Raw genomic sequence first — 72,089 nt, forward strand, 5'->3', positions numbered from 1 at the left:
TTGTTAGTGATATTTTTACATCAAACTTTTTATGAATGAATTATGAAATGATGGTTCACTTCCCACTCGATGTGAATTTTAGGTATATCATCCTTGAAATGAAGAACTGAGCCTAAAGTTATTGGAGGAAATTGAATTTTCAATGGAAGGAAGGTAAGCATCTGATTATATCTTGCCAAGACTTTTAAAAGCTACATTTCTTTTACCTTGAATGACAATATAATTCTGTATTTCCTCATTTACCTCTCGTCTTATTTGACAGCAGGGTTTCCTAGAAACAGTGAACAAATGTGTAGGATGACAGATATAAGATGGTACTTTGAAAATTGAAGAGTAGCTGCCCAGATTAGAGTTGATCTGTAATTCCAATATCTAGACTGGGGCAATACTCCTCACTGTAAGTTCTAGCCAGCAATAAACCATCCTTCGAAAAAAATTTGACAGTTGATCGATCTCCTTCTGATCGGCCTAATGGAATCCTTACCAGATAAAAATATTTTCTTTTTCTGTCTACTATATCACTTCCTTCTTAGTCCTCTTACTGTTATCAGCCTCCAATTCCTCCAAGCCCCATATGGCAAGCACTATCGTGCAGGATGGGGCCCCACCTTGTCCGCACCACTGGCTTGGTTCCTGATGGAGAGTCCCACCATTTGGCTTACATTACTCATCCTGCCCTTTGGTCAGCATCGATTCAATCCCAAAGCTTTAGCTCTGATCTCTGTTTACCTCTTCCACTACATTCACAGGACATGTATCTATCCTCTTCGTATCCATAAAACATCTGTCCAGAGATCCAAGAGTGCGAACCGTGTCCCTGTCTTAATAGCATTGTTGGCATTCTGCTACAACCTTCTTAATGCATATCTGCAAGCAAGGTGGGTGTCACACTATGCAAATTACAGTGAACGGGGCAACTGGCTGTTTTGGGGCCGGTATTTGGTGGGGCTGAGAATTTTTTACTGGGGTATGAAGATGAATATACAGTCAGATCTGGAATTGCTAGCACTAAAAGGTCAGGATGGAGGATACAAGATACCAAAGGGAGGATGGTTTGAGAGAGTGAGTTGCCCCAACTACTTCGGAGAAATTCTTGAGTGGTTCGGTTGGACATTGATGACATGGTCTTGGGCAGGATTTTCATTTCTCTTGTACACATGTGCAAACTTGGTGCCTAGGGCATATGCAAACCATCAATGGTACTTGGAGAAGTTTGGAGAAGATTATCCCAAGTCAAGAAGGGCTGTTATACCCTTTGTGTACTGAAGAAACAAAGAAAATATCTTTTCTTGTGTTGTGTAAACCAGGGATGGATGTAGTACTGTTATTCCATGTTTAATATTTCCTGTGGCAAGTTCATGTAAGTGACATTTTGGGTAAGTTCTGATGAAATCAATCCATATAATGGCTTTGTGGTATCTAAAACAGAATGGCTTCTTAAGGTTGTATAGAACACTGCCTTAATTTATTTGATCAAAGTAATGGATCAAGTGCTCTATGTCCCAAAGACTAATTTCAAGAGAAAATTGTTCTACATGCCTATGATACTAAAATATGTAGTTGAATTCAATGTTCTTTTGCCACGTGGATGGGATACAGATGTTGTGGTTGTAGTCAATCTTAGAATCGTAACAGTTTAGAATCAGTTCTCATTTAATAGTGGAAGATTGAGGTTTGTTTGCACCAACTTATGCGCATCTTGACTATATCTATAGCGGGTTAGCTTTAAAATTATCTAAATATATTAAGGGATTTTGTCCTTAGCCCAAAGGATTTCAAACTATTGACCTCATACTATAAGGCATTGGTTATTGTCAACTACAACATTCTTTAACATTAACAATCATTTACATTAATTACACATCAATTTTGTTTGTTTTAGAATGTATAGAAGATATACTGATGCAGAAAATAGAGGATTAAAAAAGAGAGATGATATCTGTCTCTTTCTCCTAGAACAGTGTCATCACTATTCTCTCTCCCTATCCTTGCCAGAACTTGAACTCCTAAATAAGACACCAGGAGACGTTGCAAGTGCATACCTTAAAGAGAAAACTGAAATTTCATTTCATTTCATTGAGTTCGAGTGCACATTACAAGGGTATTTAAAGACCATGAGGTTAGGATCACAACATACACGTGTCTCTATGTCCCCCCTCAAACTAGACCGAGGCATAAGGCCAAGTTTGTGACACAAAATCTGAAATTCCCGCCGAGGTAACGGTTTAGTAAAAATATCAAATAACTGATGTTTAGACGAGACAAAATGAGTGATAAAATGTCAAAGTGCCACCTTCTCCCAAACAAAATGATAATTCAATTCCATATGCTTAATACAGGCATGAAAAATAGGATTTATAGTCATGTGAAGTGCGCTCATATAATCACAATAAATAACCGTTGGAGATTTTTGAGGAATACCAATATCACGAAGCAAAAAACTTAACCAAGTTAATTCAGCGGTAGTAGAAGCCATAGCCCGTTATTCGGCTTCGGTGCTAGATCGTGAAACTATGGGCTGCTTCTTTGCACTCCAAGAGATGCAATTACTCCCCAAAAAAGTACAATAACCAGTAGTGGATCTTCTAGTAGTAGGACAACCAACCCAGTCCGCATTAGAGAATCCATATCAGTGAAATGAGCTCTGTTGATGAATCTATAGCCCATAATGGAAAATGCGTTTTAGCAACATGAAATCATCCATAGTAGGATTATGCATAGCTTGACACACTGAATTAACTAAAAATGATAAATCGTATTGTAGAACACCCACCAAACTTCTAAAAAATGTAACATTTGAAAATGGGCCAGAATTAATAGGTGTTTTAGACTGAGACACCATAGGGGTAGGCATGGGCTTGACATCCTCCAATTGAGCCTGTTTGAGAAGATCTCTAGCATATTTATCTTGTGATAGAAAATGCCCAGAAGAGGTAGAAAAAACTTCTAACGTCCAGAAAGTAGTGTAATGGGCCTAGATCCTTCATTGCAAAAGGTTTACTAAGGGTTAAAATGAAACCCATTATAAACTCCATATCATTTCCAGTTAACACAATATCATCAACATAGAGAAGGAAAAGTAAAACCTTCCCTTGTGATCGATAGATGAACAATGAACTGTTCGAAGAAGAACAGATAAATCCAAACTCAAATAAAAACATGCTAAATCTGTCAAACCAAGCCCTTGGTGCCTAACAAAGCCCATATAAAGACGTATGCAATTTACATACTACCTTGGGCTGATGTGGATCAACAAACCCAGGTGGTTGAGTCATATAAACCAGTGTATTCAAAAATCCATGGAGAAAGGCATTTTTAACGTCTAATTGCCGAATCGGCCACTTTAACATGATGGCAATACTAAGTACCAACCAAATCGAGCCGGGCATGATGACAGGACTGAACGTTTCAAAAAAGTCTAACCCTTCTTGTTGAGTATAACCCCATGCGACTAAGAGTGCTTTAAGCCGCTCAAGAGACCCATCAACCTTCAATTTTGTTTTATAAATCCACTTGCAACTGACAATATTCATATCCGAGGTCCAAGGTACCAAAGACCAGGTTTGATTTTGTTCTAAAGCTATCATTTCTTCCTTCATAGCATTAAACCACCTGGAATGAAGCAAGGCCTCTTTTACAGAAGTCAGCTTAGAAGGAATAGTTACAGTGCTAAGCACATATCTCGGATTGGGCTTCACAATACCAGCTTTGGACCGTGTTACCATAGAATGTAGTGGACTCACATTTGAACTAAGTGTATCATTATTAGATGCAAGAAGATTTGGACCTATGGTAATGGGCTGAGAGACACCTAAAGCATTAGAGGGCAAAACAGAAGGCCCAACTGGTGAAGAAACAATAGATAAGCCCACCAGAGCTAGATGTAACTAATATTGTTCTGTGCAGGAGTACCACGACAAGAGACATGATGTAAAATTCCATTATCAACTAAACCTTTATGAAAATCCCTTGAAACAAATTTACCACCCCCATCTGATTGAAATACCTTGATTTGAGAATTAAATTGTCTCTCCACCATTGCCTTAAATTGAAGAAAACAAGTGAAAAACTCAGACTTACGTTGGAGAGGATATAATCAAGTGTAGCACGAAAAATCATCAACAAAAAGAGCATAATAGCCAAACTTTTGAACACTAAGTACAAGAGCTTTACCCTATAAGTCACAATGAACTCTATCAAGAGGGGCTCGAGCTCTGGTAAAGGAACTAACAAAAGGAAAAAGAGCACTTTTTCTCATTTGACAACTATACTACAAACATGTTGAGATTTACAGTTCACACGAATCAAATCATGAGTTTTCAAAAATTGAGTAATACGAGGATAGGGATGGCCCAATCTTTGGTGCCAAGTATCTTCAGATGCAACACAAAATCTGGAAGAAAAATAGGCTTGTGAACTTGCAGTAGCATCACTACCATCGATTACTCCCCGATGCCAAAGTTACTCTGGTTTGAGGATCCTTAACAAAGAAATCAGAATCAGAAAATTCAATTAAACATCCAAGATCAGTTGTTAATTTTGACACAGATAGGAGATTCTTCTTAATCTCAGGAACTATTAGCACATCTTTTAAAGGTATAGTAGAGCCACTAGTCGTAACAACTCCTGAACTACCTCTATGCATTACAGGCAATGGAGCACCATTACCCACTATAAGAGTAGAAGAAGAATGTTCAATAGGAACTAAAGTAGAAAGATTACCTAAATCAGAGGTGACATGATCAGTTGTACCTAAATCAGGAAACCATCTACTGTCTTGAGAATCATTTAAATGCATAGTAGCCAAAGCTTTCGGTATAGAACCAACCTGATAAGTATGATAGAATCGATTCCAACATTTGAGGGCATCATGCCCTAATTTTTTACATATTTGACAACACAAAATAGAGTTGGAAGAAACAGAATCTTGATTCTCTTTATCAGAAACCCCTACCTTAGTAATTTAAGAAAAACCTCGATTGTGTGAGGAGAAAGAACCAGAAAATTGTCCACCACAATCAGTGTCATCTCTCTTTAGGGTCTGAGCACAAAAAAAAATGGCCGAATTTGGTTGTGCAATGGCAACTCTCCAAGAATTCCCCTATTTCTCAGATCGTGACTCTAAAGAAGAGGAATAATTTCTGCATAGGGGGATTGGGGGCTTTAACATTGTTGTAGCGAAAGAGTCATAAGAAGGCCCTAAATTGGTAAGCAACAGAAAGACTTTCCTTTGATCAGAATAGGTTTCCCAATGGATGTATGTCCGGTGTCGCGTGAAATCGCAGGAGCGGAGCCTTGACATAAGTTCAAACTCCCTAGCTTCTGAAGCTGTGAGAGAAATTATTAGACAGAGTTTTTCCAAAGATTGAAAAAAGATGTCGCCCCTACGGCTAAACCAAGAACTCCATCACTAAGCTTTCCATGTTATCCATGCTTTGACAAGTCGGTCAATGCAAATCCATGCCTAATAAGAGGGATTAATGGACTCTTCTCTAGCAGCGTTTTGGAGCACTCGATCAGGGATAGGGATATCGTCATCAACAAAACCAAGCAGATCCTGGCTTTTGATCAAATAACGAAGTGTGTCTCCCAGAGGAGATAATTCTCAGAAGTGAGCTTCAGAGTCACAAAATTTGTGACATTCAGCGTACACGGGTAAGGAAAGAAGGAAACAAAAGCAGAAGACGCCATGGCTAGAGAGCTTCAAAGCAAGAAAAGAAAGCTGATCATGCGGTAGAGAAAGCAACTGAAACATAAAATGAAGAAAACTGAATCGTGCAGAAGAAGTCAATCACTTGAAGCAGATGATACCATAAAGAGAAAAGTAAATTTTCATTTCATTTCATTGAGTTTGAGTGTACATTACAAGGGTATTTAAAGACCATGAGGTTAGGATCACAATGTACACGTGTCTCTATATACCGGTAGCTTCTTGCAATCTTTTCGTTTAATCTTTTCAATGTTCCACAAAAATTAGGGTTTCATTTTTTGGTATCTCCATGATAAATTCATCTTCTGAGTCACACCTTCAGCAAAACGAGTAGTTCTTAATTGAACTTCCAAAGTTCTAAACAAACCTCTTTCTCTTAATCAAATTCTTTGTAATAATAATGTACGTGAAGGACTCGAAAGATCTCATTCTCTCTTAGAATGAATTTTTGGAGCAAAGAACCATGTCTAGACAAAGACAGTGGAGATAGAAACATATATGGAAGTAGAAACATGATAGAAAAAAAAATCTTTGGAGAGGGTGAGAGAGAGAATAGTGATGACTCTATTTTATTCATGAGAGAGAGAGAGAGAGAGAGAGAGATAGTGAGAGAGAAAGAGAGAGAGTTTCTAGGGATGTAGATTAGATTTAGGAAACTTTGATGTTTATTTAGGACTAAATGTACCTGGTTAGATTTTGAGTAGCTTAGTCTCACGTATTTAGGCTAGAAGTTGAGGCAAATTGAAGAATGACAAATTTTAATTCTTGTTTCTGGACACACTTAGCTAAGAAAGTACTGAAAGCAATAAATAGGAGGTCCCTAGTTTGAACTTCCTAATGAGCGTAAGCTTTATGAGCACTATACCGATAAATTGTATTAGGCAGTTGTTAATTCCTAGTAATATTTCTCTTACTATGCTAGAAGAAAATTAGGTTTTGACTGCAACAATGGCAACAATGAACAAACTGCTCAAGTCTAGTCAAAATTTTGGAACCTAGTGAAGACTCTTCTAGATTATGCTAGGAAATAATGAAAATGACGAAATTGATCATAAATTGATTTAGTCAAAATTGAGTTAATTTTGACTGTAACAAATTGCCCAACAGTCAAATTTTATGGAAACCTGATAAAAAATCAACACACAAAAGAAGGGCAGAGAAGTCATATCCAATGTCTTTACTATTTCTGTGACTTCTCTTATCCTCCTTCTTGTTTACATGTTTACCATTTGAATGGCTTAAAAATCCAGAAGAAAAGGTAAGACATTTTTATCAGAAGAAAAGCTAAATTTAGTTTTTCAGTTTGAACTTTCCTTGACTCAAATTTTTTTTTTTTTTTTTCATCTCTATAAATAGTTTTGTCAAAGAAAAGCATAGAAAGAAAGGGCAAGGGAAGCTTCAACCACTAACTTCACGTAAATTTCTCATTGAATTATTACTGTAGATCACAGTGCAACCCTATTTCTCCTTACTCTCTCCCATCGCTGCCTTTCGTTTTGGCATTCTTTCTCTTTCTTTGTTCTTCTTGTTCTTCTTCTCCATTATCGTTTCTGGTGCTTGATTGATTATCCATTTCTTTATAGCTCTTGTGCTGCATCAATGTTGAATAACTCTACCCAGATAGAGTTGGAACTGAAAGAACAAACTGAAAGTGGAAAAGCAATAGGAGAAAGAGAGATCTCTGATTTAAGAGGTAACAGATCCATCACCATGGCTGGAAACATATCAGGCAACATGAATGGATCGTTCCCGCCTTTCAACATAACAAAAGACATAATTTTGTGTTTTGCACCCGACATGCTCAAAACAAATGGTATCTGGCAAGGGGAAAATCCACTCGAGTTCTCCCTCCCTCTCTTCCTCCTGCAGCTCACCATCGCGGTCGTCACCACTCGTTTTCTTGTGTTCATTCTTAAACCTTTGCGCCAGCCTCGTGTGGTCTCTGAAATTCTTGTAAGTAATCTTTGCATGAAATTTATCTCAAGCTAGTTTTGGTTATTCATTGTGAGAGGTTATGTTGCGGAGTTAGAGTTATACCAACTTATGTTCTCATATAGACCATCAAAGTGGTTATGATTCAATGGTGTAATAGGCCTTATGAGAGAGTCCAAATAATAGTAGAACCCAGTGTTTTCTATAAATACTTGCTGGAAGCAGCAATCTAGGTATTCCAAACCAAATACTCAGGCTATAATGCTTTAAGATTGAACTCATTGATTTTGATTTGGATTTTCTGTAGGGTGGTGTCTTGTTGGGTCCATCAGTATTGGGAAGGAGCAAGCAGTTCTCAGATACAATTTTTCCATTGAGGAGTCTGATAGTATTGGAGACTATGGCTAATATAGGTCTCCTCTACTTCTTGTTCCTTGTAGGTATTGAAATGGACTTAACTGTGATTAGAAGAATTGGAAAGAAGGCACTGACAATTGCTTTATCTGGTTTGATCTTGCCATTTATCATTGGTGCTTCTTATGCTGTAATCCTATTGCGTCTAGAGGAAGCTGATGGAGAGAAGCCTCAACAGCAACAAAGTAAGGTCTTCTTCCTCTTTTCCGGTGTTGCTCTCTCTGTCACGGCATTTCCGGTGCTTGCTAGAATCCTTGCAGAGCTCAAGCTACTTAGCACAGACCTAGGGAGAGTAGCCATATCAGCAGCTCTTGTCAATGACATTTTGGCGTGGATTCTCCTTGCCTTAAGTATTGCACTTGTAGAGAACAGAAAAGTATCATTAGCTTCTGTAGCTGTCATTGTCTGCACCATTGCCTTTATTTTGTTTTGCATCTTCGTGATCAGACCAGGCATCAAATGGATTATACGAAGAACTCCAGAGGGTGAGAACTTCAATGAATTTTACATAAGCTTAATCCTCACAGGAGTCATGGTGAGTGGTTTTATCACAGACGCCATTGGAACACATTCCATCATTGGTGCCTTTGTTTTTGGCCTTATAATACCAAATGGTCCACTTGGAACTGTACTCATAGAGAAGCTTGAAGATTTTGTGTCTGGGTTGTTGCTTCCTCTCTTCTTTATTGTGAGTGGGCTTAGAACAAACATTGGAAACGTTGGAGGGCCAGAATGGGGCTATGCCTTCTTCACATTGATCTTGGCAAGTTTAGGTAAGGTTGGTGGCACACTTCTCATCTGCCTCTACTATAAGATGCAAGTAAGTGAAGGGCTCACTTTGGGACTTCTCATGAACACCAAAGGACTAATTGAGATGATCATTCTTAATGTGGGTCGCAACCAACAAGTAATAGATGAAAATGCATTTGCACTACTGGTTTTGATGACAACTGTGATGACAAGCATCATCATGCCACTTGTCAATGAGTTTTACAGGCCGGCGAGACATTTCATGCCCTATAAGCGTCGAACAGTACTGCAAACTTCCAATCCCAATTCAGAACTAAGAATTCTTGCTTGTGTTCACACTCCACGCAATGTCCCTACCATGATCAACCTATTAGAGGCTACCCACGCTACCAAGAAATCTCCCATCTCTGTCTATGCTCTTCACCTAGTAGAGCTCACCGGTCGAGCTTCTGCCATGCTCATCGTCCACAACACTCGCACATTCGGTACACCAGCCGTGAACAGAACCCAAGCCCAATCAAACCACATCATCAATGCCTTTGAGAATTATCAGCAACGTGTGAATGGTGTCTCTGTCAAACCTCTCACAGCTATCTCTCCTTATTCTACAATGCATGAGGACATCTGCAACCTTGCTGAGGACAAGCGTGTGGCCTTCATTCTCATGCCTTTTCACAAGCAACAAACAGTGGATGGCTGCATGGAGGCCATAAATCCTGCTTTGAGAACTGTGAACCAAAATGTCTTGGCTAATGCACCTTGCTCGATCGGTATTCTAGTCGATCGAGGCCTCGGTGGAATCGCACGGGCGGCGACAAGCCACACAACCCACCACATTGCAGTCTTCTTTTTTGGAGGACCAGATGATAGAGAAGCATTATCTTATGCTTGGAGGATGTCTCAACAGCCAGTTGTGGATCTCACTGTGCTTCGCTTCTTACCAGGGGAAGATGCAGTTGAACCCACAATACCATCTGACAGTAACACAGACGTGAGAATCTTAAATATTATAACTGACAGCGAAAAAGAGAAGGAACAAGACAATGCATTCTTGACTGAGTTTCGATTGAAAAGCATGAATGATAAGTCAATTTTCTATGCTGAACAAGTGGTGAATAATGGGGAGGAGACAGTGGCAGTAATACGAGAAATGGAAGACACTAACACTTATGATCTGTACATTGTTGGGAGGGGACAAGGGATGATATCTCCATTGACTGCAGGATTAACAGATTGGAGTGAATGTCCAGAACTAGGGGCGATCGGTGACTTGTTATCATCTTCAGATTTTGCAACAACAGTTTCAGTTTTGGTAGTTCAACAATTTGTTGATAATGAAATGAGATTTAGTACTGATAGCCCAGGACAAATGGTTGATGATCAATATAACGTGGATTATATGAATAAATGGACGCAGTGGGGTCAAGGACTTAACCATGGCGGAGGAGATGTTCAGCTAGGGAACATGCACCAGAGAAGCACAAGAAACGGGTGGTGAACCAAGGACAATAGGGTCTCTAGCTGTGTTGGATTAGAAGGTTTAATTAGAGAACAAGAGAGGTGATTCAATTTAGAAAGTATGGGTTGGTTAATCCTTCCTATGAGACCACATCTTGTATTGAACCACATTCACATGTAAAGTGTAATTTTATAATTCTCAAAGAATATCATGAGTTGGGATCATCCACCCACATCAAGAGAAAGCTTTCCAACCCATACATTTGGTTGCATGACAATGTGTACAATCTAAACCAGAATCCCCTAATTTTTGGGCCACAAATCCTTTCTACCCAACTGCCGGTCCTCCCGTTTCCCCCCTCCCATATGGGCCTGCCTATCTACCACAAGTAAGCTTTTGTCAAGCTCGCCTGCCTGGGTGGAGAGTATCTAGATCCCTTTTTTAAGGTAATCAATCAAGTTAGAATTTTGTTTGAGAGAGAATTCTTTCACACACAAATTAGTGAGTGAGAGATGTATATTAACAAGAACAGAATCTTCCCCCCAAACCTTCTCCCTTGAATCTCTTTTTTTGGTTATATATGTTTTAGAAACTTTTTAAACTAGTCCTTTCCCTCCACCTCCATTCCTTCCCTGTTTCTTCCACCTCTTTACTTGTCTTTTCTCCATTTCCTTCTTCAATCTCTGATGCTTACAACAATTCTTAGAAATTGGTCGTCTTTTATTGTTTACAAATTGAAAATAAAAGAAAGATTTCATTTAACACTGTCAATAAAGGAATCAACTACTAGTATGACTGATTCTGATTTCTCAAAATGGAAAAATTAATTGTTTTCTTTCATTTTTCCTTTGTTCTTTGCACAAATAAGCCCAACATCTTTGAGCTCTTTCAATTCAATGCTCCCTTCGATAGAGAGAGGGTTTGGATTTTAAGATCAACCGTATAAGGCTAAAAGAACATCTTTTTCATTTCCTTTTTAATAGTTGTTTTTCTACCAAAAAAGCAAACCAAAGAAGAAAAAAAAGGTTATGCTGGAAAATTTTCAAAGTAGTTGTAGAGATATAGAAAACATAGAAGGAATGGATGTGAAGAAGAAGAAGAAGTGTAGATGGGGAGAACTACTTGAGTCCGGATTCTCTACCCACATGGAGAGAAATTTGTCCAACCACATGGTTGGATGCTTGACACATGTCTAATCGCAAAGCAAGATCTTCTTATTTTATTTAGAATGGATTTAACTCCATTAATCATTTTAATTAATCCCCCCCCAAAAAAAAAAAAAAAAAAAAGATCTTGCTTTGGAATTGAATATATGTCAATAATAATCCAACCATGTGGATTGGAAAAATTCCTTTCCATGTCGGTAGAGGATCCAGACTTGGACAATTTTGTGGCATTTTGGTAAGTTGGGGGAAAATAAGAAATGAAAATTTTGAAAAGAAAAAAGAAACAAACTTCAAGTGGTGCTGTGATGCTGTGTGGATCGTGGGAGGTTTGGTCGTTTAGTTGAGCGAATTGGTGTTTTATTGCATGAGATGGTGAGTACGCGATACGTACATGTTGGACGTGTTGCTAATAAGGCTGCTGATTAGATGTCTAAGTTTCCACTCGATTTGGAGTGCTCTTGGATGTTCTTTCAGGATGTTCCCCATGGGTTGGAGGAGATCCTTCAAGTGGATTGTGATGCTGCTTCCTTTTAGTTTCTCTTTGAGTCCTTGACTCCGTTGTTTTATTATCGAAAAAAAATATATTTTTTCTTTTTTGGTAGGATTTATGTTTGGAATTACATCATACTACTATTATAAAAAGCATGAACACAACCATATTTCATTTTTCTCAAATACCGCTCCGTATTCAATCAATTATACATTTGAGTCACTAATAAATGATGTCTAAAATTGTAAATTTAAATTCTTGAAATAATTTTAACTCTCAATTTTTCTCCTTATTTTTAAGGGTAAATATCACTTACCTCTCCTCTTAGCTGAACAAATAGCACTTAAACCCCTTCTTAGTTGGATAATATCACTTACCTCCCCTATTACCTATCAAATATATCAAACATCTCCCCTCTATTAACTTTCTTGGTTAAATTTAATTTATTTATTTTTTTTGTACAAAATTTTAACTTTTACTGTTAAATATTTTTCTAAAACCCCAAACTACCTTTAGATGAAAACTTTTTTTTAGGTTAAACCCTAAATTAAACACATACTCCTTGTTATCAAAATGCAATTTAAATTGAGACATCTTGGCCCAAAACACCCTCAATTGATGTTATTTTTAAGTCCCAAAACACCTTTAATTAACTTCAACTCTTTAATTTAATAAAGAGAGAGAGAGAGAGAGAGAGAGAGAGAGAGAGAGAGAGAGAGAGAGAGAGGAGAGAGAGAGAGAGAGAGAGAGAGAGAGAGCATCGAGGCTTCATCTTCTCAATTTAAATTGCATTTTGATATCAAGTAGTATGCATTTTTTTTAGTTGTTTGATAGAAATAAAAAAAGGTATGTTGGGGCTTTAATAATTAAAGATAATTTGGGTTTTGACTATGATATGTTGGTTTTTAACAATTATTTTAATTGAGGGTAATTTTTTTTTTGGGTAATTAATTTAGGGTAATTTAATATTTTAACTACTAGGGTGATTACAGTAATTTAGGGTATAAACTAAAATTGTTTTCAACCAAGGGTAATTTTGGGTTTAAGAAAAATATTTAAGGGTAAAAGTTAAATTTAATCAAGAAAGTTAACAGAGGGGAGGTAAGTGACATTATCCAACTAATAAGGGGGTCTGCTATTTGTTCAGCTAAGAGGGGAGGTAAGTGATATTTACCCTAACATTAATTACTTGATATGTTAGTCGATGTCTCTTTGTATTCCCCCCCCCCCTCCCAAGAAAAAAAGGTATCTCCCTTACAATTTAGAAGCATATTTTTTGGCCGTTTGTGGTTAATCATTCATCAATTTCTAAAAGCACAAACTCTCAAGAAACAGTTAAGTTTTTAGACATTTTAGATTTTTAGAAAGGCGCAAAACTGTAACTTTGTTATAAAATGAAGAAATATATTCAAGACAAGAAAGAAAATTAGGACAAAATGAGTTTAACTCTCTTATTGAATTATTCATTACATATTTATAGTTGAACTAACATCTTCTCTGATATATATAAATATCAAAGTCTACAAAGAAATACAATATATGATTTTTGCACAAAATACAATGATCTTGATATAGAATGATGGATTGCTAAAATCTTTGGTTAATATGGGAATGCGGATCGCTAAGATTGCACGCTGAGATGGCTCAGATTTTCATTTAAAAGTTACATATTTTGGTATGATCTCTTTGGAGGATGGACATCCATAATTAATATTATTTATAACATTTTCTCTTAGATGTTCATCAATAGATAATGTATCTCATTAAAACTTTACTAAGAAAAAACCCAGTGGGAGAAAATCTTAGTGAAGAAAAAGAATATACATATCTAAATAATACGTATTGGTAGTTGTCTCATTAAAAACCTTACCAGGAAAACCCAGTGGGACAAAACCTTGGTGAAGGAAAAAAGAATGCAGCACGCATTTTCCTGCCTCTTGTGAATTCCCTCACAAACCCTAACCTGGAAATCTATGTCGTAGGTCTGAAAACCCAAAGTCAAGGAAGAAAAAGGTAGAGTACATGCTTTTTTTTTTTGTTTGCCAACCTCGGTTTATAAACCGGGTGGCAACCGTTGTGGTGGGTGACCCCCACGTCGCCGCGTGACACACCACGGCGTGGTGGGTGAGTCACCCAACGGGGATTTTTTGCATCCACAAGGATTCGATACCGGAACCTTGCTTAAGCGAACCAAGCTACTTACCACTTGGACCAACCCCCATTGGTAGAGTACATGCTTTATATATATAACCAAAAAAAAGGGGGGGAAATAATAACACAATGCTTTAGATAACCTGAGAGGTATTTTGGTTTCTCTATGTTTGAAATTTGAATATACTTAACGGCGACTAACAATGTTAGTCTAGTCAAAACTCACACAATAAATAATATATAGCACTAAGAGGACCCAACATTAGTTTGTGATCCACTAAAGGGATCTACACATAAAAAACTCTTAAATAAATGTTAAATGTCTTATTTTCAAATGCAAGTGATTAGGATCCAATTTCTCTGTGCCTCCCTCTAATCTTTTGATTACTTTATAATATACTAAATAATATAACAATAATAATAATAATAGTTGTCAATTCTTATTATTAATTGATCTCTGCTAACAACTAAAGAATAATTAGTGGTCCTTTTTTTAATACCTAGATTAAGAACAAATTTCCTTTAATCATTTAATCATATTTAATAATCTATTTCATTCTCCTTACAATTTTCTTTCACTCAATCCGTCACTTAAAATACTTACAAGCTAGGAATTGAAATGGAAGAAATAATAAGCATGCATATAGTTTGAACAACAAATACAAAATGTTTGAGCCAACATCAAGATTTGAACTAGTACCAATAAAAAGGTGAATTTGTTTTAGATTGGATACATGTCACACAATCACATATGTGGGTTGCCAAATTTATTTTCTTCTCTGACACATCTATTTCCCCAAAAACTAAGGGGGCGTTTGGTTCCGCAATTCTCTGGAATCAGATTCCAGGGAATCATGACTCCAATAAAATAAATCGTTTGGTTCACACGTTGAGTCGGAATCCAAAATCTTCAAGAATCACCAGGAATCCACAATTTACACTAAAAAACTGAATCCACTGGTTTCCAAATAGACTCACCTAATTCAACCCCAAATATAAATATGGATGATTCCCATAGAATCACCATTATGGTGCAAAATTCAGACAGATTTACTTTCCAGAATTAGGGTAACCAAATAGTTTTTTTTTACGAATATGATTATGCAGAACATAATTTCACCGACTCATGATTCCCTACAGAAGCGGATTCCAAGGAATTGTGGAACCAAACGCCCCCTAAATTACTTAAATTAAACATCAGTCACCAAAGAGCATATCAGAATTACTTCAAACTTCCCTTGAATACTCAAACCTAACAACCTCTCAAGTGCCAGATCTGTGCAAAAAATTGGGCACATGACTGATAGATTTTACTTTTTATATTCTCAGTCACAATTTGCACCTATTTGAGTTTAGTGATTTCAAGATCATGGCTAGTTTAGCAACTAGATGCCAAGAGTGCTTCTTAAATGACACAATTACAAAAAACATATGCATGGAGCAACATCAAAGATTTACAGGCCCTTATTACCGAACCATGTTTGCCATCTAAAAAAAGCTATTTATGGCCTGAAACAACCGGTACGAGCCTGTTCTAATAGATCAAGAACTATTCACTTGATGATGGATTCAAGGTCAGTTTTGCAGACTTTTCCATGTCTACACGTCAAAATTTGGATAGCATGATTGAATTACTCTTCTATGTTGATTACATAATCTTTTTTTTTTTTTTTGTTGATACAAAGAAAACAAAGATTACAATGCAGTAAGGTTATTCATAGGTCTTTCAATCCAGATCCTATCACTTTGTCTATCTATGGCTTCATGGGCAAGTTCTTGTGCCATCTCCAGCAAATAGATTGGCTTTATTTTGATGATCGATATCCCTTTTAGGGATGATCCTAGTATCAATAGATCTTGAACTAACTCCAGTGGCCATGGCTTTTGAGGACGTGGTATGAAGTCATTGATTTGGTCCCAATTAGTCCAAATAGATTCAACTTGTATGTTGTATTGTCTTGCTTTCTCCATTCCTTCTCTCAGCCCCTTAACAATAGCCAAATTGAAATTGTCCCCATCAAAAACACCACTCCAGCAATGTACAACTTGGTTGTTGACAGTGATTCCCCAATAGCATCCTGTTTTTTTTGTCCTGTGGTTTACATCACCTGCACAAAAAAGCATAGTAAGAGTAGGGAGAGGAACTGTTGTAAAGTCCGGTGTATGATCAATTTGATCATAAACTGGTGTATTGTCGGGATTTAACCTATCAAGTGGTCCCGGTGGTGCTAGATGGAGGTCACAACACCAGTTACTAATAAATTTTAACACTTTCATGGGCTGTGGTAGTTCATTCCTGAATTTCATTTCATTTCGAACATGCCATATACTGAAACAAGTGATAGCTATGATAGCAAACATCCATCTTAGCACAGGTTTTTCAATGTGTGAATTATAAAATAAATCCAAACAGAAGTCAGTAATATTAGTGAAGGGTAGCCTTTCTGTTCTCAAGCCTAACGGTCCTGCTGCCCAAACCCGCCTTGTCCATTCACAATTGAAGAAGAGGTGCCAACTCGATTCACTACTTGTACCACAAAGCCCACAATTATCCAAATTTGTGCTCCATTTGGCAAGAATCTCATTGACTAGAATTCCTGCATTTAGAAGGCGCCAAAAAAAGAGTTTAAATTTAGGATGGATATTTAATTTCCACAGAAATAACCACCAACATTTATCAGGGAATAATGATCCTCTATTGGCAACTGTAAGCTGCTGATTAGCCAACTTAGTTGTCAGTTTTGGAGCATCAGAGAAATTCAATTTTCAAGTATCCATATCCAATGAAAGATGTAAATTATGAATAGCTGTAGAAATTCTAGGACAAAAAGTTAGAGAAATTTCAGAAGCCAATTGCCTTCTAGTTCTAATAATCTCAGCAACAGTTACCCCTCTCGGAGCAAAATGTATATTGAACTCCCCAACCGAATTCTCATGTGGTTCCTTGATCCATGGGTCAAACCAGAAGGAAGTCTCATTCCCACTTCCCACCTCCCTAAAGACCAATTTCTTTAGAAAAGGTAAAACAGATCTCGAAGCTATTCCGGGTAGTGGAACCGGCTTTTTGCTTGTACCTTGGGATCAAAAAGGGTGGTATTGTTGAAGTACTTGGCTTTGAAACATTTGACCCATATCGAATTTGTTTCAGTAAGGAGCCTCCAACATTGTTTAAGCAAAAGGGCTTTATTCATAGTCTCCATATTTTTCAGCCCTGTTCCTCCCATATATTTAGGTGTACAACATCTATCCCAAGAAATGAGAGTGAGAGACTTACCTTGGCCTGATTTTCCTAGCCAGAACTTCTGACATGTCGAATCCAAAGTTTTACAGATTTGTTTGGGAAACAAAACATATTGCATGTGATAAATAGGCACAGCTTGTAACACAGATTGAATCAATATAGTTCTCCCTGCAAATGAAAGAGAGTGGGCTTTCCAACGAGCTAGCTTGGCCTTGACTTTGTTTAGTATGGGTGAGAGACAAAGAGATTTAGCTTTTCCAGGAAACAGGTGGCTACCCAGATAAGTAGAAGAACTACTCATCTCCTTAATGCCTAATATGTTCAAGATTTGTTGCTTTGTTGAAGGGTTGGTGTTTCGGCTAAAGAAGGCTTCACTCTTATCAAAATTAATCTCCTGTCCAGTGATTTCGCCAAATATATCCAACACAGACTTGATAACACACACATCATTCAAAGTAGCACGACAGAAAAGAAAAGTATCATCAGCAAAGAACAGGTGTGTAATCTCAGGGGCAGATCTAGCAATTTTGATTCCTTGAAAGGCTTGTTCAGACTTAAAAACTCCAAGAAGTCTAGACAAAATTTCCATGATGAGAAGAAAAAGATAAGGACTCAATGGACATCCTTGTCTTAATCCTCTAGAGGCAAAGAACCAAGAGTAGGGAGAACCATTAAGCTTAATAGAGAAAGAGGCAGATGAAATAAGGCATTCAATCATATGCCTCTTTCTCTATTAAGATTACATAATCTTGCATGCACTAATTCAACTCAAATTCATGGAATGATCAAACTTCAAACAACATAATATGGAGTTTGCAATGACAAACATAGGCACTCTCCATTGTTTCCTAGGCATTGAAGTGACCACGAATTTAAATGGGATGTTACTCGGGGATGTTACTTGCTTAGAATACATATGCACTACATCTCCTTCATAATTGATCTTTTATTTATTTATTTTTATTATAAATAAGTGTGCTTCTTTGGCCATGGTTGCTTTGATATGTCCCTGATCCGTCTTGAGCCCAAACAAGGCCTAAGCTCAAAATTTTGGCCTTAAGGTACATCTAGTTGAGATATTATTATATCATATTTAACATATGGACAACAATCATAACTTGGAATTCTATTTTATCTTTGATTTTTAATTTTGTATCAACTTTTGATTTTTTTCTCAGAGTGCAATTTTAAAAATAATTTAGATTTTGAAAGTTTCATTCTCTAATTGTCTACCTTATTTTCAATTTAGCTAAGATATATTTATATTGAAAGACTATTTATCTCTCCCCTATACTTATTTATTGTCATTCGTTCCTCAAAAGTTTTACCCCTAATTCCCCCTAAAAAATGAACTTTTAACTTCTCCATCTCCTATAATATTTTAAATGACCTACCGTTTATTTTTATATCTACAATCGATTAAAGCAATTTTTTATCAAAATTTTCTTCATTTTGTCCTTTTTGTTATAAGATTCCATTCTATGTGAGTACATTTGTTTTTATTTTCATATTTTTTCTTCCCCCCCCCCTTCTTTTATAGAATTTTTTTTTCGTTTGATGGATTTTGATAAAAGTTAAAAAAAAAAATACATCTAATAATGTTTAATAGATTATGATAAAAGATGAATGGAGAAAAATAATAAATATATCTAATCATATTTATATTTAACGAATTCATGTATTAAAAAAAAAAGAGAGAAAGAAAAATTAAAAGATAAAAGATTTCTATTAAAAAAAAAAGCAAGAGTATAAAAAAATACAAAAATAAAAAAATGCGTCCAAATATGTCAACTTAGGGTGGAGAAAAAGAAGAAAGAAAAAAATAATGAAAAACAACATAAAAGGTCAATGTAATTGATTAAATAAATAAAAACAAAGATTAATATTATCAAAGGGTTGGTAATGACTGGCACCCCCATAGTGAAGAAGTTATGAGTTTGACACTTTCTATGATAGACATAATAGTCCCCATTCCCTAGTATAAGCTTTTGCTTTTTAGAAGAAAATAAAAGGATAATATGACCATTTTGAACACTAGGGGAGAAAGAGAGGTAAAAACTCAGTTTTGGACGATAAAAAATGAAACTTTTGAGAAAAGAGTATAGAGTCAATCAAGGACAAGGACAAAAACGGAGGTATAGATAAGAATAGGGCCAACCAGTTGGATTTTTATTTGCTGCTGCAGCTAGAGCTTGCAATCAATAGTCAAGATTTCACCACGCATATGAAAAAGAGTTCAACAGTTGGAAAAACAAAGACGGGGTATGAATTTAAGTGCCATGCTTCAGTGCTGCACATTAAATGCGCCAGTGAAGCACGTCGAGATCGAAATCTCGGTCGAGATCGAAATCTCGGTCGAGATCGAAATCTCGGTCGAGATTTCAATCTCGACCGTGCGCTGCACATGTTGCGCATTAAATGCGCAGCATGCGGGTCACACTATGAATTTAAATACAATTTTTTTTTTTAACATTCAAAGGTTTAGTAATTTAGAAATTTACAAACTGAACCCCCAATACCTTAATATTACCTTCATATTTATAGACTTATAGTTTCCGGTCATTGCTCAACTGTTTTTAGCGGGGATCAGATCACGTACGAAATCTTAAAAGTTTATCATTTTTCTCTATAAACAAAAAAAAAAAAACAAATATTTCAGGATTCAAATTTAAAGCCTTTTCTCTCTTCTTTGTTTTTTTTTATTGGAACTTTTAGAATAGACAAATCTAATGAAACTAGAAACTTGGAATTAAAGTTTTTCAAAAGCCACTTTTATACTTCCAAAGCTTCAGTTGTTCACCCTAAGTGTCTACCCTTTCTTCTTTGTTATGATTTTAGCAGCTTCAGGGTGAGAACTCTGGATTTGTGTTTTATTCTCCTTCCATTTTTCTGTACAGTTCCTAAATTTCAGTTTGATCAGAGTAGAATGTGGGTTTTGTTTCTTAGAAGTTGCTACAGTTCTTCATTTCTATTTTCTTTGACTAAATCATGAATCTTGGAGTCGTGATTTATCAGCTTGCTTGACATTGCTTAGAGTGTTCGCTTGTTCTAAGGTTTAGTCTTCGACGGAGAGAAATGAATCAAGGGTTTCATTTTGTAAATTTTTAAAATACCAAATCTTTGAATGTTAAAAATAAAAATCATATTTACATTCATACCGCTACATTTTCTCTCCTAACTGCTTGATTCTTTTTCATATACGTGGCAAAATCTTGGGCATTGGTTACACGGTTTAGCCGTTGCAGCAAATAAAAATTATGACCCATCTTGTTTGAACCGATCAAAGGATAATCATGGCCAGATTGGGCTTGACTTGAACCATTTATGTTTAGATACAATTAGGGGTGTCAATTTGCAGCCTGAACCACATCGGCCCGTTATAGCCAGCATCGGCCTGGACTGAACCTTAATGGGCTGTGTTTGGGCTGAGGGTGGCAGAGCCCACACTAACCCGAACCTAAACCACAACCCATTATAAACCGTTTTACAACCGGTTTTACAACTCGTTTTAAAAATTGAGCATGAAATAGTCTTCTACTAATTGTAAATGACAATTAAAAAGATTAAGCATGAATGCCCAATTTGAATGTATCAAGTTTGTTTAATTAAGTATATATATTTATCCAATCAAAAGGTATTTCTTTGTATATCAAGTAAAATACCGACAAAAAAAAAAGACAGATTTCATAAAAGGGGGAAAAATCAACATTCTTACAAAACAAAAACCGAATTTCAATACAATTAATCATAGCCAAGTTGGAAATTTAAAAGGATTTTTATTTTGAAGATTTGTTTCAAGACTATCTGGTGGAGCCTGAGGAATGAGCTTGCAATTTTTATGTTACTATTGACTATCTGGGTTATTGATTTCTATAAGGTGGGTGAAATTTCTATAATGTAGAATGACTTTTCATTTTTTAGTGGGAATTTTGTAGTATGCTCAATTATTTCTTTTCATTGATTAATAGCAATTTTGCAGTATGGTCAATTATTTCTTTTCATTGATCAATAGCAATTTTGCAGTATGGTCAATTATTTCTTTTTGTTCTTTTTCTTGTATTTCATAAATTGTTAGCTCAAACCGTTAGTCAACCCTAGTGTAAACTGTTAGCCCAAACAGTTAGTTAGTCGCAACCTAAACCGCACTAAACCGAAATCGGCTCGAAACCGTTATTTTGTAAACGGGCGTGTTTGGGCTGTGTTGATTTGAGCCTAAACCGTTAAGCCCAATCGAAACCGCCCACAAACTGCACCGTTGACATCCGATACATACATGGCTGGATATGTCAATATATACCCCATGGACAGTTCCTAACCGTCCGATCTGGAGAGATTTTATAATTACTTTTTCCGGTCGAAAGTGAGGATTTTTCATAAGGAACGTTTCGCATGGAATAAAATGTTAAATTTTATAAGTATCAGATGCAGAGCACATGTTTCAGAATCTGACTCTTTCCGTTTTCTCTTTTTTTTTTTCATTCATTTGATTTGATTGATGAAAATTTGCCCCTTATCCTCTCTGTCTACGCTTTCTAAATGTCTACCCTTCTCTCTCTCGCCCTCCCCAGTTTGAGAGAACCCTAGAAAGTGAAACGGCCATAGAAATTGAATTAAGGTTTCGAAAACTCGTCTCAGGGAGCAGTTAAGGTTTCGCATTTTCCAAAATCCACAAGAGCGAAAAGCTTACAGGAGAGTGAAACATGGAGAACAATCACCAGCAAGCTCAGTCATCTTCGTTTCCAACAACGCAACCACCGTTTCATCATCTCCTACAACAACAACAGCAGCAACTGCAGATGTTCTGGACATACCAACGTCAAGAGATCGAACAAGTGAATGATTTCAAGAATCATCAGCTTCCTTTAGCCCGAATCAAGAAGATCATGAAAGCCGATGAGGATGTTCGCATGATCTCTGCTGAAGCACCAATTCTCTTTGCGAAGGCTTGTGAGCTTTTTATTCTCGAGCTTACAATCCGTTCATGGCTCCACGCAGAGGAGAACAAGCGTAGGACATTGCAGAAGAATGATATCGCTGCGGCAATTACCCGTACCGATATCTTTGATTTTTTGGTTGATATTGTCCCGAGGGATGAGATTAAGGATGAAGCAGGGCTTGGAATTCCTGGGAGTACCACCAGTGGAATGTCTTACTATTATCCTCCGATGGGTCAGCCGGCGCCGGGAGTAATGATTGGCCGTCCTGCATTGCCCGGAATGGATCCCGGTGTGTATGCTCAGCCACCGTCTCATGCGTGGCAGTCGGTATGGCAGGGGGCTGAAGAGGGATCGTATGGGAGCGGTGGTAGCAGTGGACAGACTAATTTGGACGGACAGGGCGGGTATGTGGCTTTTATACTTATTTTATCTAACCCTTCTGGTGACAACTTCGATTACTGAATTATGATTGGGTTTTGTTTTTTAGTTTTTTAGTTTTTGTTTTTCTGTACTCTGTGATTGTTATCCAATGTTTTCTCAGTAATTGTGCTGACAAACTTACAAAGGACACGTTTCGAACTTGTATTTCGAACTTGCAGAGAATTGATGGCTGGATTGGAGTTTCAATTCACTTTTAGTGGGGAAAAAAATTCTTGTGGAATTGACTTGATTTAAAATTTGATTCTTTCTTTTTTCTTAATAAATATTTTAACAGAGTGAAAATTCTATTTTCCTATGATATGGGAAACATGCTGATGTTGGTAGGAATTAGTCTTTGGGTTCTGCAACAATCAAGAAATAAAAGGCAGGATATTATGCACCAAACATACAAAATTGATATGTGAATTAGAGTTCAACTCTGGCACTTAAAAGGGAAAAAAGTGAAGTAAGAAAATTATCGGTTATGTTTGATTCTGCTTTTAGTTCTAAATTCACTCTTTTGGCTTCTTTTTGTAGCCTCTGATACTCTACCATTAGGTTTGACATCTAGAAGTGAGCCTTCAAACAAGTAGTTCAGTAGCTTAAGTTGGAGGATGTCAAACCATAGGCATTTATACTGTTAGAGCAAATTGCAATGAGACCCCAAAACAGCAAGCTTTAAACACATTTGCCTTTTCTGGTAGACCTGTTAGTAGTAGAGACTATACCATTTCACTTGCATTATCTTCTTTCCTCTTCTTCACAAGTATCTGAATCTGCACCTTCTTGTCGTCACTCCCTGTGGTTCTCAAATCCACCACCAAATCTGTGACTTTCTGGCAGAAGGCCTTTTCCCGACGATCAGACTCATCAACCCTGGTGTGAACCCCCTCCGCTCAAACAAAGAGGCAGCTATATGTTTCTTGGTGGTGCCCCAATCATCGATTTCATCAGCATGGGAAGGAGCAGAATCCCTATTAAATTCACCATTCCCATGAGGCTAATCTGAAATCCTAGAACCATGGTCCAAATATTGAAACATTTCCCCATAAAATATTCTAAATTCCTGCTTTCATATACCACAGCTTCCACTATATTGTATGGCTTTATACCTGTTGGTGGATTTACATGATTAACTTCAATAGAAGTTTCTAAAATTTTGCCAATCTGCTTGTCTCTTGTTCTTCAGAATCAAGTACCCATACAGCAGCTGCCATTGTCTCTTTTGGCTTTTTCCCCGTCTCTCTCAATGGCAAATCAAGTTTAGAGAATGAATAGAAGCGGCTGCCGTAGTCTGTCTTCGCTTCTTCCCTGTCTTTCTCAATAGCAAAATCAAGGTTTCTAGAGAATGAAGGAAGAGAAAGAAGGCAACGTAGGGTAGGGATGTTATGGTCATCTCATATCTCATATATATAATCAAGGGTATTTTTGGAATTAAAATAACTTAAACGGTAAATTAGCAGACAACACTAATGGATTAAACTAGTGTGTCCAATGCAAGTCCAACTCTGAGGTGCCTACACTTATTAAACATAAAACGGGTGTCATTACATCAAGTGCTCTGTTTTGGGGTGTCATTACATCAAGTCCTCTGTTTTGGGGTGTCGGAGCTATTTGCTCATATTATTATATACCCCTAATCAAGGTTTAAACTATCGGTATCGAGTATCGTATTGGTAAGGTGATTTTAAGAGACATATCGTCCTGTATCGAGTATTGTATCGCTCTGACTAATGTATTTTAGTGTAATTCAATGGAGAGACGTATCGAGATGTATCGTATCGGTTGGGTCAAATATGGATATGTATCGGCTAGTATCGTATGGTATCGTGGGATACTTTAAACCTTGCCCCTAATAGGGAGAGTCTCCACATTGTAGATTGTTAGTGTTTGTTCCAGCAATAGCAATATGTAGGGTTCTTTGTTCTCTTGAAGTAGCTTCCTTATTGGTTTAAATTTCTATTCCTATATTAGATTTCCTAGCTGATATATCATTCTGCCAGGAAATTGTGATGTATGGACAGTGAAGGGGACGGGGGCTACGACTGTCAGCTAGCAATCTATCCATTGTTCTTCTCTTCCCATCTTCTCTTTTGTGATTGCTCTTTTCTGATTCTGGTGGCAGAGGAGTTAAAGAGTTCGAGAAACATAGATTTGATCTGATGGAACACTTAAAAGGGTTCGGTTCAGGCTGAAGATGTTGTCAAACTTCCAAATGAATTTATTTATTAGATTAATGCAGATTCAGCAATGAATTGGCCTATTTTCTTTTGAAATCCACCTAGGGTTGATAGATATTGGTGTCAGACCCTGGTCATGGGCCCAAAAGTTTACTGCCTAGGCTAAGTACTAAACCAGTTTTATTTATGCTGCAATTAATGCAAATTCTGCTTAACTTGTGTTATAAGGACAGATGAGTTTTCAGTTTTAACTTTTAAGTGTACTAATATGTAAGTCAAGCACCTGTGATTCAGACGATTACATCATTATCCAAAGCACCATTTTTCGAACTTATATACGGAGAATTTCGATGTTTGAAGTAAAAGAAGCATTAAGGAGGATGAAACTAGGCAAGACACAGGTCTCAATGAAATCCCAATAGAAGTGTGGAAGAGCTTAGGAACCCATGGGTTAGTTTGGTTGACTAAGTTGTTTAATATAATTATAGCATAGGGAAAATGGCAGATGAATGGAGGAGAGACATCGTGGTTCCAACTTACAAAATAAAGGAGATATTCAAAGCTATAATAACTATAGGGGCATTAAATTGATGAGCTATACTATGAAATTATGGGAGAGACTAATTGAAACCCGTTTGAGACACTTAACCACAGTAATGGAGAATCAATTTGGGTTTAAGCTGGAAAGACCTACAACTTAGGCTATTTACCTCAATTAGGAGACTTTATGGAAATGTATAGAGAGTGTAGGAAAGACCTTCATATGATATTTATTAATCTAGATAAAGTTCATGATAGAGTTCCTAGAGACTTAATTTGGAAAGTACTAGAGAAAATAAGTGTTGCAAGTAAATTTGTGGACATATTTAAGGATACGTATGATGGTTTAGTGATAAGTGTAAGAACAGTGGGGGGACAAAGTAATGAATTCCTAGTTATAGTTGAGCTACATCAATGATCAACTTTAAAGCCTATATTTATTTGCACTTGTAATGGATGAATTAACCAAAGACATTTAAGACGAGGTCCCTGGTGTATGCTTTTTACTGATGATATTGTGTTGATAGATGAGACTCAAGTGGGGACTAATACCAAGTTAGAATCATAGAGAGCAATTTTGGAATCAAGAGCCTTTAAACAAAGTAGAATGAAGATAAAATATCTAGTTTGTAACTTTAGTCATGATCGGGCAGATGATGAGGTGATCAAACTTGACGACAAGGAGATTCTTCAGAGTGATTGTTTTAGGTACTTAGGTTCAATCATAAATAAAAGAGGTGATATAGAGGGTGATGTTTTCAAAAGAATTAAAATAAGGTGGATGAAGTGGAAAGGTGTGTCCAAGGTCTTGTGTGATTGATGTATTCCATTAAAGCTTAAACGAAAATTCTATAAGACCGTCGTTCGACCAGCTATGATGTACAATGCAAAGTGTTAGGCTGTTAAAAAGAATCATATAGCTAAACTCAGTGTAGCATAAATGAGGATACTAAGATGGATGAGTGACAAAACTAGGAAGAATAAGATAAGGAATGATCATATTAGAATTGGTCTAGGGGTTGCTCCAACAATTGATAAACTTCAAGAAAGTTGTTTAGGGTGGCACGATCATGTTCAACAGTGACCTATAAATGCCCCTGTATGGAGAAGGGATATAATCCAAATTGAAGGAACTAGAATAGCTAGGGACAGACCTAAGATAACCTTAAGAGAAGTGGTGACAAATGATATGCATAGCTTAGGCATTGTATCTAACATGGCCTCAAACAGAACTAATTGGAAGGCAAGAATCCATGTGGCCAACCCCATTTAGTTGGGACAAGGCTTATTGTTGCTGCTGCTGTTGTTGTAATGTAAGTCAATTAGTATTTTGAGTTGGCTCCTAAATATGATTAAGAGTCCAATCGGATTCCGTATTAGATCAAAGACTCTAGCTTATTATGTATAATAAGTTCCTCCATTCAATTGCAATGCACCCACCTTTAATTTGACTTAATAATGCTTCTCAGTTTGAGTATTCTCTTGGTGCTACAATTGTGCTTGTTCAACTTGGAAGGTTCAAGGTTGATCAACTAAGGTCTATGGTTAAGTTAAGCCTGGATTCTTACCATGGGTGAATTGATGGCCTACAAACTCAATCTCCATTCAATTCAAAGCTTGGCCTCGCTCCCCCATCTAGGCATATGGCAGCCTATTCTCCATTTCCCTTCCTATGCCATCAATTTTTTTTTTTTTTTTTTTTGAAATTCCATGTATTTTTGGACTTTCCAAGAAATGCAATATTCAAGGTGAGATGATATTCACCAATCTAGTTGTCAGATGTGTCGCACACTTTAGGTACATCATTTCCCCAATTCTAGTGACCTTGGATCTTAGTTTTATCCTAACTATCCCATTGTGGGATATACATATTTTTTTGAATTTTCGTGCTCCCTAAAACCCTCCAGAAAAGAACCCTCATATCTTTTAATTTAACCATCAAAACCCCACCAAACTTGGGGGATCATATCCCTATATTATTACCTACGTTCCCTCTAGGTTCCGACCCTTTTGACATCTATAGACCCAAGTTTCCCATCTCAATGAATTTATACCATATCTCAGATATGATGGGCTAAGTATCCTTTGTACTCTTTGAAACATAATCCCTTTCCCTTGAGCCGTGCCTATCCATCCCTTGTCTGATTTTAAGCCATTCTATATTAAGCATATCCATCCTTACTAGCAAAATCATCGCAGACAACCCATATCACAAAGATCCCACTACAGTCCATAAGCAGAATTTTAAGAAACCTTTTCTTGGTCGAATATGAGTTGGTTCTCTTAATGATCTTGGAAGAGTTGGCCATCATTCAGAGGCTGCATCATTCTTGACCAAAAAAAAGAGGGGGAAAAAATTGAAGCTGCATCATGGAATGTTTCAAACTCTATGACTATGGAAGATTGGTCAACTTATTCTGGTTGTTGAGGGTGATCATTAAGTTCTTGACTTTATTGTTTAGTTGAAAGAATCAAGCTATGATTTGAGGTTGGTGGATTACTTATCTGCTTCAGTTCTAGCAATAAGGTCCTAACCCTAACCATAAATATTAGAGCTCAAAGCCATGAGCCAAATGATGTAAGCACGAAATTCCCCCTTGTTGAAACCCCAATTTGGGGCCCATTGCCCAACCAAGATGGCACAACTAGGGGCTGGCTGAAACCTCTTAGAGGCAATGTGGTCATTTTGCCCTCTTAGTTAATTATTTTAATTTCAGAATTTTAATTTTAATTTTTGGAGACCAAATCTGTTTTTAATTCCTTGTGTGAGTCAGTTAAGTGAATTCTAGTGCCGCTAGGAATCTATTTTAAATTAAGATTCCTTGTGGATAATTTGGTCCTTTAGTGCCAGTTAAATTCTTTAATTGGCGTGGTTGTTATTTACTTAGTTGTAAGGGGGGGTCCTAGTCTATAAAGGAAACCGCAGTTGAGTCAGTCTGCATTTCCTAGTCAGAGTCCAAGTCTCTCCCTCCTTGTGTAAAGCTATTAATAGCCCACCCCTCTCATGTAAACAGATGTTGAATTGAATACAAAGAATCTGAGATTTGAGGGAAGGGTCATGGCCTTCTTGGGAGGGCCATGGTTGAGGTTTTGACTGATCTTCTTCAAGTTCCAGCTCCAATCTCCAGCATCAGTTCAACAAATCCAGCACCTTCACGAGTAAGTCCAGCAGCCCCCATCCCTTTCCTGCCGCTCTCTCCTGCAGCCCTTCCCGACGCATCACCCACCATCGCAGCCCCAATAAAACCCTCCCCTAACAATCCCATAGGAGTTTGTTAAAACACTAACATCTCCCAAACACTACCCATACCAACCCTAGCTCATCCCATAGGATCTTTGTTTTCCTAAAATCAACTCATTAGTTTTTTGTTAACCCTAATTTTACCCAGACCCAAATTTAACAATATTATCCATCACATCCAGATTTGATAATTACTTGCTGGTTCAACAAAAAGGGTTATGTGCTAACCCTAAATTCTAGGGAAATATTATAGTAAACCCTAAACCTAGAATTGAGTTGCATCACTAAATCAGGGCAGAAAATGAATGGACGGATTGGATTATAGGTATAAGCTAGAAAAGGTCTGCTAACAGAAAGAATATTGTTGTTGCTCAGATTACCTGAAACAAAAGAATTAAAACAGAACTTAGAACAATGCTGGGGTAAGGCTCGGTGGGCGAAAAGTGGTATGTCACAAACCAGAGCTTACTCAGGTTGAAACTCCAGCGGTGCTTTTATGAGGATGGCCTTTCTGTGGTCAAAACTAAAGGCCAAACTGAAGTTTGCATTAAGGTGTGGTTGGCCTGGCAAAGCGTTCGAATGATGGGATTTGGGTTGGTCTGAGGAGCGGATGAAAACAGTTGGTAGGTGACTTTCAGGGATACTTTAATGAAGGTATTTCAGAATTCAGAGAAGTAATGGTCTTTCAAACTGCCTGTTCTACAGCTATTTGGGTAGGGATTTGCATGACTGATATTTAGCAGGATAGAAGTTGAACAAAAAACTAAACAGTGTTGAATTGAATGACATCTTTGATGCAGATGCACTCTCTTTGGACCAACTTAAGCCCAACTGTGTTTCTAGATAGAGATGACCTTGGTTTGTGGGTCCTGTACAAGTTAACAGTTTAAATTAGGGAAAATTTCTCTCCCCTTTACTTACTCTCTAATTTCTCTTATTTCCCTCTCAAAAGTTTCACCTTTGATTCTCCCAAAAACATGAACTTCCTTATCCCTTGATATTTTAAAATGGTCAAATTACCATTTTTTTTATTCTCTTTAATCCATTACATTGATATTTTTTTTAAAACTGTTTTCTTTATTTTTCTTTCTTTCTTTTCTCTCTCTTGGCAGGAATCCATACTTGGATGTATTTTTTTAAAATTTTTTTTCTCTCATCCTCCTTTGTAGAAACTTTTGTTTTATTTTTTCTTAATCCCTTTTTTATAGGAACCGATTAAATGTGATTAGATGTATTCGTTTTTCCTCCCTCCATCTGTTATCAGAATTCATTAAGCATGGTTAGATGTATTTTTTTTATTTTCTCCCTTTTTTATCAAAATCCATCAAAGGGAAAATGAAAATATAAATAAAAAATAAAAAATAAAACTTCTGTAAAACAGGGGGAAGGAAAAAAAATAGAACAATGAAGACACTTCTCATCACGTATAAAGGACTCTTATAGAAAAAAAGGAGAAAATGAAGAAAAAGTTGATCAGAAAAAGAAAGAAATTTGCTTTCATCAACTATAGATGGACAAAAAAAGAGGTTAATTTGGCCACCTTAAAATATGAAGGGAGAAGGAGAGGTAAGAGTTCACTTTTTTGGGGGAACATGAGGTGAAACTCTTGAGAGGGGAGTAAGAGTAAATAGAGAGTAAGTATGAGGGAGAGAGAAAATTTCCCTTTAAATTAAAATATTTCTTTTTTTTTTTTGGGGGGGGGGGAGACAAAGAAATGTCACTGCAGATTCCACTGAAAACCCCACCACTGTCTCCCCTTCAATCTCATGGATCCACTCTCTTATGTACCGGCAGAACCAGAAAAAAAAAGAGAGGAAGAAAAAAAATCAGAGAAAAAGGGGCTTAGGTCCAGAAGATGGAGAAAAAAAGGGAAAGAGAGAAGAGTGGAGTCAAAGAGGAGCAGTCCAGACCAAAAAAGGGAATAAAATAAGAAGAGAAGCAGAGAATCAATAAAACAAAAGAAACGAGGGAAAAGATACCTCCTTCAGAAGCCCATCCTTGCAAATTCGAAAATTGCCGGTGGGGAACGTCTTCTCTGGTAACTGAACTTCTCAGATAGTCTGGAGTTGATGTGACTGATTGTTAAAGTTGATTGTGTCTATAGCTTGGTTTCCTTTGCACAGTTGGACTCTTCCAGTTTGGTATCCTCTGCACATTGTCTCCACCATTCTAGCCTCCGAAGGTCAAAGGCAACCCAAACTCCTATTGTGATAAAGTATTTTCTCTCCTGTATAAACCCACTTTTCTCATATTACCCTCACTTTCCTCTTTGGGTTCTTTATAAGTCTTATCTTTTCCAATAATTACCCCTTGCTTTATGCCTTCCTAGCCCAATTCGTTTCCAAGTCTACCACTCTACCCCTCCCAAAATGAACTCTCAATGACTCATTTAATTTTCTGTCCACTATGTTTCAGTTCTGCCATCCACTTATGGACCTCTGCTTTGTACAATTTTGCCTTTGTTATCGTAAGCTTGCTACATGGGTTTGATGGAGACAATTTATTCCTTTTGATTCATGATTGGTTCTGTCAAATGCAAACATAACCTTGTAATTTGATGACTGGTTTTTGGGAGCTTGCCAATACTAATAAAAACATCTACCATATGATGCCAAGCATGCTAGTCTTCTGAAGGTTAATTAGATATGGAAAAAACTGTTAGCAATGAAAGTTGTGATCAAACTGAAGTCCACTATTCAATGAAGTGGCGGTTGAAGAATTGATCAATGATCTAATTTTGGTTCTGCACTCCCACAATCATTTTGCCATTGGAGATATGTCATTTGCTAATGAGCATTAACTTGTGATAGTTGACCCTCAGAATTGTTGGATTGCTGTCCTGTCAAAGTTGATATTTTGGTTTCCAATTGAAGGGTGTTGATTCCCTCTTTTCACAAAAGCTGTGGGAGAGTTATTTCAACGCCAAGAGAATTGATGCAAATGAGTTGCCTTGGACCAACCCAAACCCAACTAGATTTCCAGATACAGACCACCTGGGTCTATAGGTATAATTTTAAGAATTTATGTTGTTTTGGGAAATAATATCCCTGTATTTTATTTTAGAAGTTAGATTCGTAGGATATTTGGTTTTTAGATTATTTTCAGATTCCTAATTTATATTAGCTTCTTAGTTAGAGAGTTAGCTAATTTAGGAGTCCTTTAGTTTCCTTTATGTATGATGTAATCCTCCATCATGGAGGACAAATTATACATATGAACTAAGTTTATGAATTTGAGAGCCTGTGGATGTGTTTGTGCACTCTTCTTTCCCCTTCTCTTTCTTATACAACATCCCCTTCCTTTTCTTCTTTTCTACAATTCTCTCTGAGGCAGGCCTTTCTCAGATCTGTACTACATTCACGCATTTGGAATGCAAACATTAGTGTGTTGGTTGGGCTTAACAGTGTAGAGAAGTGATCCATATGCTTATGTTCCCTATTTGTTTAATGAATAAGCTTTTGATGCCATTTGTGGATGAGATATTATCCATTTTATCTTTCTGATTTTGGGTAAATCCAGGTGTTATCTCTACTTCATTCAAAAAAGTAGTTGTCTCGTTCTTCTATTTAAAAATTGGGATCTCAGTCCCTCCCCAACCTAGACAACATTAGTATACCTCTGGATTTAATCACTGATGATGTTGTTCTTGAATTCGTTTGGGTGGTATAGATGGCATCTGACTTACTTTTAGAGGTGATAAACCTTGATAAGAGGAAAATAAAAGTGTGAATGCTTTTATCTTCTAAAGATGAAAATGTTTCCGAGGATTTATACTCGAGTTGGAGACAAAGACATATAATGCTTAGCGGATCCTAGGAGTCGGTATGTATAGCTTTGGAATATAACTGTTTCAATCCTTGTGAAAAAGAAGTAGATGCAAAATTGAGCTTATTAGCAATGAAAATGTAAGTTTGCTTTACTAGAATAATCCTCTTAGCAACACATACAATCCAAGGTGAAGAAATTAATTATAGTACTTTCTCTTGGATACACAGGAATTAGAGGCCTATACAACTTCAAAATCCAGGGCATCTTGGTCTCTGCATGCACTTCTTTTCCTTGAGGATTGAGATAATGATTCCAAAACTGTTAAGTTGCCACATAGATTGACATCAAGGGTTGGTAATGGGTTTTTAAAGTTTTTTACATGCAACTCCGACTTTGCACCAAAACTTGCGAAGGCCCCTCCCAACTTGGCAAAGCTTACAAAAAGGTCCCCCACAGTTGACACCGTCATTTGGCTGTTAACGGTTGAGGTGAGATTACTATTTTACCCTCAACTAAAATTGAAATAAAAAGATATTACAAAATTACTATTCTACCCTTGACCTAATAATGGGTGGGCAAAGAGGGAATCCCATCAAAAAATCCCAAAAAGCTCAAAAAGAAAGCACTACCATTGGGAAATGGAGTGCCCTGCCGAAAACCACTGACCACCACCTTCTTTTACGGTTCTAACTTGGATTTTAGGGTTTGGTGGTTTTGAAGCTCTTCTTTTATTGATTAAGGAAGAAACTAATCAAATGAAATTTAGTATAGATTCCTTCAAATCTCAGAACCGGTTGAACCATCCTTCATCAAGACATTCGCATATTTTTTGCATTTAAGCGCCATATACACAATCTGTGTAATGTCTCATGTAACACCTCTGCTGTTGCCTTCTATGTTGCATCATCTTGATCTATGAAACTAGTTATCTGCTTTTTTGCCAATCATCCTCATATAATCATGTAAAAATTCAGCCATCTCAGTTTACAGAAATGCACTTGTGGATTTGATGACTTCTCTGTGATGAATGTAGCATTTATCTTGAACAATCCATACTCTTTGTTCATGAAAAATGTTATGAACAAAAATAGAAACAAAATAAAACTCCATCTAATCAAGGGTAGTTTGAACTTTTGGCTATTGATTGTAAATTCCAGGTATGATCATAATACAATTGTTAAATTGATTGTGTATTTATCATATTGGAGTTTGATACATATACTAAAAAAAAAAAATTGTAGTTCAGTGCTTGGAATTTGATTTGATTGAAGAAAGATTAGAGGTTCAAGGCCCACAGTGTGCAATTGATTTTTCTTTGTTAGAAGATTTTGATTTTATTATTATTTTTTTTAAGAATAAAATTTGATTTTCACAGTATGGGTACACATCTTTATGTATCTACGATAAATATAAAAGGTTGGTTGAGGTTGTTGAGAAATTTAGGGTGTAAAAGTTAGAGATAAACAAGGAGAGGAAATAGGGGAAGTTAGAGATAAAATAAGTTAGAAACAGAATAGGAGTTCATTGGAAAAGAAGAAATTTGAGAAGGCTAAAGAAGTTGAAGGAATAAATTCATAAATAGAGGTGAAGAGGAGGGACTGGGATAGGAGTCTTTAGGAGTCTTTCTTTAAAGAAGGGCTCTTGTAAGTCTTTTATTTCAAGGAGTTTCTGTCATGTTTGAGTCTTAGTTTATTGGGGATTCTATTTTCAAGAAGATTCCATTAGTTGTTTAGTTAATAAAGTGTTTTATTAGTGTGGCGAAGATTAACTGTAAGGGTGATCCTAAATTATAAAGGATTCCCAATCAGATTTTGAGTCTTTAGTGTAGGCTAAATATAGCCTGGCCTTTTCATTGTAATGTAAAGTCTGATTATTTGAATAAGAATGGATTAGGGATCATAGCCTTGTTGAGTGAAGATTGAGAGTTCTTCAAGATCAGCACCTTCTTCAAGTTGTAGCACTCTTTTTCCAGTCTCCAGCAATTATGAGTCCCAACAGCGCCTTCCCAAGTAAGTACAGCAAGACCCATCCCTCTGCTGACCTCCCAAACCCATCGCACCTCTCCCCAGCCCTTCCCCCTTCTCGTGCAGGCCCTAGAAACCCCTCCCCTCCCTTCGCAGCCCCTTCTCCAGCCCTCCTGTCACCCCCACAGGCCTTCCCCAGCCCCCATCTACCTTGCAGCAGCAAGAAAACCGTCCCTCAGCCCCTTCTTTACCTTGCAGCACCCTCCCTCCCCCTTCCTTTCCCCCTCGGCCCCTCGCTCTGTGCTGACTTGCGTCTGAAACAGAAAACGAAAAGAAAGAAAAGAAAAGAAAAGAAGAAAAAAAAGAAAGATTGCCCAAGATCTTCAAAACCATATCCCATCCCATCCCACAAGTTGAACTGTTTCCCCAACTTTCCCCTATCATCCCTTGGATTCCAAATTTGTTTTCTAGTCTTCCCTCCCATCCAGATCAGAGCAATACTTCCCTAAGAATTTCCTGCAACTTTCCTATTAACCCATACCCTCCTAAGAGCTTCCAGAGACTTTCTTAGATACCCATAGGCATCCCATAATATTTTTAATTTATTTGCTGGAAGATTCTAGGAAAACCCTTAATTTTAGGGAAACCATCTTAGGAACCCTAACCTAAACTTGGGTTTCCATCATGCATGCGTTGTTACCTAATTGTGCCATTATGATCATGCAATGAGAGTTAAGAGTGGATTATTTCATTGCTTCTATTACCAATGGCATTCGATCAATTTGGTAATGTTTATTCAGTTCCTTATCTATTTGTGTTTTCTTCCTTGCCACCGTGTCTAGTGAAGTATAATGCTTCATTATTTGACACATGACATTGGTTATTCCATGCGGTAGAGGACTAAAGTGAACAAGGAAAGTTGCTCAAAACTCGAAGTCTGTTTTAGTGAACTTTCCATTAAGCCACCAGATGGAGATATTAGTATGTAACACAAAATAACATCTTTTGTAAAATCTGGCTACTTCCTTTATCACATGGAGTAACACATGTATTATCATATGGCAGATAGTGAAGCGTTATACTTCACTAGTCATAGTGGCAATGAAGAAAATCCAAATAGGATACTTCGGACTAATACTTGGCCATTGAGATATATGTTGGGTCCATTATCACATGGACTAACCCCATTGGTTCATAGTGAAGCATAATGCTTCACTAGGCATTGTGACACTTAATGGACATTTATATATCAATTTTTCTGATGGGAGGGAGACTGACAAGATTTTGACTTATCTTATTAAACTCTAGAGAAGTCTCGGTTTTGCTCTCCATATTCCTGGAGTCAACCTAATAAAAGATTGTCGAGTAAACTAGTTATAATATATTGTAGGGACTAGGGTTAGCTAAGGAAATGGTCACTGAGTTGCCGAGTTTCCATGAGGCACAAAACATAGTGAATGCAGACACTAGTTATCCTGTTGAGGAGTGTTAGTATTTCATTGTTATAAATTTTTATAGGTTCAGGTCATGGCCCCAATTTTGAATGCAATTCGATTCAGTTTTCCTAAGCTGTTGCTGTGAAGATTTGCAGTACTCTACTTTGTGGTGCTTTGCAGGTGGATTCCGGCCTTCCCTTTTTCTTTTTTTTTCCCATTCAATTACTGTATCTCTCCCAACTTCAGCTCTGTACATCACCTGTTTCCAAGCTTTGGCACTAAGTTTTCCGTTTGCTTTCTAATTTCATTTCTATTGTTCCCTGCATTCGTTAGTCAGTGTCTGGGTTTATTCTCACTTGATTTCTATGCTATAAACTGAATTAATGCTTAAGCTTAATATTCTTATTCCAGGGAGCTGCCTTGTTCTCTCGGGGCCTTTAGGAATATGTCTAGCCATTGTATTTTGTTTTCTGATCTATGAGAATATCCACAAGTTTTCCGTTTGCTTTCTAATTTCATTTTTATTGTTCTCTGCATTCGTTAGATAGTGTCTGGTTTTATTCTCACTTGATTTCTATGCTAGAAACTGAATTCATGCTCAGGGAGCTGCCTTGTTCTCTCGGGGCCTTTAGGAATATGTCTAGCCATTGTATTTTGTTTTCTGATCTATGAGAATATCCGCAAGTTGTTAATAGTGGCTAGAATGTCTTCCAATCTTCTTCAGTTTGTATTCATTCCCTTTCGCATCTTATTGGAGGTCCCGTCCAGAAAATCTTCTTTATAAAATTTTTGGTTGGGTTCCTGCGTCTCCAGTAAGTATGTTGTGTAGTTAGTACTATGATGTGGTTGGTGATAGGAACTTGATGTGGTACTAAGAGTCTACCTCCATTGTAACATTTGATAATTGTGAAATGGTTTCAAACTTTATGTGTTTCGATTTCTTATACATAATTTAATTGTTTTGCTGAATTATTTGTTTTCTTTTTTCACTAGATTTATTAATCTCCAATGCATATATGAATTGTTTTAGTTAAACTGTTTGTGTTGCAGTACTAGATTTTCTGTTGAATGGATTAACTAAAGAAATTATGCAGCAATGAACCATGTAAACTACCAACTTAGGGTCTAAGCCAAACTACCATTTAGAGTGTTTTTGTTGAGATTTTTCATAATCTAAGGGTTCCACAATATTTAGAAGATCTAAATTTTCTGTTTGCTACAAGTTTTAGAGCCTAACCATTTTGCCTGGAAATTAGCTGTTGAAACCAGCTGCAGCTGATTCTTTACTTCTGGATTTTGCCAGGATTCAGTCAAACTTCAAAACCTGGTCGGAACCTGGATCAAAACCAGACTTCAAACCTTGTATAACTATTTCTCCTTTCCTAGTGGAAGTCATTCAACAGTGACACTGAAGTTTTGCTACTTTCAGTGTACACATAGACAGGCTTGCTTCAATAAATATATTTAATACCTGGGCTCCCATGTAATGGAAGTTTTAGAAAATTGCTTTGTTAGGAGCATGTCAGTGGAGGGGAGTAGTGGCAGCTAGGAGGGGTAAATGTCAGCAATCTTTCTCCCTGTGAATTCCAATTGTTCATAATTTCTTTATGTTTTACTATCCTAATTTATTTTTTGAGAAGTGCAGTCTTTGTTAGCTAGACCCGCTCTATGTAATTGTTTACTTTCTTTCTACGTGGAAAATAAGTTATTGCCTACTCTTGGGAGCATTTCTGCGTAGTGGACATTTTTGTTAGGGTATCAAACAGAAATGGAAAATCAGGGCTAATATGCAAAAATTTTGCAGAGAAGGTTGATAATTATGTTTGCTGTAGGTTTAGATGAGAAGATGGGAGCACAAGGATTTCTTCCACCTAAGGGATTTGGTAAAGCAATCATCTCTCTATTGTACTATTTCTGGTGGAAATCTTCAGCAACATAATCTGTGGAGCTGTAAATCAGGACCTGTCAAAGGGTAAAAGTGGGCTGGTTATGGTGATGCTGTATTTCAATATAAGTGGAGAAGGCTGTTCCTTTAAGATTTTCCGATGTGTTTTGGAGCTGTATCAAGGTCAAGGATTAATCTCCATAGCTACTTCCTTATTGCTAGGTTGGGTCAGATCCCTTCAATTATGGATTTATCATTGATGTATTGACCTTTGGGTTCTGGAGTCCAAGATATGGAAGGATGGTGGGTCTGTTGGAGCCTTGGAGGTGTGATATGATTTGGAGCACAACGGACAGAATTCAAATTTGCATGTCTCAGTGGGTTTTCTACAATGAGGAAAATAGTTGTCAGAAGATATCCTTTGGGACGGGGTTTGATACGAAGGACAAGATGATTAAATATAGTATAACTTGGTGGAAGCTTGTATACCGAAGTTTGGGGTTGCTTGTATTAGGTTTTAGATTGGTGAATGAGGTGGGCATCAGCTGAATCAATGGCGTATAGTGATGGAGAACTTATTCCCTGCTTGGGAGAGCTTATTTTTGGTAGACTGTGTCCTGAAGGCGTGTTTCACATAGAGTTTGCCTTCTTTTTTTTTTTTACTTCTTTTTTTCCCCCGGGGGGGGGGGGTTGTGGGTGTCAGAAGTGAGATATAATAGGATATTTTAAATAAGAAAGCATGCAGTCCTTAGGAATAGGAAGGGCTGTGAAAGAAAGAGATAAAAAAGAAAATAGGAAGAAGGGAAAATAGAGAGGGGCAGAAATCTCACAATCTGATTCTCAAGTTACTCTCAATTCATTCTAATTTGGTGTTTCAATCATGTATTTAAAGGAAATTAAACACAAATCCTAGTTGAAAATGAAAACTTAAAGGTCAAACCAAAGTCTCTCGTTCTTACAAAGGAAGACTAAAACAATTAAAATATTGAAAATGAATTACTAATTTAACTAATTTGAACCCTTGGATTGGTTCTTTTGGGGTTAAGGCCTGAAACCCGTTGGAAAAGTTTATTGATACTGCCTCAGAAGGGTTGTCAGTGAATTAGAATCTGAAAAATGGGTGATGTAACTTTTAAATGTAGATGTGGCAGTTGACTTGTTCAAACCATGATTGGCGGGATATTTCAAAAAAAATCTGACTCTTTTGTTTGGCAGCAGCAGGTGAATACATTACTGCAAAAGAAAGATCAGCTGAACAGGTGAATACATTACTGCAAAAGAAAGATCAGCTGAAGGAATTGTTCTGCAATGACTAGCAAATCGGACTTTTTGCAGGTGTTTCAATTCGTCGCAGCATTGAAAGATTGCCATGTTGTCTATTTATCCTTTATATGAAATTAAAATGTCGCAAATGGTTTTGATTTTATTTCATTTCGTTGCAGCATGTGGACACAAGCTATTTATTAGCAGTGATATTTTTGTTTATTTGCAACTGAGAACAGTATAATAGGGAATCCTTGAAGTTACTAAACTATCAGAGGGAACTGATGTACAAACTGTTATTTACTATATAAAATGATGATCGCAATCTGTTGCTTGATCTCCCCATCCCCTCCTCTCCTAGAAAAGAAAATTGTAGCTAGCAAATGACTTGAAGGTTGACGCCTAGATATTGTCTGCTGATGTAAAGAGTGGTGGTGGTGTTGGGCTTGTTGTAATCTGAGAACTTTGAGAAAATTTGCCTTTTGTTATGTTACTCTCTATTGGATGTTATCTACTTATTTTTCCCAGATGAATTAGATGTTAAATGATTAGTTTTAGCCGTATGTTAAATTTCTTCTGGGTTTCAGAGAAACCAGTTTGGCAGTAACCCATCTGCTGGACAAATGGATTCTGATATGGAATTTGAAAGGAGTGTGCAAATTGGTACTCTCCGTGTCTTTTAACCACAGTAAATAAAGTCATGGGAAATCTCTGCTACAACCCCTGCGGTTTATCGAAAAGTAAAATTGGTACCTTTTTATTTTTTATTTTTTGAAGCAGGAGAGTTTTTTTATTTTGGAATAGGTAGCTGATAATATTAGAAAAATAATGTATAAAAATTACATTTGATAATAAATCTTTCCCTCTACATCATCACGGACAATATCCGTGAGGGCAGAAGGTATTCCCCCTGGATCAAAATGGATCAATGACGCCTCAAGAAGGAGGCTAGCCAAAAAATCTGCACCATAGTTTAACTCCCGGACATGATGCATGAACACACACTCCGTGAACTGTCGCTGCAAGGAAGTGATCTCATGAATGAGATCTGCAACGAACCAAGGGGAACGATGAGTTCTACGAATCATCAAGATGGCTTCTCTGGAATCAGATCTGATTTGAACACACCGAATACCCATGTGGATAGCACGCTGCAAGCCCAGTCGAATAGCCGATAACTCCATCAAGAGGATGCGATTTTCTGGGAAGGCACCAGCCGAAGCAAAGATGACTTTCCCTTTATAGTTACGTCCCAAAACACCCATGCCACCAAGTCCATTACGAATGGAACCGTCACAATTAATGGAGATCCACCCCACATCAGGAGGTTCCCATCTCAAAGCTTTCGGCATTTTGACATTAAAGTGGATTTGGATCCCCCAATTACTAAACAAAGAACGCATTTGGGGCGAATCAGGGACATGAGCATCAAGTTCACAAAACCATCTCCGGGTGTCTATCAAGATCTTGTGCACTAGGAAAGATGGACTACAAGTGGGCCTCCCAAACATGCGAGAATTCCTTTCAGCCCATATTCTGTAAATTGAGCAGTTTGGTCGCTCAAGGAGCTGGGCTTGGTGCAATATATAGCTGGTGAAATACACTTGTGACCTAAGGTCAAGGCATTGAAACAGTTTTTTAGTAAAAGTTGTTAAGACGAAGTAACACACTCATGCTATGATGATAGTCGAAAACATGTATATTTTTGTTCAGTGCATGAGAAATCCACTTCTTACTCACCCCAAAACTACGCTATTGGCCTTCACTCTCTAATCATACATTCCGGAGATCCGACTTTGTCAGGTTTTAGAGGTGGGATATGAGGTGGGGAAGGTGTTATACATTACCCTCGAGGGAAGGTAACCCAATTTCATGCATGACTATTAGGCATGCCAAGAATTTGAATGCAAATTAAATCAGCTGCCCTTGGTGTCATCTGAAAAACAATTATTTTCGTCTTTTGTCTATTGGTGTCTTTGGGGGAATACTTGAAGTCCCACTCTTATGAATGGCCTTTAAGTTCACCTCCTAAGAAATAATGTTCAAGACATTACAACATTGCAAAGAACAAAGAAGAAGATGAAAATGCAAAGTGGAACACTCTCATATCAAATTCTGTCTTGGGAAATCTTCAAAACTTTTCATGTTCTTGTCACCATCACATCCGTAGACATACTATAGAAAGTTAGCACGCACGATGTGCCTTTTGTTCTTTATTTCAGATTTCTCTTCTATGCCTGCCTTACTGCTATGTCGGAAGCAACTGATCAATTGGGTGGGTAAATAACTTGTAAACAGGAAAGTTGTTGGCAAGTAGAATCAGAAGAAGCCTCCAAAATATTTTATTTCTTTTTAATTTTCTCAACGACTCAAATTAAATATTTACATGCTTTCAATGCTTTAATGGCATTCAATTTCCAGCCAGTCTTGTCGGTTTTACTAATTAACTAGTTGTCTGTTCCCTGTGAAAGTCAAGCATTTTAATAGAACTTGTGCTTGAGAAAGCAACTAGCTTGCATGGAAACAGTATAGGTAGAGAGAATTAGGAAGAAACCCATGTGAAAATGAGTTATGAACCATCAATGTAGAAAGTTTCAAATAGCATGATAAGAAATTATAGTAGTTTGGTTTTGAGTGACTAGAACTACTCGGAAAAGAAACTAGATAGGGGAAGGAAATAAGAGGTATACATCCTTGTCCATGATTCTTATCTTAGCTAGCTAATGAAAAACATTGGAGATTTTTTTAACTAAAATTGCTGAACTTTGATAGCTAGTCATTACAGTTCAGAAGCATCAATCAAACATTGCATTACATCTACCTGGGCTCTGAGAAAGAGGATATAATCTAAGGTTCCCTCTAACAAAGAGAACTCATCCATGGATTCACCTCCAGGTATAAGACCTTTTAGCACTTTGGTTCTTTTCTTCACCAGTCTCTTGGCAACTGAGCATGCCTGAATTCGTTTTGGTGCAATCTTTCTAGAAGTATTACAGCTCCTTCTCAAGATGCTTTTGCTTCTAACCTTCTTGTATGACATAGAACCTCCCATGCTAGGCTTTGTTAGCTTCTCAAACTCAGTACCCAACTTGTTCCTCACAAGGTTCTTGCTTTCTTCTTGTTTTGAAGCATCAGCAATAAAAGAATACCTCCAACGTGACCTTCCTCCTGTAGCAGAAGCCATGGCCACATCTGCCGAGAGCTTTATGGCTCTCTTTTCTATCCAAGAAGCTCAAGTCCTTGAAAGAAGAGACAAAATTGGAGACTTTCTACCCATCTCTTGAGAAGCTCTTCCTTGAATGTCTAGGAACTCTCATAGCTGTGGATCAAGATTATCAAATGTTAGCTAAATTACTTGGAACCTTCACTAGCTATCAGTGGAACCATTTCTTCTAACCCAAAATGATATGAAGTGGGGGACAAAGGCTAAGAGAGAGAAAGATTGGGTGTTGAGAAGTAAGTATATTTGAGGATTGGAAACATGAGTTCTAAGACATTTCAGTCTCATCCATATCATATTGATGCTTCTTCATGGCTTTGGAAAGGAAAAATGAGCAAACATTACATGTAAATCGTATACCATACATACCTTACTGCTAGCTAACTCCTCCTCAACCAGGTATAGATAAGTTGCAGAGATGTATAGTTTTAGACTTTTATAGTGATCCAACATACATACTTTGAGAGAGAGAGAGAGAGAGAGAGAGAGAGAGAGAGAGAGAGAGAGAGAGATCTGAGAAGAAATTTGAAGGATGACCCATTGATTTGATCAAGGGGGAAGTAGTGGGGCCATGAGAGAAAGACACATCACATGCATGAACATGATGGCTATGGCCTACCACCGAAGAAATCAAAGGTTGAAATGGACCTTCATGGTTTGAAGGTCTTGATTCTTGATTTGAGAGAGAGAGAGAGAGAGAGAGTAAGTAGTGGTGTTGGCAAGATCCGTGAAACATGGGAATGCTTTGTAGCTGTGTGAGCCTTTTGGGCAAAACATTCCTAGGCACCCAGATGGATATCTGGTCATCATTCGAAGTATTGGTATCATATCATAGGATATATAGGCGATATGCATTGATTTTGCAACTTGTCAATATTGATATCTACTGCATTGATGCCGTATTATCTAAGGGAACAAAAGGAGTAGATCAAAAAAGTTATATGCTTTCTTAAGAGAAATCAAACGCAAAATCATCCCATACCATCTCCTGCGAATACCATATAACATTTTTGTGTTAGTGAATAGTGATACCAATCGCAATAGGACGGACCTTGATACAACAGTTGATGAACGGCTATGTATGAAGATTATCCCATGAACTCTGTTCGTGCAAAGCCTTCAGCAATGGATTATCTTTTTTTGATACCACTCCTTCATAGAGAGTTTTTAATCTACGGTATCTTTCTCCCTTGCCGTCTCACCATCTCACTAGTATGGATGTATCATAAATATCCTAAAAGAAAGGTGAAGTTTTTCTTCTTTTATTGAAAAGATGAAGTTTTCTTGAAGTAAAATGAATCACACATTAATTCAGTTTGTGGCTTCCCACCATCAAAGTGCATTCTTCCTTTTTCTTAGTTTTTTCTTAATTAATTAATTAATTATTATTTTTTTTTTTATTCTTAAACATGTGTCGTATGAATAGAACATTTTAGCTTTTCTTATTAAAAGAAATATAAATAGATAAATAATCTACCAAACAAGTATCTAAGTCTTGGTTGGACTAGTAAGACTAGCTAGGGGAAGAAGTGCTTCAAAGTGATGCGCCATCCTATACAGGATAGCCGGCTACCATTCCTTTTATTAATCTGTGGAGTGCAAGGAAGGGAATATCATGAGAACTACTAGGGTGGAATCACTTAGGTTCTCTTTTTTACACCCCCTAATCCGAGTTTAGATCCTCTTCACTCAGTATGTTCATAATCATACACCCACATTCACATCAGCACACAACCTGTCTATACAGGGCATGTTAGAATCGGAACAGTATAGTATCCACACTCATGTGAAGGTGAGTGTATAATTATATGAACATATTAGTTGGGGAGGATCCAAATCTCCCTCTCTCTCTCTCTCTCAAAAATGACCAGGCCCATTTATGTGAGAATTCATATGTATAATTCATAAGGGAACAAATCACCTTTAGGGCACTTTTGTTTCCTAAAGAAGGTTTTTGTTCCTAATACATGTATTTGCATACTTCTAGCAATACCTTAGAGAGAGTTCTTTGCACCAACCAATAATCACCACCTTGATAATATAGGATTATGTTTAACCTCATTGATTAAGATAGGTTAGGCTCAGATTGAGAAAAGTGGAGCATAACAAGACCAACACTATTTCCATACCAAACAGGACCTACCATCTTCTACCAAACTAATTAAAAGGTTACCTTCTCCAAATATCCATAAGGGAAACCCTAGTCCCTAGCTGCTTCTAAGTTGCCCCACAAGGAGAACAGTAGCCCCTACTTTCTAGCACTCAATTAAGTCACATGTGAATTTACCAAACTCCAACAGAGCTGATTTGAATTTTTTACCACAAGATGAAGAAAAATAAGGTGAAAACCTACACTGGAAAAGTGAAAAGTGAAAACCTACAGGGATTTGATCATGTTAACCAGAGGTACAGATATCCAGCTGTAGATTGCTTCTCATGGATAGGCCATGTTTGGTTAGAAATTGAAATGAAAAAGGGAAAGCCAAATAATGCAAGCTAGCTCTGGCACAACCCAAGCTCATCTGGAGCACTCTAGGGTCTGCCTCTGCCTCTTTCTTTGTTTGTCATCTTGCAACCAAGTGTCCTAGGAGGTAAGAAAAAAAAAAAAAAAAAAAATCTCTGTTGTACACAATAATGCATTTATATATCAACTAAAAGATCGAGATTAAAAATTTGATTTTAAATTCAAATATCCTCAATAACCATCTTTTTTAGTTACTCAACTTTTGCTGATGGCATATATAATATGACAATTCTTTTTATATAACTAAAATGCCTTTATAGTAAAAAATATATAAAATCCTCAATAGCCATCTAATTTCTTTGTTTTCTCAATTTTTTATTTGGTATATAAATGAAATATCATACACAGTAGAAGATCTTTTTCAACAAGTGGTGATGCCGGTGCCAACGGCAACGGCCACGGCAATGGCAACGGAAGTGACACTCTAGGGACAAGGAGAAAGACAGAAGTTGAAATTTGAGTACCTCCTTGATTTCATCACCTCCATACGAGAAGTTGTCAACCATTGTCCATAATACACATCCATGATAAGGTAGTGGTTATCGGTATATATTTTGAATAAAAAAAAGGGCAATTGATTATAGAATGTGGATATTTCATTCACCACACATGATAAATCTAATCTCGTTTCTTAATGTGGTTGATGAAATTCTAACACAATAACGACCACCTTTTTGTAAAGACAAGAAAATCAAGGAAATCTCAAATTCATATCTATATCCCTCTACACCTTTCGCCATCCCAATTCCATCCCTTGGGCCTACATGAAGGATTGTTGTGTGATTTTATGACCCTTATATCAATGTGACGACTAATAAAAGAGCATGGGTGTACACTTAGATAATGATTTTATTTTATTTTATTATTTTTTATTGTCACCAGAGAATAACACAAGGTAAGATAGTACTCTGAAGCCACAACAAACTACTTGTTTTCTTCTTTTATTATATTTTATTATATTTTTTATTTTTTATTTTTAGAAATCTTTAAAATCTTCTTGCTCTTACAAAGACAAAGGTGAATGGTAACATGAGGATAATTTATCAACCACGTCACAGGCTGTAGAAGCCGATAGATTCCCCCCGCCGCCATGCACGCCATGCCAAGGCCAAGTTCCTAGTCTAGAACCTTTTACTCAAGCAGGTCGTCCTCCCATCCTCCCATGTCGGATTTTATATAAATGTGAGAGGAAGAGAGAACCGCCAGCCCGGATCGAAAAGATCTCCACTCCTAAAGTTATTGCAAGAAAATGCAAGAATTTTTTTAATTCTAATTTAAGCACACAAGAAAGAAAGAAAGAAAAAAACAAACAAACAAACATCAAAGAACAATCTAAGGGTGTCTCTCTCTCTCTCTCTCTCTCTCTCTCTCTCTCTCTCTCTCCTGTGTTCTTCTAAAGGGCATACTTGTAGCTAGAGAAGCCAGGATTCATGTCTTCATAGCCATAGGGAAACATCTAGGAAGAAAACTGAAACGCAAGGAGATTCAACAGTGTGCAAATCATTTAAGAAACTATAAACAACAAACAAATGCTGCTTCACTTAGCATTTACCACAGAAAGGAAAGGAAACTCTAATACAAACTAAGAATGAGCCTTTCTAGCTTTTATCAACCAAACAAGAAAGATAGATAAAATGACTTCAACATCTCTTGTGTCTCCTTGGGTGACTTTCTCCTGTGGGTTTCCCTTGCCATGGTTCAACCCAGAAAAGAACAAGATCACATACTGCTATAGTCCATAGAGATTATGTAGACTCCTGAGAATACTCACTTGGAACTTGAGCAGAAGTATGTAATCTGCAGTCCTTTGGAACAAGTCATCTAGTTCCAAATGCCTGCAACCAGGCACTACAATCTTCTGAAGCTTCCTTAGCTTCAGTTTTGCCAAAGATCCAGTAGTATTCTTTCTCTCCATCAAAGAGAACATAATTCTTCTCTTCCTCTTCCTCATATGAAACGACCCTTTTCTCTTAATGGAAGAACACCCAGTTCTCATCCTTACAGAGAGAGAAAGAGAGGGAGAAAGAGAAGATACCTGACACCAGAATTCCTCCTAAGTTAGAGGAGAAGCTTACAACTATTTATAGGCAAATTCCCCCATTCTATGATCGTTTAGTACAACTGAGTGAAAAGTTAAAACAGGTTTTTATTTTTCACAAGCATCCAATCAATCAATCCATCAATCAATCAACACATCAAGAACTAACTCAGAAGAAGCTGTGAAAATAGAAGCACTTCTAACTGAGAAATGACTGATGGCAGGCACACACACACACTAGTACAATTGGCATAAGAACTCCTCATCAGTTAATATTATGAAACTTCCTCTCAGCAAAAATTACTGAGGTAAGATACCTAAGAAAACCACCCCTAAGCATCCTCTTCTCAGCAAAAATTACTGAGGTAAAATACCTAAGAAAATCACCCCCTAAGCATCTCTTCGGCACCGAATTCGCCCTTTATCTATCTCATATCAGATTACCGCGCTACGGTAGATACGAAAGTACCCATTATGATCACATAACAAACGATCTGTTACCATATTAAAGAACATTTTTTTTTCACCTCTGTAACGTTCTCAGTAGAAGTCTTTTTCTGGCTCAGGCCTTTAAAGAGGCCAAGGACACCCCAGCTGGATAAAATTTTAGGTAAGTAACACAACATTATATGAGAGAGAGAGAGAGAGAGAGAGATTGCATGAAGTGAGATAGGGTTTGGATCTGGGAGTTGAAATCTTGAAGATATGGCAGTGAAAAGCACGTGAACGTCTTCATCTCACCTGGGCACTAAATTAATGCCACACACGTGCAGTGTGTGATAGGATTCCTGATATGTATTTGTTTTTGGAGTATTCCTTTGTTTCATCATCCATGGTTTTCTTCCATTCTCTCCCTCTGAACCTCATGGGAAACTAATTAAGGATGTCAATAGGTATGATTTCGATAATACGATACGGTTTCTTTATGGTACAGAAAATAAATACGAAAAACCGAAACTGTGTTATACCATTCTATATTTATATATGTAATACCCCTTTTAAAAGCAATATACGTAAATGATACGTACACAATATGAACTTAATGACCAAAAACAAATACAAACAATACCAAAAAAAAGTGTACAAATGATGCAAAATATGCAATACAACTTCAATATATACCACTCTATCACACCCAAAACCACTACTATGACATACGGTAACAAAAACTGTTCAAACCGTACTAGACCATTTTTACGACACGGGTTTATACGGGTAGTTCCAATTTTAGTAAACTAGTTGGATACCAAATTGACGCCCTTAAAGGGAACCTATGGTGTTATTAGCTCTAGCAAGTCTTTTACCCTCCAAACCAATCTCTTCAACCCCCTTCTCCTACATTTGATATTTTTGATATTTTTTTTCCATGAATGTAATCCACATATATATGGACCATATGGTTATTAAGTGTCGCATCAGGTGATAGGGCCCAAGACCTAACTCATACTATATAGATGAAAAGAAGTCAGAACCCAGTACCTTGCTAATATTGTACTGATCTCTCTCTTTCTCTCTCTTACATTCATGCATTCATTCATACATTAATGTAGTCTCTCACTTGGGTAGGCCCTATTTGGCATCTGTAATTATCCAAAGTAAGGAATCTGTGTGATGATATGTAAAGCCACGTCCTATGTCCGTTCAAATCAAGCTAAAGTGTTGAAAACTGTGGGACTGATGTTGAGTAGACTAAGGGTTGGCACTGTTGTTTCTTAGTATAATCAAGCCAGTTCTGATAACAGTTAGTTGATTTTTGTTGTCCCTTCCTATCAAACTTTCCTGTAGAAAGGAAACACAAATTGATAACCACACACTCTGCACATGATCTTACCCTAAAGGCTCAGAAAAGAAAAAAGCTATGCTTGTGAGAAACTACTTAACTAGATCTAATCTTAGCTGGTTTAGTCTCAAACCATCATCTAAGACGATCGTTTCGTATTCCCACCTGTCAAAGCAGAAGTATCGTGTCATCGGTAACACCGAATTCATACCCAATCCATCGACATAAGAACCGATTATCGACCGTAGATGTGAAACCTGTATTGCTTAATACATAAAGATTAGAGAATACACCATACATCAAAGAAAGATGAATAAAGTACATTGTAAAGGTATAATCAGAAAGGATAAACTCACTACCAGTAGACCAGGGAACATGTCTTGAACAATCAAATCATCTGAGCTTCCCTTTTTTTCTTTGGGCTCCCTAGGTCAGAATAGACCAATCTAGATTTCCCACCATAACATCCAGGGAACTTTTACTATTTTCATTCTCTAGTCTACCTGATGTTCTAGGTCAGGAGAAATGCCTTTATCACAATGACATGGTTGTCATTAGAACTATTTACACTTTGACATGACCAGTTGCATCATATATCCTTCAACTACAGTTCCTCTAAAAGCCAATCACATGCTGCCACCATGTGGAAACAAAATTAGTCAGAATCATTCAGATTCAGACTATCTGTCACAGAATGTTGTATTCACTAACCATAGTTTAAACAAACCCAGACCAAGCCTGCTGGCTAAACTGGATTAAACTAAAACCAGATGCAGAACCTACTCTCATTGCTATAACATTCTCAATAACAGAAGCATGAGTATATTAGCTTTGTTGCAGTAAGGTGTAAATGACAGGAAGTTCAAGTTAGTTCTGAAGATAACTGGGTTTAGGCAGAAGAAAGGAACTTCAACAAACCTGTGGATGGATGTGGTGGTCCAATTGAACTCTCCTGTTAGGTGGGGAACGTGTTGGGTTCCTGTCCATATACCCATCTCCATTGGGCAAAGTCCACAACTTCATTCTTCAGCCACAGAAAGGAATGATTTGGGCCCTCTGAATTGTGCCAAAAGTACATGATAGACCATCGAATCACCGGCCATGTCTTCGGGCTTGCTCATTTTAATGATGATACATGCAACAATATTGCAATAAACAATGACTTGACATAATTTTAGTCAAGCAGGGAGGCAGGTACATGTGTTAATGGTGATGCACAAAATTACAAATATATTAGCATATCACCGCAATGGCATAAACCAGGCTTAATATACAACCCTGATCAGTGGCCAAAATGACTTAATAACTCTCTAGGTTCAAAAGAAGCATAGCTGATAGAAGAATTGTACAATGGTTAAAAAGACCCAAAACACAAGATACTCTTCTACTCAAATTATTGAACCATCAGAAAAGTTTTCATGTCAATCTGAGTTCTGGATTGGCTATGCCGACTGGTTGATGTTAAAGAAGATATTCAAGCAAAATATAAACATACATGACAGCAAAACAGTGCTATAATGACAGCATACACCAGCATAGCAGGATATACAAAGGGTGTATACAGACACAAGGCTCCAACCATTGCAGGATCCAAAAGGCTCATAAGTATGCAGCCTTACTCCTGCTACATGGAGAAGCTATTTCCCGACCCAAACCAACAGCTGCTTGGTCACAATGAACATTTTTATTGTCTACCTTCCAGCATAGCAAGATAAGAAGGATATTTTTCTCAAAGATCATCAAGCATCAAGTAATGCCTAAAACATCTTCAGAATTGACTGGTGTCAGAAAATAAGTGTGTTCCAAATTGAATCATCATGTGCAGAATTGGATTTCCAATGCAATGTTGCTATACAATACAGAGTTACACAGCCTCCTATTCATGGCACTGTAGCTTAATACGCTACTTTACTGTTGGAAGAGTGTGTTACTGCATTTCTAGCTCCAATGTCCTAGAACAGCAGCTTCCCTATTTTTTACTGAGTTAATTAGTTAAAACTTCTGTATTTGGCCTTCTCAAGTCGCACATCTTAAATGTCAGGCTAGTACATGTCTACCCTCTCTGAAGTGCTCAAGAACCTTGGAATTAAAGACCATCAAACCTGTTTTCCTGATGTTCCTTAGGTAACACAATCAACTATACTTCAGAGGAACAACTCAAATTTTCAAGTGGAAAAGAAAAAAGGAAAGGTACCCAAAGAGGAAATAATTGGAAAATTAGAAAAGCTGAGCAACGTTCAGGAATGAACACCATAGACAGATGTACGGTATAGGTTTACCATATGCATGTGACAGTCCAACACCCCATGGTGATAGATATACAATTAGTTAGCATAGCAATACATATAGCTACAGTTTTATGTTACTAAAAGCCTCTGTAGTTGGACCTCACAGTTGGACCTCACGCATCCATTTCACTGTCACAAGAATCACCAACAGTTCAAGTCAGCATCTAGATGAAATTACAGTCCATGAATAATTGATGAACCTCCAAAAGCCAAAAGGAAAAACTTCATGGTTAAGAAATTGAAGGCTAAAATGCTCTGTATGAACTGATTATTGTGCTCCATACTACACCCACATTAAGGAAAAATGTGAAATCAGTCATCCAAAGGGTGACCTTCTGAAACCTCCAGAATGATCAGGAAGATAAAGAACTCTTGGTAGTAGCACATCCAAAAATATGCCAGCAGTGATACTTAAAACCCCAATTGATAAACACGATAAAGAATTCTTGGTAGCCACGATGCGAGAAAAATATGGGAGTAGTTGACATGAAACTCTATGTTAAGAACCATGCACAATAAATAATGGGAGCCATTCTAGTCACAATGTGCCTTGCCATTTCATAGTGGCACAAGTTACATGAACTAGGATCAGTGCTTTCAACTGGGTGTCCATTTAGCACCGAATTTTCTAACTGCTCAGTTTGCCGAATTAATATTCTTATTGTTGCAATTATTTTTATTATTCATCTTTGAAAATTTTTAAGTCATTCCGTGGAAACAAGGTGCTCCTAAAATCCAAAGTTCAGTCCACATGAGTAGCAAACAGACGAAGATCAGGGCTGATCTGACATCAACTAGATCACTCTGCAAGCAATGATACAATAACACCTGTTACAGAAAAGCAACCCATGAGAAGAGATTTTGCCATTTTGGACCCTGGTGTTTCACAAAACTTTCAACCGTTGTCATGGACTTCATGAAGGTGTATAATGCCCTACGCAAATCTCATCTTTGTGAAACATTTGCCAGACCAAACATCCCTTTGTGAGCTATCTTCTTCTTCCTGATGCTGCTACTGCTTTGAAAGTCGCCAAGGATACATCCTACAAGGATGGAAATGATGCATAGTGCTTTAAGATCAGGTGAAAAATCCATCAAATACACTAGAAGGATCTTACCCACTTTATTACAATATTCTATGTGGGTATTATCAGCCATTAAACTTTTATGGGAGATTTACTCCTTGAGTGATGGATGTCGCAGCCTGTCAGATGTGGGAAGATAAGCTCCATATTTATAACTTTATGATGGGTCTCAATGTGGAGTATGATCAAATCCATGCCAATGATGGGTTAGTCAAGCAGTTAAAAACCAGCCCTCCCACGGGGAGGTCCTGGGTTCGCACCCACTCGGCGGCGTATATTAGTAATTTAAATCCCACCCCATAGTAACAAGCTACATTTCCAAAAAAAAAAAAAGTTCTTTCCTTTGAGCCTTTCCCTTCTCTGCAGCAAGCCTACACTATGGTTGATATTGAAGAAAGCCAAAAAAATGCCTTGCTTCACGCATTAAAAATAAAAAGGGTCAACTCTACTTGCTAGTTCTAGAGGTTCTTCCCCTAGCATACCGATTTGAACCAAATTCTGGGCCGAAATAGGGCACAAGGTAGCATCCCTATACCCTACAGCCTCTAGTATCAGCAAGGGTATTTTGGAAATTTTACAATATTTCGATTGATTCCGCTTAGGGTTTAGTTGGGTTCAGTATGTTTATGGGACCCCGGATCTAATTTATTGTTAAGTTTGGATCATTATTTGCTAAGTTACCGAAGAGTCCTTGTTAGGTTAGGATTCCTAAATTGTAAGGGAGTCCCCTAGTTCTTGCAGGAATTCCATATCTTTTTAGATTTCAATTTAGATTCTTCTAGAGTGAGATAGGTAAGAGTCTTTGCATGAGTAGGAATCCTTAGTCCAAGTACGAGTTTCAGTTTGATTTATCTTTCAAATTGTACTGGTGTGAGTCCCTCCTAAAGGCCATAAATAAGCCTCTCTACAATGTAACAAGGCAGTTTATGATTGATGAAAACAAAGCTGAGATTTAAGTAACAAAGCCATCAGTCACGGGTTCCCTTGGAAGGAACTTGCTGCAGCTTAGAGAGAAGAAATTCTGCAGAAATCCTGAAGAGAAACCTGAATCCTTTCATCTCCAAGTAAGTAATAAGCCCCCACCCCAGCCCCTCTTTCCTTCTTCTCCCATCCACGGGCTCTACCCCATCCCCATCCCCCTAGCTCTGCTGTTGCAGCCCGCTCTTCCCCATCACAAGTCACCCTCACCCACTCCCAAACCCTGCAGCAGCCCCTGTTCTCCTCCCCATCCCTAATCCCTTAACCCCCTAACTTCCCCAACCCCATTCCTAGCCTTCCCCCTCTCTTTTCTTTCTTCTTCTTGCTCCTCCAAGCTTGCGGCACTTCTGGAATTTCCAGAAATAACAAAACCAGAATCCCTAAAACCAGAAAATTAACCTAAAACCCTAAGCTTCCTTACCCAATACCCACCCCCATTTTGGACGGAAAAAAAAAAAAAAAAACCCACCCCCATTAGGACTTCAAACCCCTTCCCCATCCCTTACCTTGTTTCAGCCCTCCTTTTTCCTCTAAACCCTAGAAATTCCTGCAACTTATCTTCTTCCTTAGGAAACCCTAAACCCAAAAACTTCAAAACTCTAAATCTCCTTATCCCTCATCCAAACCCTAAACTCCTTTAGGATTAGCCTCCCTATTACATATTGAACAGTCGACCCTAACCCTAGCCCCAATCAAAACCCTAGAAACTCTAGATTCTCAAAAACACTAATTTCCAACACCCTAGCCTTTGGGTTCCAAACTGAAAATAAAATTACAGCACAAGAACAACAATGGAATTTAAAACCCTAGCCAAATCTAACCCTCCCCCCTTTCCCACCCCCAGAACCCTTTAACCAACCTATATTTTCTTACACCGTAGGGCATTCTAAACCCTATGTTAGAAAACAAGCATTAAATAATCAAAACAGCAGCTAAACTTGAACAAAGAAAAGAGAGATGAAGAACTAGTAGAAGAGGCTTGTGATTCTTGCTTAAGAGTCTAGAATCACAGAGCCCTTTTATTTATAGCTTCTAATGAATCTAATACAACTTGAGAGACAAGTAATTGTCCTTTAGAAAAAGGAAACAAAAAATTACAACTTTAGTAACTTCCTAGCTCCTAAAATAGAAAATTCTGAAAATAGAAACTACTACCAAAATAGAAACTATGCTTTCTAAAAACTCCCAAAACTTATGTAGCAAGACTCCAACATTAGAAATAGAAAGTAGAGTAGCATCACTAGCATATACTGTTCACGTGAACAGTAACACAGATTTTACTATTCACGTGAACAGTATCGTGAACAGTAAAAACATATTTTTTTACTATTCACGTGAATAGTGTCGTGAACAGTAAATAGCCCGAGTGTATATACTTCAACACTCCCCCTCAAGCTGGAGTGTACACAAATAAAACTTCAGCTTGCACAATAAAAATAAACTTGAAAAATAGCACCAATCTTGAATAGTGTAGCAATGGCAGATGTCGATAAACACTAAGGAAACTTCACTCAGGAGATAATCAACACCAACTTTAAAAAAAAACTTTAATTCTTCATGTCAATAGAACCATCCAATATTGAGAACAATCGACGATGTTGAAGACGAACAAAGTCCATAAGTATAGCAGGTTCAAAGACACTATCCATATAATGCCGGTAGTAGGGAGAAATATCCACACTAGATCTTCAAAATTGTAACTCCAAAGTCCATATAAACGCTTCACAAGAAGGCAAGTAACAGGTAAATTATGGGTAGGTAAAAGACAATATTGATTATTGTGGACCAAGTTGGTAAGGTAGTATGGGATAATACGGACCAAGTAGGTAGGTAAAGGATAGTATGAGTTACTGTGAACCAAGTAGGTAAAGTAAAAGACAGTATAGGTTACTGCGAACCAAGTAGGTAAGGTAAAAGACAGTATGGGTTACTGCGGACCAAGTAGGTAAAGTAAAAGACAATATGAGTTATTGCGGACCAAGTAGATAAGGTAAAAGGGCAATATAGGTAAAGATAGGTAATGATATTGTTGTAGAATGCCATAAGTTGAGGGCAAAGATCTTCACAAATAATATCCATTAGCACATCTTGAGTAGATATAGAATAAGGTACCATTCTCCCCCTCACGTGTAGCATTACACGTGGACAATTAATGACGATCGGTAACAAGCATCTTAAAGTATGAGCACAAAAGAAACCCAATAAAGAAAAGGAGCAGCCACAGAGCAATGTATTATTCACCAATAACCAATAAAGCTAATCAAGCAGCAGAAAATCGTCTCACAGGACAAAGTCTTGTTCACCAAAGGGGAAGAAAAAAATTCTAGACCACCGCTAATCCTTAGGCAGGAGCAAATTAGATTAGGAAAAAAAATATTGAACCAGCTTGGAATCTCGAAATTGCAGTAGTCACGGCAGCAATCCACTTAAAAGAAGTGCAATAACAGTAGTTGCAGAAGCAAATAATATAAGATCTCGGACCATAGCAACAAACTTCTGCTAGATTTGGAACTCTAACAGATCTTGATATGAAGGAAAAGTAGTCCTCTAGGTCTTTGTAGAAATATTAGATAAAAAGAAGGCTAAACTTGATTCTGAAATAAACAATGGAAGTAGTAGTAAAGCAAGACGGTAGCAGCAGAATTTTTCAGAAGGGAGAAATTCAATGAAACAAGGGTACTAGTATACGACTTGCAACAGAACTTATAGCACAAACAATGGAAGAAAATACTTAGGTCTTGCAATCCGAATTATGAGCATATCTTCGCAAGAATCAAGAGGAATCCCAAGACATCAGTATAGTGGAAATTGAACTTTAGATTTGCACACAAAAGAAGGGTAGTAGCAGCCTCAGTTGAATCAAATAGGTAGACATATCCCCAGAAAGCTTAGGGCCTTTTTGTAGTATTAATACATAGATACTTGGTGCTTCAAAAGTTAAAGAAGAAGGACAGCCATGCACAATTACTGCAGCGAAGGTTGGGGCTGCCCTATATAAGAAAAAGGAAGAAAAAAAATTGGGCAGCCAAGAGAGAGAAAACGGTCCCTAAGTTGATTAAACTTGCTCTGATGCCATGTTAGAAAACAAACATTAAATAATCAAAACAGCAGCTGAACTTGAACAAAGAAAAGAGAGAAGAAGAAGAAGAGAAGAGAGATGAAGAACTAGTAGAAGAGGCTTGTGATTCTTGCTTAAGAGTCTAGAATCACAGAGCCCTTTTATTTATAGCTTCTAATGAATCTAATACAACTTGAGAGACAAGTAATTGTCCTTTAGAAAAAGGAAACAAAAAATTACAACTTTAGTAACTTCCTAGCTCCTAAAATAGAAAATTCTGAAAATAGAAACTACTACCAAAATAGAAACTATGCTTTCTAAAAACTCCCAAAACTTATGTAGCAAGACTCCAACATTAGAAATAGAAAGTAGAGTAGCATCACTAGCATATACTGTTCACGTGAATAGTAACAATGTTTTACTATTCACGTGAACAGTACCGTGAACGGTAAAAACAGATTTTTTACTATTCACGTGAATAGTGTCGTGAACAGTAAAATAGCCCAAGTGTATATACTTCAACACCCTAACTGATGGCTGATTCACTTGAACAGGATCCTTTGGGTGGACCCAGATTTTCTTCAATCAATCAAACCGTCAATCTTGGTTCATATCACATATCCTCTCCTGTCTCTCAGGATTGTGGTACCGACCCTAAGTGGCCCCTCTCGTGGTCCAATCAAGTGTGATTACAGTGGTGTGAAAGTCACACTAGGGACACATGCTGAAAATTTCATAGATGCCCACCTACTTTCCCCGGAGGAGGCCGTACTACTAGATGTGGTAGGACTTCACAAGTGGTCGCCAATCATGCCAATTTAGAGGACTTTAGTGCACTGACACCTCTGTCTTCAGATAAACTCCAGCATCTTTGTCAGTTGATGACTAGGCTTGAGCTGTTTTCTTCTATGCAGATGTCCAATGCTAGTGTTGCTTTGATATAGTAATCCCTTCTAAGCCTTCTTCCACCTAAGGTATTTTAGTCTGGTTGCTCATAATGTGTCCTCGAGTCCATTGTCGTGGATTATTACCACTAGCACATCATATGACTGGTTCACACTCCTTATTTCATTCTTATTCTACTATTTCTCCTAATTATACTGTTCGCATTGCTGATTGTTCGCATCCTCCAGTTTCTAGAAAAGGAACCCATAATTATTCACCATCCTTACAGTTAATCTTCTATTTTTGTTGCCAATTTTTTCTACTAATCTTTTTCCCATCAATGTTTTTACCCGGACCTAAACTACAAAACAACTTTCTTTCCCTCTCATTGTGCATTTCATGATTTGGAAACTGGGCGTATGATTGACCATCGCAAATGTGTTGAGGGGCTCTACTTGCTAGACTATTCTTAGTCACCTTGCCTTAGCTACTTTATCTCAACTTTTTTTTTTTTTTCTGATTTAAGCTAACAGATGTAATTTAAATGATTTTCATTATGATGCTTGCACTTTGGCAAAACAAACCAAACATATTTATCCTATTTCTGATAAAAGTAATATTCCTTTTTCTATTATTCATTTTGATGTTTGGGATCCTTCCCGTTTGGTTTCTTGTTATGGAAATTGTTGGAGCACTAAGACCACTTGGCTTTTTTTGTTACACCAGAAAAGTGATGTTTGAACTTGCTTTCAAAATTTTCTTAAATTTATAACCACCCAATATGATGCATCAATCAAAGTCTTTGAGTTGATAATGGACTACGTATGTTGTAGGGAGCTCCAATCCTATTTATCTCATTATTGCATCATTCATCAAACTAATTGTGTTGATACTTGATACACCTACTCAGAATGGGATGGTTGAACGCAAGAATAGGGTTACTTGAGCCTTAATGTTTACTATGCTTGTTCGACCTTATTTTTCGGGAGATGCGATACTTGTGACAACTTACATCATTAACAGGATGTATAACAGGATGTCATCCTGTGTATTGCAGCAATCATTGTCCCCTTAATCTTCTTTTGGGTTCTGCGTCATTTAGTGTTCCTCCTAAAGTGTTTGGGTGTGTTGCCTACGCTAGAAATCATAGTGTCACGGTAAGCTTGAGGCTTCAATGTGTTCTTCTGGATTACTCTCCCACCCAAAAGGGGTACAAGTGATATCATCCACCTTCTAAGAAAATGTTTATCATCATGGATGTGGTCTTCCAAGAAAATCTTCCCTATTTTTCCCCTACACATCATTAGGGGGAGAGTGAGTCTAGGGAAGAGATTTCGCCTCATTCCACCCATGAAGATACCCTTGGAAATTCTTGCTAATAATGCCCATCTAGAAGATAGAGTGACTAAACAAGAACAACTGCCGATGGTTTAAGAAAGTGGTATGTAAGGGAAGCAACCTTCTTTGCTACCTCCCATAAAATTATACTTTACTAAAAGAACTCTAGCCCTAGAAGTGCTTCTTAACATGCCTAGCCAATTGGAAGCACCAATTCCTAGTCCTGTAGACATTAATCTTGATAAGTCCACTCTTGTTCTCGACCCCTCATTAGGCTTACCAATTACACTGCAAAACCAACCACAAGCATGTACTCAAAATCCTATCTCCAATTTCTTACATATCATTCATTGACACCTACCTTTTAGACTTTTGTTTCTTCCTTGTCCTTTTCTGTATTCCTAACACTTGACAAGAAGGAAGCACTAGCTCATTCTCACTAGAAAGAAGAAATGGATGAAGAGATAAAGATACTAGAAAGAAAGGGAAGAGAAAAAAAAGCGGGATTCAGTTGCTTTAGCTGTAGGAAAGCGGAGTTTTGGTTGCAAGTGGGTGTTTGTAGTTAATCACAACGATGATGGTATTGTGGATAGATACAAAGCTAGGTTGGTGGCCAATGGATTCAGTCAAACCTATGACATTGATTACCAGGAGACCTTTGCTCTCGTTTCCAACAAGAATATAGTGCAAATTGTGCTCTCATGTGTAGTGAATCAAGGTTGGGATCTTCAGCAACTTGATGATAAGAATGCATTTCTCCATTGAGAAATTCAAGAAGAAGTTTACACGAATGTCCCAGCATGATAGACTACTACATAGGCTTATAGAAAAGTGTGCAAGCTTAAACATGCTCTCTCTAGGTTGAAGTAGTCCCAAAGAGCATAGTTTAAAATTTTCCATAAAGTCATAGAATCCATTGGATATAAGCAAAGGGATGTAGATCACACCCTATTTATCAAGAATACCAACACCCACATCACAGTAATATTAGTGTAAATCGACGACATAATGATCATTGGCAGCAATGCAGCAGAGATTTTGGCACTGAAAGTTTTCTTGGCAGATGAGTTCGAAATAAAAAACATGGGAAAGTTAAGGTAGTTTTTGGGTATTGAGTTGGCATATTCTTCTAATGACATCTCTCTTTCTCAAATAAAGTACACCCTAGATTTATTAGCAGAGACAGGAACGTTAGGATGCAAGTCAATTGACACATCTATTGAGCCCAATTCACACTTGAAGGGTAAAGAAGGAGAACCTGTGGAGAAGGCCAACTACCAACGACTAGTAAGGAGACTCATTTGTCTCTCACCAAACCAAACATTGCCTTTACTATAAGCCTGGTAAATCAGTACATGCATGATCCACATTCCTCTCATCTAGTTGTTATCAACAGAAATTTAACATACTTAAAGGCAGCTCCTGGAAAGGGAATCCTAATTTCTTCTCATGGACACTTGAATATTGAAGCCTATTCTGATGTAGACTAGGCAGAGTGTCTGGATGATAGGAGGTCTACTTTTGGGTACTATAGTTCTGTGAGAGGAAGCCTGATAACTTGAAGAAGCAAGAAATAAGCGGTTGTAGCTAGGTCTAGTGCTGAAGTAGAGCTTAAAGCAATGGCCCAAGACATTTGTGAAGTGTAAAGGTTGAAAAGGCTACTCCAGGATCTAAGTGCAGAAGTTATGGACCCTATACAATTGTTTTCAGATAGCTAGTCTGCAATCAGCATAGTTCACAATCTAGTTCAGCATGAGAGGACTAAGCATGTAGAGATTGACAAATAGTTCATCAAGAAGAAGATTGAATATGGTCTTATCTGTGTTTCTTTTGTCTCATCAGAAAATCAAAAGATTGATGTACTAAAGCTTTTTTTTTTAATGTAACTAGCAAGTTGGGCATGATAGATATCTATGCACCAACTTGAGGAGGAGTGTTGTAATCATAAGTAAAGGGTAGAATTGTCTCTAGCATACTACTATGTAATAATCCCATATCAAGAATTTATTTTCTTTTGGTAATCTCTTAATATAATAAATAAAGATTGATTTTGTCACCCTAACATAAGTTAGAAGTTCTCAAACCATTCAACAGATACTTTGGCATTGTTGATGAGCCTCCTATGTTATTATGGAGTGATAATCAGATGGCCATTCATATAGCATCAAATCCTGTGTTTCATGAATGCACAAAACACTACAGTTGACTGTCATTTTGCTCATGAGAAACTACAATAAGGATTCATATCTTTTAGCCATGTCTACACAGGGGAGCAATTGGCAGATCTGTTCACCAAGGCTTTGGGGAGTGTGAGGGTTGATTACAATTGTAACAAGCTTGGCATAAACAACATATATTCTCCAACTTGAGAGAGAGTGTCGGACGGCAACTTGGGCAAGATAAAATCCCATCAAGAAGTAGCACCACGTGCTAATTCTCAATGGGTTAGTTCCTTATTTGAGTAGTATTAGGACTTAGCTTGAGTTGTTTTAGAACTTCTAAATCCTGTTTTGATTTTGTTTTTGTTTCCTATTCAGTTTAGTAAATCTAGTGCCACCGTAGTCTTCACAAGTTTGAGTGAAGCTCCTGAGCAATATCTTGGACTATTCTCTGTTCCTAGTTCTGGTTCTATTTGCAGAATTTAACCATCAAAATTTGATGAAACCCGGGGAGCATCTTCTCGACAGCTAGCTCTAAGTCCATTCAAACTTTTATTCCATTAAGCATATCCATCCCTAGCAGCAAAATCATCACATCATGGCCCAAAGGCCCCAAACCACCTGACCATACGTATAAGGCCATAACCAAACCTACCCAGACCGAACCTATCCTCTCCCATAAGTTGGTTTTCAACAAGATCGGGGAAGAACTAGCTCCTAGTTGATCATCTACCAATCTAGGACTACATCACTCAAAAGTAAGGATTACTTAATCTTTGATTTTCATTTTACTTTTCAGGTAAGGGAAGCCACAAGCCACTTACAGGCTTCATTCCACACAGAAGACCTTGAAGGAGCATTTTGTGAGAGATGGATTAGTTCCAATTACTTTCAAAGGAGATTCAATCAGAAGCATTGCCAAGTTTGCATTACATGGTACAATCTCAAGTATTTGAATGATGTAACTTCTGCCTCTTTGGGAAAAAGAAAAAAAGAAAAGAAAAGAAAAGAAAAGCTAGTGCAGTAGTGCTAATTAAGGATATTCCAATGGATATAGAAAATAAATGGCACGCTTCTCTCTCTCTCTCTCCAAACTTACTTCTATTATCCTCTTGGCTTCATCCCACTTGAGTTAGCATGGGATGCAATGGCAGGCTTTTCCCCCTACAAACTTACTTCTATCTTCCACCTGACTTCATCTGACAGGACTTCAATGTGTTAGTTTGGGTTATTGCCAGATTCTTAGTTTCCCCCTCCATTGATTTGTGGCTGCTTTACTTTGGCTGATGGGATGATGTTCCATCTTAGAGCCTAGTCAGTGGCAACATGTGGGTGACCCAACTATTACGGTCATTGGTTTGTGTTTCTCCTTCTAAATGGGAATCATCCATGGGCTCTCTCTCTCTCTCTCTCTCTCTAGTAAATTTAGCACTACACTATCCTCCACCACAAGGTTGGCTCAGTTGGCAATGACCAACACCTCCTAGTGAAGAGATCAAGGTCCACCTCCCCTTGGTGGTATTAGTCCCTATTAGTCCCCTTACCCCCTAATATGAAAAGCGTCAAAGTGTAACGGTGTAAAGAATGATTCATCACCCCTTAATTGTAAACAATACTCAAAGAGGATTAAATATAACTGTAATTGCCTAGTGTGGTGACACCAATAGATAGAAAGTACAGAGAACGAGATACTAGGTATATTAATATTCACATGCTATGTGGGGAACATTTCATTAATATTTGGTTATACAAATCAATGAGAAAACTGTTCTTCGATTATATAACTTGCCAGTCTTCCCACATCCACATCCCTCAGATCATGGAAATCCAATCTAATTTATCCATAGGGGTATGCAGTGACTGCTAAAATGCAAACCTTGCCCTTCACACTGACAAACAAAATTTGATTGATATTCCAACCAACTGAACCCTCAAAGGAAATTTGGATCTTGAAAAGTTACTACTACTAGATCAGAACCAGCTAAACCCACGATTCCCCTGTACTAGTAACAGATTAGAACCGCTACCAATTATCTCCCTCTTCAGTTAAAGGCATTCAAAAGTTTGCCCGACTCCCAACAGTACCCACGAAACAAAGGAGAACCATTTGAACAGTGGGAAATGATACTTTCTCGTAGCTTGCCCTAGATTATTAAGACCCTAAATAAGTAAATAACCTAAAATCTTGAAACAAGAACATAAAACATGTATTCGACGATGGGTTTCATCGAAAAACAAAGAGAACAAACTGTTAACAAGACCAGAAACAAGAGTTTAAAAGCTAGGAACAGGGAAAGGTACCTGTAGTAGGAGAAGTGATTATCTTTGGAGCAGCTGAAGCTGGAGGCGGATAAGAAAGCAGGGGAGCGTACATATACGAATCCGATCTTGAGATAATCCACAACCTTCTTCAAAAATCTCTTCTTGCTATGCTTGATGGTCTTCTTCTCCTTCTGCACCCCTAACAACACTCTCTTCCCCATTACTTCACTACTGAATTCTAAACTATGCACCTAAAAATTCGATTGATTGAACATGGACCCAATGCAGAATCTGATTTCTTTGTCATTTTAGCATGTCATTTCTCTGATCTGAGCTCGTTATTGAAAGGTGTCATTCAGATGGAGCACCGCAGCCACCGCTCTTTGTCCCTTCATGTCACACCTGTGGGAAGACAGAGAAGCGTTGTTATGATTCACATGCAAAAGCCCGTATTGGCTGCCTACTGGAACCATTGCTAAGTCCCCAGGATGTAAACGGAGAATTGGGCTCGAATATGGTGATATTCAAATTCGATTATTAAATATATTATATAATTCGAATCCGATTTCCAATGTAGTTCCAACATCCGATATCCAATTAGAGTAATTATTGGTAATTTACTGTAGTTAGGACTGTTTGGTTATATGAATTCAGAGATTTTAAATCTCTGGATTCATGAATGCGAGATTTATATCTCGTTTGGTTGTGAAAATCTCTAGGGAATTCATAAAATCTAAAGATTCAATTTTTTACATTTATATTCGTGAATCTGTCGATTTTTACCCGTTTGGTTGTTAAATCGGGAGATTTCATCGCTACTATAAAAGAGACTAAACATTTACAAATTACTAATGAAACGTATTTCATTCCACAGATTTAGTTAGGGCTGTTTGGTGAAATCGGAGATTTCAAAAAACTATACATTTGCACATTCATAAAAATCATGTTGATCAAATAATTTTTTAGGATGAATCCTAGATGTTTCATTGCACAACGAAACATCTAATTCTTATAAATTATAACTATATAAATTTAAAATCTATAGATTTGAAATCTCTAGATATTTGAAATCTCCAGACTCATGTAACCATAAATTCATAAAATCTAGAGATTCATTTTTTTACATTTAAAACGTGAATCTGTAGATTTATGTGTATGGGGTTAAATCCAGAGATTTCATCCCTACTATAAAAAACGCTAAACATTTACAAAAATTACTAATGCCACGGATTTCATTCCACATATTCAGTTAATTTTATAAATTATGACTCCATAGATTTGAAATCTCCAGACTCATGTAACCAAACATACTCTTAATTATTATTAATGAAGAGATAATGATGTATTCCTCAAAATTAAACTTTAATAGGATACAGATATTAGATATTGATAGTATTCGTCAAATATCTAATTGAATTGGATAATATCTTACTTAAAATTGGCATATCCGATATTAATTGGATCACTCGAATTAAAAAAAAATCGAATTTGATTGCTCTTAAACATATATGAATAGGAATCGAATTCGAATTTTCGACTATCTATTTACATCCCTCTGTTCACATAGGTAAATGAGTTAAGAGTAATGCTTTGTGTATGATCTTTTGAGTTTTTTATTTTTTTATTTTATTTTTAAATTTTTATCATCAACCAATCATAGAGACTTGGGGTCCACAGGGGTGGCAAGAGTAGGGGAAGTGTGGTAAATTTGATCCATTACCTCTTTAGACTAACTACCTATATATAAGAAGATACCATCACTGCGTTAGACGCCCACATCCACAGCTATGTTGGTTGTTTATATTGAGGTAATCTTCAGTTACACTTTCCAACAAAAAAAAAAAGTAAAAGAAAAATCTTCAGTTGGACCTCTTTTGGTATGGTCCAAGTCAGATTTAGTTTAAAAAAAACTACATCTTCCGATTGGTTTTTATATGATTTTCAAATATGACCAAGGACAGATTGAAACACTACCATGATTTTCTTACCCGAAAAAGGAAGAAACATTACCATGATTTGAATTTTTATTATGATAAATCTACCCTTAATTGGTAAAATGATACAAATATCTCCTAAATGTCCCATTATAAGTCAACCTCGTTTAAGACACTCAACCATCACTACTCTCTTTGCCACCACTGAATTTCACGTCATTGGAGACATTTGAATTATTCAACATGGAAGAGTACCTTAATCTAAATTGAAGAAGATAAAATTGATAATTTAAATTAAACCCAATTTTTCTTTTTCTTGACTAAAATGTCATTTAACGAAAAATGAGAAAAAGAAAAAAAAAAAAAAAGGGGGATAAAGAGAGATCACAAGAAATAATATATATCAATACAAACTACAGCTCAGTGGGAAATTGCCACTGCATCCAAAGATAGTTCTGGCTGAACCCCAAAGAAAATTAGGTCAAGCCTTCAACCCCATCTATACCATGGCCTACTTGTTGCATCCAAAGATAGTTATGACTGGACATCTACTCTTTGAGTACTAGATAAGGAGAACTTTTCTAGAATAGAGCAAATTGTGCTGACACCCCAAAATGAAGGTCTTAAATACAGGCACCCCACTTTATATTTGAAAAACACTAACCCCCAAAATTTGATTTTCATTGGACACATTAGTCCGATTTGTCACTGGAAACCATTATAATAAAAAGTGCTTTGATGGTTTTCAATGGCAAATTGAACTAATGAAAAATTAATTTTTTGGTATTTTTTAAACATAAAATGGGGTGTCCGTATTTTTTAAACATAAAGTACACGGGTCTTGTAATAACCGTTTAATCTTCGTTACTTTGAATAAAATCTTTTATTTATTGAAAAGAAAGTAGTGGGTGGCATGTTTGAATTTAGGTATTTATTAAGAAAGGTAGGGGATGAAAAACAAATGGTAGCTAACCAACCAAGCCTACCTGCTTAAGAAATTGAAAAAAAGGAAAAGGAACCTGACTCACTGTTCCATATGGTAAAAGAATACATTTCCTGATATTCTGCTAGAATTATTTATTTTGTATGAGACAAAAGAATCTCATATTTTCACCTTTTAAAAAGGAATTCTCACAAAATATCTAAAAAATACAACCAGAGTTAAAATATGTTAAAAAGAGATTTACCCAAAAAGTGTTTATATTAAAAGTCCCAAGTTGTTTTCATCAAAATGGTATTTTGGTATACGAAGTTCGAGGGCAAGGTTTAAAGTTTCGGTATCAAATATCATATCGGTCAGGTGATTTTAAGAGACGTATCGTCCTGTATCGAGTATTGTATCGCTCTGGTTAATGTATTTTAATGTAATTTAATGGGGAGACGTATCGAAATGCATTATATCGGTTGGATCAAATAAAGATATGTATCTGCTAGTATCATATGGTATCATGGGATACTTTAAACCTTGCTTGAGGATTTTGAGGTTTTGAATAACACAGATGTAGTTCAATTGAAACGAAATACAGGAACAAGGGGGTCTGAAGAAATTTTTAGGCAAACTGCTACAGAATATCTTCAGAATTCATTTGGGTGTTAAAACAAACTTTGAGCCAGAATTTGAACCTATTTTAGAAGTTTAGAATTAATCACGAGGATTGGGCTGGAGAGGGTCTATATTTGAATTCCCTTGGTTTATTCTACAAAGGTGATGGACATGGGAGAATTTCCACGAGGGCATTCAATGGAAGATTTCTCATTATCCTAGAGAAGTAAATTCGATTGGCAAATTTGTTTTACAATATCAGCTACTAAAAATCAAGTATCCGATCAAATGGAGGGGTAACTTCATACTTATGTCTTGAATTAAGAAGAGATGCAGAGGGTCGATCCAGATTCAAGTTTTAGTTTTGAGAAAAGTAATAAATGTTCAGTCTTAGAGAAGAAGTTTTTTAAGACTTTGAACTTGCAACCAAGAAGATAGGCAAAGAAGAGATATATAATTCTGGCAATGTATGATAAATTACCACCAGATAGAGAGAGCTATACAGAAAAAAAAATTGTCTATGCATTTTTATGCTACTAAAAATCAAATGAAAAAACAGAGCAAAACAGAGCAGTAAGATATGTTCTGTAAATCTCCCTCTAAAGCAAACTGCAAAGTAAGCAGATCAGATTAATAGTCTAGGGGTAACTCTTATATCTGGGATAAGAATTATCCATTCTGTTGTTCCTGAAAGCACAGCAACCAACGGTGTAAACGATGACCAGGAAGATGAGGAAGATGATGTTGACAATGGCCACCTTCTTCCACTGACTCTTGATGTTTTGAAGCACCCCAGCTTTACAAGACTGGCAATTGTAGCAGAGATCGGTGTTACTCCAAGTTTTGCAGTCAGAATCAGTGAAGGAGGTTGTGTTGCTTGAGTTGTTCCATTCGACTGGAGTCACATAGGTGAAGTTACATGAAGTTGGAGGCTTACAGCAACCAGACTGCAATTCATAACACCAAAAAAGAATCAAATAACAGATTACAGTTTCAACTCAAGACCCAACTGTAGTTCTTTCGAAAACGTAAAACCTTAAAATTAACTGATCAGATCAATGAGAGAAAACAGAAGTCCAGTTCCAACGGTATACAGAGGAAGACCAGAAGGATAAGAAAAGGCAGATCAGAAGACCCAAATTTTCGAAATTTTTTTTTTAGACAAGATATTCTACAGGATCAAGTCCAGAACAAACAATAAAATCCAATGACGCAAAATGCCCATTTATATGTCAAGAACAATCATCTAAGAGCTGCTTCAAGTGGTTCCTAGATCTGAAATTCCGAACAGATTCAGATCATTATATTTCACCAAATGCCCATTTCAAAAAGTCATCTTTCAAAGACTAGCGATCGATGAAAGAGATGTCAATCAAGAACCCAAAAAAAGAAAACCCTAAAGAGAACTAAGTGCAAATCCAGAATATATTATAAGACGAAGAAAGTCGAGAAAGAAGGTACATTAAAGAAAACAAAAAGAAGAAGAAAACCTAAGAACTCCAAAATGAGAAATACAGGAATAAATCTCATACCTGAATCGGTGACAAGTTACTGGCATAGAACTGTTTTTGGTTCTCATTCACGTTCTGATCAGCAAGACTCTGGCAAACCTTGCTATCTACCAAGCAACTCTTGATATTGTTCCAGTTCTTGGTATTAGTAACCCTCTTCTGCAACCAATTTGAATAATCTCCCAACTTATACTCCTTATACCCTCTACTAGAAACAACCTCTCCAGCACCCTTGTTAGTCACAACGAAAGCGAAGATAGTGAAACAAAACAGAAGAACAATGAGGACAAACATAACAAGAAGATAAAGCCAGAGAAGCAACGAAACACGGCAACAAGCACCAACAAGTCCTGCAAGAGAAATCAACATTAGAAAAACCCCCAAAACTATAACGGGTTTTTCCAGAAATTTCTCGCAGACGGTATCAGCCTTTGAACTTAGCCATATCCCTCCTCCCAAGATCGGAATAGAGAGCAGGAATGTTACAAAGTTCAAGATCCCTACAAGATTGTTGCTCACCCGAAACATTTTCTTCACTCAGAAAAACCTCAATCGATTCGATTACTGTGAAATCAAGAAAAAACCCAATTGAGAAGAAATGATGGAAACCAATGGGTATATATATGAAAGTATTCTTGTGAGATTTTCTGAGGTAGGTAGGTTTGAGAGTCGGAAGAGCAGTTGCAGAGAAGGCTCTTGGGATCTTCTTCGATAGTTTATTTAAGCCTCTTTCATTCACCAAAGTTCCGTTTGGTTGCTGAAAAGTCTTTTTCAACGGATTCTAATTTGAAATCGAAGAAGTACCGGTTGGTGGGTTAACGTGTAGACCGTGTGTACTTGTCCTTATCTGATGATAGATCATAACGCGTACACGTGTCTAAAATGTATGGATCAAAGCTTCAATGTTGATGATCTTTGGATTTTGACCTTGAATGTTAACCCTAGGTGGGGCCCAGTAGGGTTGGGTTCACATGGAGGACCCTACATGCCTTTTTTTTTTTTTTTTTTTTGGCTCAGAAAAGAGTGTTTTTCGGGACAGTCTTCTTATAGATTAAATGCGGAATGCTTGCAGTTTTTCTTTGACCTAAAAACAAATTGAGGAATGTTTTCCATTTTGGGGGAAGAATAAAAAGAAAAAAATTGGAAAAAAACGCGGTTGTAATTGTAGGGTTACATCACCACGTGTGTAGGACCGTGGAGTTGTGGGACAGATCTGGGATTTCAGCATCTGAGATTTTCATACTAATAGTATTTAAATGTGGGTTTTTTACTTGGTGAAGTGCTATGAAAGTAGTGTTCTTCCCTACATGGAAAAAGATATCGGCGAAATTCGGCAAATTCGCCAACGGGCGAAATAAAAATGTAACCAAAACCGAGATTTCAATACTTTGCTGGAAAATTGACGATTTTCCGACGAAACTTCATGATTTTTTGGCGAAAACTCAAAACTTCACCGGGAACTTCAAAACCCCTTTTGATTCTTCTTCTTATGCTTTATAATAAAGCCTTTGCTGCTACGTGCTTTCCAAGAAAATCGCAGCGGAACTCATTTTTTATTCTTCTTACTTCAAAAGCCTTTACTTTCGCGCGAGCATCAGTCCTTGACCTAAAGCCTTTACTGCTCTGTGCTCTGAGGTGGGTAGGAGAAACCGAGAAAGGACCTGAGAGATCCACAACTCAGGCGACATCTCTATGCTCTGAGGTGGGTAGGAGAAACTGAGAAAGGACCAGAGAGATCAACGACTCTAGCGACATCTCTGTGCTCTAAGGTGGGTAGGAGAACCGAGAAAGGACCAGAGAGATCCATGACTTCGGTGAAATGTCGCCGGATCGTTGAAGGAGAAGAAGAAGAAGAAGAAAGAGAGAAAGAAACATAACCAAATCAAGGAAGTAGTAGCAGTGGTGGTGCTTTAGCAGTTGGAAGAGATATATATCGGCGAAATCTCGGCGAGATTTCACCGGTTTGCCTGGTTCGCCAGGTGGTGAACCGACAAATCCAAGCAAGATTTCTTTCCTTGCTTCTCTATCTATTTGAGTAGATTATCTATGAGTTGGCCCTCGGCATAAGGAATTATGCTCCGATTTTAATCGATTAGGTTAGGTTTAGTTATGCTTGTAATTAGATTGGCTTTAGTTTTCATTTAGTCTTGCTTTATATACTTATAGGCAGAAAATCCAAGAAAAAAATTGATCGGTTTTTTTAGTGCAATCGATTAGGGATGCAACTGGGCCGGGCTTTTGCAATCCCAAGCCCAACCGTGTATATGTTCTAATCTGAGCCCATTCCCGCCCTGACCCTAGTTCAGTGCCTAGGATTATTGTCCCGGGCCCTAAGCCCTACAGGGCCAAGCCAAGCCTACTCCTGCCCTAATTGGCCCTAATTGGGCCGGGTCGGGATGGGTTGGCCCTGATTGGCCCTGTCCCTAGCCCTACTTTGCCCTAGCCTTAATTGGTCATATTCTTGGACCTAAAATAACAAATGTAAATTCATAAAAATAAAATAATAATAATAATAAAAATAAAAATATCATAAGTAAACTAAAAATAAAATTCATAGAAATATAAGATTATTCAAGCTCATACAAAATGATAAAATAGTCAATAAGTTGATAGTGTTGCTTTAAGCATAAATAAATTCACATTCCATAATTCTATATTAATCTTTGAAAGTTTCTAATTGCTTTGATGATGGAAAATTGAAAACATCTCCCATTACTTTAGTGATGGAAATTGAAAACCCCTCCCATTGATATCCTTATTCAAAAAAAAGAAAATATCAAAACTTTGTTAACAAGTAAATCAACGACAATTTAATATTAATATTTTTTTTTGTAGTTAAAGAAAATTATATTTTAGCTACAAACATAGCTATCTGTCCTTAATTATTATTATTATTTTTCCTCTAAAATATCACATTGGAGGCAAAAGAAAGATGTCAATATTCATGATGAGAAGTTGGGGTTTAGATTTGTTATATATTAATTTCTATATACTAGCTTTTATAATATATTATCTTGCCTTAGTAAAAAAAATCAATGATTTATTGGAACTAAAAATGACTTAATTCGAAAAAATAAAAATTATCTTAAAAATAATATAAAATGTGAACTCATAGTCTAATATTATCAAAATGACTGAAGGTCAAAGTCAAGACTTATAATTATATCAATGTTAATGTGAAGATTAGGGTAAAAATCTAATACATGATCAGGGTCAAATTAACATTAAGACTAGAGCCAAAATTAGGGTCAGGATCGGGCCAAAATCAAGTGGATGCTTACTATATTGGTAATGAAGATATAATTTATTTTTATTAACTTTTTTTACAAAACATGATTGTGTTTTTAAATTTGACAGGTGTCAAATATTTACCCATGTGGATTATAATTAATTCCTCTCCATATGGGTGGAGGGTTCAGACTCAAATTATGGCCAAAATCATAGACCTAGATCAAAGCCAAGATTATGGCCAATATCAGGGCCAAGATCAGAGTCAGAATCAGAGTCAAAATCAGTGCCAAAATCAGGGCCAGAATCAGGGCCAAAATTAGGGAAGAGTAATCCCAGGCCCGCCCTTGGCCCTAATTTAGGGCCAGAATATTTTGGCCTCAACCCGCCCTTAGGGCCAAAATCTTTAGCCCAAGCCCTATTCGGGCTCAGGGCAGGTCAGGGCCGCCAGGGCCAAACTTGCACCTCTACAATCGATTTTATTTTGTTTAGGGTGTGGGAATTTTGCTGGTTTCAATTTTGATACATAGTTTTTTCAGATTTGTATACAATTAAGTCAGTTTTGGCATCAAAATACCTCAATGCCAAACACCGGCTTGACAAGATTTTAGTTTGTTCTAGGCCATTTTGTTTTGGTTTTGGATTGATTTATCTAGTTTAATCACAAGTTTGACATCCCAAGTGTTGGAGCTTAATCCTCTACTCACTTAGAAGTTAAATGAAAGTGTGTATTAGTATTCTAATGTTGAGATTTTTTCCTTCTGTGTGCACTAATATCCCTTAAGTCTCAAAGCTTTCTTTTTCTCGATCAAGTTCGGGGTTGTATGATAAAGTTTCTTGTTTCTCATGTGTGTGTGTGTGTTTTTTTTCATTTTTTAAATGGATCGGCACTTTGGTACAGCTTCACCAAAGGTTTAAAGTATCCCACGATACTATAAGATACTAGCCGATACGTATCCATATTTGACCAAACCGATACGATACATCTCGATATGTCTCTCTCGTTGAATTACACTAAAATACATTAGCTAGAGCGATACAATACTTTGGAAAAAAATGCTAATTATTATGTCAATGCAGGGTTGGTAGAGTGGTAAGATCCATATTTCTCAGTGGAGAGATCATGTGTTCGACTCTTGCGGACGACAAGCATCCTTAATGTAATCAATGTGCGGTCAAGCTGACCAGCTATACGATAAATAGATAAATAAAAATATTACGATACAGTCCCTTTGTTTTTTAAGTTATGGGTCTGTGCCTTTATGGTGAGCTTGTTGTATTTTTCATTTCTTTTTTATTTATATATTTTGG

The 72,089-nt window shown here is 37.1% G+C and overlaps 4 protein-coding genes and 2 pseudogenes across 10 annotated transcripts in view; 3 read left to right on the top strand and 3 right to left on the bottom strand.

Annotated features, from left to right (window-relative positions):
- Window positions 1-1,571, top strand: part of DET2 (3-oxo-5-alpha-steroid 4-dehydrogenase family protein) — an 8,468-nt gene extending 6,897 nt beyond the window's left edge. For 3 of the 6 annotated variants that reach the window (XM_089140679.1, XM_089140680.1, XM_089140683.1), the window contains exons 2-3: window positions 83-153; window positions 263-1,571. In XM_089140679.1, coding sequence (XP_088996805.1) covers window positions 472-1,266 — 795 coding nt within the window. In that variant the 5' untranslated portion in view covers window positions 83-153; window positions 263-471 and the 3' untranslated portion in view covers window positions 1,267-1,571. The remainder of the gene's footprint in view (window positions 1-82; window positions 154-262) is intronic. The other 3 variants (XM_089140681.1, XM_089140682.1, XM_089140684.1) reach the window with 1 other exon arrangement.
- Window positions 1,572-7,480: 5,909 nt separating this feature from the next.
- On the top strand, window positions 7,481-10,304 carry LOC148999727 (cation/H(+) antiporter 15 pseudogene; annotated as a pseudogene).
- Window positions 10,305-21,748: 11,444 nt separating this feature from the next.
- On the top strand, window positions 21,749-38,989 carry LOC148999728 (nuclear transcription factor Y subunit C-1-like). 2 transcript variants are annotated; one of them, XM_089139335.1, is made up of 2 exons: window positions 21,749-22,654; window positions 38,900-38,989. In XM_089139335.1, the coding sequence occupies exons 1-2, from the start codon at window positions 22,014-22,016 to the stop codon at window positions 38,907-38,909; spliced, it is 651 nt and encodes a 216-aa protein (XP_088995461.1). In that variant the 5' UTR covers window positions 21,749-22,013; the 3' UTR covers window positions 38,910-38,989. The 2 variants fall into 2 exon arrangements, with proteins under 2 accessions (XP_088995461.1, XP_088995462.1); XM_089139336.1 differs by having other exon boundaries at window positions 38,903-38,989.
- Window positions 38,990-39,786: 797 nt separating this feature from the next.
- LOC148999729 (uncharacterized) lies at window positions 39,787-40,299 on the bottom strand. Its single transcript, XM_089140381.1, has one exon. The coding sequence runs from the start codon at window positions 40,297-40,299 to the stop codon at window positions 39,787-39,789; it is 513 nt and encodes a 170-aa protein (XP_088996507.1).
- Window positions 40,300-41,466: 1,167 nt separating this feature from the next.
- On the bottom strand, window positions 41,467-46,687 carry LOC148999730 (transcription factor IBH1-like 1; annotated as a pseudogene).
- A 19,384-nt stretch (window positions 46,688-66,071) lies between these two features.
- Window positions 66,072-68,296, bottom strand: LOC148999731 (tetraspanin-8-like). Its single transcript, XM_089140932.1, has 2 exons — window positions 67,572-68,296; window positions 66,072-66,986 (listed from the first exon to the last, which is right to left on the bottom strand). The coding sequence occupies exons 1-2, from the start codon at window positions 68,076-68,078 to the stop codon at window positions 66,678-66,680; spliced, it is 816 nt and encodes a 271-aa protein (XP_088997058.1). The 5' UTR covers window positions 68,079-68,296; the 3' UTR covers window positions 66,072-66,677.
- Window positions 68,297-72,089: the final 3,793 nt, after the last annotated feature.

This window comes from Hakea prostrata, chromosome 11 (assembly GCF_041222555.1).
Source record: "Hakea prostrata isolate BN-2017 chromosome 11, UWA_Hpros_2, whole genome shotgun sequence".
Taxonomy (NCBI): Eukaryota; Viridiplantae; Streptophyta; class Magnoliopsida; order Proteales; family Proteaceae; genus Hakea; species Hakea prostrata.

Bases quoted from the DNA above. Each gene is read 5' to 3' on its own strand.
- LOC148999728 (XM_089139335.1), top strand. From the start codon at position 22,014: ATGGAGAACAATCACCAGCAAGCTCAGTCATCTTCGTTTCCAACAACG.
- LOC148999729 (XM_089140381.1), bottom strand. From the start codon at position 40,299: ATGCCGAAAGCTTTGAGATGGGAACCTCCTGATGTGGGGTGGATCTCC.
- LOC148999731 (XM_089140932.1), bottom strand. From the start codon at position 68,078: ATGTTTCGGGTGAGCAACAATCTTGTAGGGATCTTGAACTTTGTAACA. The intron at 66,987-67,571 runs GTATGAGATTTA...TATGAATTGCAG, and splicing joins GTAACTTGTCACCGATTCAG to TCTGGTTGCTGTAAGCCTCC.